This window comes from Pseudonaja textilis, chromosome 1, assembly GCF_049901715.1.
Source record: "Pseudonaja textilis isolate UNSWEBS1 chromosome 1, rPseTex1.2, whole genome shotgun sequence".
Taxonomy (NCBI): domain Eukaryota; kingdom Metazoa; phylum Chordata; class Lepidosauria; order Squamata; family Elapidae; genus Pseudonaja; species Pseudonaja textilis.
The window spans coordinates 332,432,878-332,491,479 of record NC_141990.1 but is presented as its reverse complement, the minus strand read 5'-3'; the positions used below and the strand labels follow the sequence as shown (position 1 = coordinate 332,491,479).

Sequence of the window (58,602 nt, the reverse complement as noted above, 5' to 3'; positions counted from 1 at the left end):
GAGGAAGAAGGAGGAGGAGGAGAAGAAGGAGGAGGAGGAGGAGGAGGAGGAAGAAGAAGAAGAAAAAGAAAAAAAGAAAAAGAAAGAAAAAGAAAAAGAAAAAGAAGAAGAAAAAGAGGAGGAGGAGGAGAAGGAGGAGGAGGAGGAGGAGGAGAAGGAGGAGGAGGAAGAAGAAGAAGAAGAAAAAGAAAAAAGAAAAAGAAGAAGAAGAAAAAGAAAAAGAAGGAAGAAGAAAAAGAAAAAGAAAAAAAGAAAAAGAAGAAGAAGAAAAAGAAAAAGAAGGAAGAAGAAAAAGAAAAAGAAAAAAAGAAGGAGAAGGAGAAGAAGAAGAAGAAGACGACGTATTTTCCAAAGGACCAGAAGGCAGGACAAGGAACGATGGTTGGAGAGAATGAACCTGGAATGAGGGAGAAGAGAGTTCAGGAGAGACTGGACCATCCTTGGTCTCAAATGGTCCAGGCTCTCCTGCATGAGGAGGCCTTGGACTAACTACAGAACAACACAGGTGGGAAAGCGCCGGGAGGTCTTCTCGTCCAGCCCCCTCCTCAGGCAGGAGACCCTGGGCCATTTCAGGCAAAGGCCCCATCTCTTCTTGGAAGCCTCCAGGGGTGGAGCAGCCAGAACCTCTGGAGGCAACTTCTGTCCCACCGGTTAATTGTCCTCACTGATTAGATTCCTGTGGTAACATATGTTATTAATCATTTTCTGTAAGTCCTTTGTACAGCCATAAAGATAAGGATATGCAGGCATTTCTGGTGGGAGTAGGAATACTTTTACGCAGGAGTGTCTTATCCTGTTATCTGCAGGCTTAGAAGGAACAGGGAAATAGGTGATAATTCAAGGTACACAGCAGGGACTTTCGTCAGCGGGATCTTCTATGCCTGTATGCTATTATCTTGTCGAGGTCATTTGTTTTCTGAATCTTCAATAAATACTGCTGCCTGAGTTCGCTCAGGGCTGGCATTTGCTCAGACGGTTCCCTGCGTCTCATTTCAAGTGCCAGACCACCACAGATTCCCCCCCTTGCTCCCCCTCCCCTCCTGCCTTCAGGTGTCTGGAAGAGCTCCCTCCCTCCTTTTGTGGCGGCCCCTCAAATACTGGAAGGCTGCCATCCTGTCGCCCCGAGTTCAGTCCATTAGGCCAGCCAGGCCCAGTTCCCGCCACGGTTCCCCTTCCTCTGTTTGAGCCCCCCACTCCCCTAAGCCCCTTCGTTGCTCTTCTCTGCCCTCTTTCTAGAGCCTCCGCGTCTTTTTTTTTACACCGTGGCGACCCAAACGGGATCCCTTCCTCCAGGTGTGGCCTTCCCTTTAAGGCCTTATAAGGCGGTATGAACACGTCACCTGATCTGGATTCTACCCCTCCGTTGATGCAGCCTAGGCGTGGGGGGGGGCCCTTCTGTGGCAGCTGCTGCCCACGGCTGGCTCCTCTCTAAGGGATGGTCCACTCGGCCTCTGCGGTGCCCCTCTCCCTCCGTTGCCCCTGAGGGGGCAGGTGCCACATATGCCGTCCCGGCACGTTTGGTTTTTCTTGCCTAAATGTAGAAGCTCATTTTTTTTTTACCCCATTTCATTTCATTTTGAGTAGAAGGCCTTGAAGGCCCCTTCCAATTCTTTCGTCCTGTTATCCTTCCTTTTCAGCGGATTTTGGCCAGGAAAGGTGTGTGTGTGTGTGTGTCTGTGTGTGTGTCTGTCTGTCTGTCTGTCCTTGTCACAGTTGGTTCTTCTCCGTGTGGTAGATGGTTGCCTTAAAACACATCCCTACGATGGGTCTGGTTCCAGATTGCTGCAATTGTGGGTTGGGGGCTGCATTTCCCTGGCCTGCCTCTCCTCCACCCAGATCCTGAGCCCCCTCATTTGGGGTGACTGACCGGTGCTTTCCCCTCTCCCCAGCTTCCCTTCCAGGTGGGCGCTGAAGCCAATGGCTCCCGGGACCGAGGGAGGCAACGGGCTGGCTTGGCTTCTCTCCACGGTGGGCTAAGGGGAGGCCGAGCCCCTCCAGACGGGTCCCCTATGACTGGAGTTGAGCAGGTGAGCACCACCCCCAGAGCCAGATAGAAGGGAAGCCAGCCAGCGCTCCCCGAGAGCCTTTCCTTCGGCGGGGAGGTGGCTACAAAGGCACTTGAGGGCATCAAGAGGTCATCCAGTCCATCCCATTGTCCAGGGCAGGATCTGGCCTCCAAAGCAGGGCACGTGTGTGGTAATATATCCATCATATTCTGCAAGTTCTTGTACAGCTTTGTAAGATCTGGGGGTATCACAAACGCTCCTCATGAGGGCAGTAGTGTCTTTATGATGAGAGTTTGATCCTGTTATCTGCAAAGCTCAGAGACCAGGAATCTGTGTGGGAGTTCACAGTACCTAGCCGAGCCATTCCCATGAGACCTTTGGTGCCCTGCTTTCTCACGGGAACTTTATCACCTTCACTGAGGCCTAGCTAGATAATGTTGCTGAGCTAATGTTGAAGTCATTGTTTTGATTTTGTATTTGCATTTTCTTAATAAATACTGCTACTCGAGGGCTCTCGGGGCTGGCAGTTGCTCAGACGTCTTCCCTGCGTCTCCCATCATTTTTTCAATTGCCAGTCCATCACACACGTGTCCTGTGCATCCGGGTCCCGAGTTCCAGTTCTAAGGACTCTTGGAAAGTGCTTTTTAAAAAAACCTTTCAGCTGGAACGGGTTCTACCGTCTCTCAAGGCCCCACTTTCCTTCCCGAACACGAGGGGTCATCCGGTCATCCACAGTGGGGCATCCTCCCAGGGGTGACCCCTTCCTCCCTTTGCCCTCCCTGACCCCTCCCCGTTCCCAGGAACCCCCTGCGGGCACCAAAGGCATCCTGGGTGGCAAGAGGTCAGCTGCTCCTCGGCTGCTGGGCGCTTGATTCAGGCTTTTCACGCCCCCGTTGTGGTGGCTCTGGTGGGCAGCCTCATATGCCACTCCCCAGGCCTGGCCTTTTCCCGAAGAATGCCCAACTCAAAACTGGGATTGGGGTGGCATTCACAAGTGTTCCTTTCGATTAGCTCGTTTTATGGTGGGTGTTCGGATGCCAAGTCACTGCCCGGTTTTGCTTGAGGTTAGGAGTTAAATCTTGTTTTTGGTCACTGACGTTATTGGCTTGATCTGGTTTTTGGGGGTAGCGAAATTCATGCAAATATTTGAAATAGGGGTTTGCTTCCAAGTCCTGCCTGGTGCTTCCGTTTCCGGCACGCTTGTCCGTTGCTGAGTGGGGTCGGGGGTTGTAGCAAAAGGATGGATTCTGTTGGGGGACGGAGACCCCCAGGGCCGAGGCTTTGGGTGATCTCAGCTGGGGGGCCCACCTGGGCTGACCCCAACCTCCAAAGAAGGAGCGGAGGGGGAAAACGGGGGCGCCCCTCCCACCAGAGAGACAGGCGAAGGAGCAGTGGGGGGGGGAGCCTCTCTCTGAGCCACCCCCCGAAGGCTGAGCAGTGGGGCACCCACGTTTGCAGAGGAAGCCCCACTGTCTTGGGGGCAAATTCGGAAGGAATCAGAAGGGATCCCAGTGGGTCCCTCCCAAGGGAGAAAGGGCTTCAAAAGGGGAAATGCCTAAAGGGAAGTCTGGCCATCCTCCTCCAGCCGCTACGGATGGCTGCTGCCCCCAATTGTAAGGCTCGGTGCCTTACAAGGGATGAGGGGGGAGAACAGGGCTACCCCAAGGGAGCAGCAGACAAAGGAAGATAGGTGGGGGGCCAGGAGCATCTGGGGGAAACTCCCCCTCCCTCACCCCACACCAGAATGGAAGGGGAGCCACTCAAAGCCACCCAGGACCCCTCCTCAGCCAGGGGGCAAAGCCTCAGTGCTGCGAGGGTCGCCGGGGTCTTTGTCCCTCTTTTGCAAGGCCCTGCACGAGGCTCCTTGGGGCACACGGGGTGCGTGCGTGTGTGCGTGTGCGTGTGTGTGTGTGTGGAGAAGCCCAGTCCAGAAGCCCCCGCAGGCCAAGGCGGGGGTCCTTTAGGCAAGGGGGGCCGCTCTCAGGCGGGGGTCTCGGGGCTCCCTCCTGGCGCCGCCGGAGCCCTTCGCGGGAGGCGCTCGGCGGGGCGGGGCTGCGGCGGGCGCGGGTCCCCGTGGCGGGCGGGCGGAGGGAGGGAGGAGGCGGCGCCCCGCCCCGCCCGCCACTCCGAAGCGCTGCCGCCGACCGACCGGCCGGACGCCACCGGGCGCCTCCGGAGCGAGGGGCCGGGGATGCCGTGGCGAGCGCCCGCCGTCGCCCTCCTCCCGCCGCCGCCGCCGCCGCCGCCTCCCGCGCGTCCCCGCGCCCGCAGCGCCCAGCCCGCCGCGCCGGACCAGAAGCCCCCGGCGGGCTCCGCCTGGCCGCTCGCCCCCGGCCCGCCCCGGCCCGGCTCTCGCCCAGCCACCTGGTCTACCTGTCGCTGCAGGCGCTCTGCGGAGGGCCCCTCCCGCTCGGAGGCCCCCCGCGCCCCGCCCGCCCCCGCGCCCCGCCCAGCAGGTGAGCCGCAGCGCCCGCGGGGCTCGGGGGCGGGGGCTTCTCGCCCGGCCTGCCGTCCCGCTCTTCTCCCCGTCCTCCGGCTGCGGGGCGGCCTGGGCAGCCGCAGAGCCCGGAGGAGTTGCTGGGGGCTGCGTCGTCCGGACCCGGTAGCCCCCGCCCCCGCCCCGGGATCGCCGAGCCCTGTTGGGCCCGGGGCTGCAGAGGCGCGGGGGGAGCGGCGTCTCAGGTGCCGTGGGAAGCTTTGGAAATGCGTGCCGCCTCCGAGGCCCGAGGTAGACTGCCCTTGGACAAGGAGGCTCCGCCACTCAGGTGTCTTTGGCCCCCTTGAAGTGGGTCTGAAGGGGCCTGTCCCTCTCGCCCCCTCCCCCAGTCAAGGAGGGGTGGCTGCTGGGTGTGGAAACCCCTGTGGCCCTTTGTGCCCTCCCCAGGCCATGTCTTCCTCCGCTTCCCTGCCGGACCAGCTGGATGCCCTCCTGGGCACCCACGGCTCAGGCGTGCTGCTCGGAGACCCATTTGTCCCCAACGACCAGGTGCAGGCGCTCCGGCCTGGCCCTCCCTCCCTCCTCCCTCCGTCCCTGGGCCCAGTCCTGCCCGGAGGCAGAGAGCAGGCCCAGCTCCCGTGTGTGTGTGTGTGGGGGGATTCTGCTGCTTCTTGGGGGAAGGTCAAGATGTCCTTGGAAGTGGAAAAGTGAGGGGTGGGCTCAGTCTGCCCCGGATTGCAAGCTTTGCTCTGGGGCTGAAGGACCCGTGAGTTGAACTGGGCCCCTGCTTGGATATTGCAGGGTTTTTTGGGGGGAGGGGGCTGTTGCAATTGGAGGGAACAGCCTGTTCCCACCGAACCAGGATCCCCAGTTACGACCCCATCACCCCCAGCCAGCTGTCCTAGCTCTGGATGGTGGGAGTTGTAGTTCCCCACCTCAGGTGTTCCTAACCCGCACCTGGCATTGGCGGTTGAGGTTGGCCTCCTCAAAGCCCCCCTGCGCTGGGCGCCAGCAAGCCAGTTGCCCCCCCGGGCCTGGGCTGGAGGGGGCGGACCCCAGACCTGGAAGGAGGAGCGGCAGGAGACCCGGACCCTCGGACCCCACAGGCGGGGGGCCCTGGTCTCTGGGGGGAGATGGGGGGTCGGGGGAGGCCCGGGTCCCTCCAGGGCTCTGGGCCAGAAGCGCTTCCGGCTGCAGAAGAGGCCGCGAGGCCTCAGGGGCGCCTTTGAGGCAGCCGTCCCCTTCCCTGGCCTAGCAGACTCCAATGCCCAGCGTTCCCGGCCAGGGCTGTCCCGGACCTCCCCTCTGAGGGGGGTGGGGGCTGGGTGGGGGGAGGGAATCCTCTCAGCTTTGCTACCTGGTTGGTCTAGATTCAACTCCCCCCCTCCCCCTTCAGGTCAAGGGAGGCCTTTGTCCCTGGGGGGGGCCTGGGGGCGTGGGGGGTCAACCTCCCAACTTCCTCCATTGGCACCTCCCCGCCCCTTCTCTGGCCCGGCCATTGCCAGTTGAAGACCCCCCCCCCCCGAGACCCTCTTCAAGAACGTTGCCAGCAGCCGGGCGGGTTGGGGGCCGAGGCCACTGTGGAGGGAACGGAAGGAAGTTTTGGGGGTCATGTAAATAGGGCGCCCCCCAGGGCCCCCCTTCCTTTCCTTTGGCGGCTGCTCTTCATGCGAGGAGGGACTGGCACCACCTGCATGCCGACTTGGATCCTCTGGGGCCCAGACTAGGTGCCCCCTGCAGCCCTCCCCACCCCCGGCCTGGCTGGCATGGCAGGCCCTTTGCTGGCAGCGTGTGTGTGTGTGTGTGTGTGTGTGCGCGTGTGTGTGTGTGCGCGGGGTGGGTGTGTTCTTCCTCCATTCCTCCCCATTGCCTCCCTTCCCATACCCTTGAGGCAATAACACCTGGCAATCACAGAATAACAGACTGTGGGGGGGGGCACCCTGGAGGTCTTCTAGTCCAACCCCTCCTCAAACATTTCAGGCAATGGCCCAGGGGGAACCCTGGCTGATCACCACCCTGCCTGCAGGCCCGTATCTTCCCATCTTCCTGACGGCCCAGTTTTAACTCTCTTTCTATTTATTTATCTTTATTCGCTGGTCACCCCCTCCCGCCCCCCCCCCAATTCACAGGCGTATAAGAAGGGGAGGGGCTGGAGCACCGTCAGGTGTGCAGGAAGCGGGTCTGGGCAGTCCAGGGCAGCCGGCACGCTGGCTGGCCGCCGTTCTGTGGGTGGGTTGGGGCATTTTGATGCCCTGCGGGCCACCCGCCAGTGCCGGAGAGGAGAAGCCCCTGGCACTGGCTCCTCTGTGCCAGGAGGGGAGGCTCCTGCGGGCGGGTGTTGTGCCCATGGAGGAAGCCTTGCCGGACGGAGTCCCACCTTGGCAGAGGCTGGCTGATCCTCTGTGTGTGTGTGTGTGTCATGTGTGTGATGAACGGCTGGTTGGCAGCCCCGGCTTTGACTGCTAGGCTGGCAGGGAGAGGAGGCGGGTTGGTTTGGGTGGGCTGAGCCAGCGGAGTCGTCTTTGTGAGGGTCGTAGTCTCCGGGGGGGGGGTCATGGGATGCCCCCTGGTGACCTCCTGACAGGTGTTCGTGGGGAAGCCAGGTTCCCTTAACAGCCCTGTTGCCATGTGCAGTGATTCGCTTAACGACAGTGGTGAGAAAGGCCGTAAAGTGGGTCAGAGCTCACTGAGCAACATCAGTGTTGGGCTCCATTGGGGTCATAAGTTGAGGGCGCATTTGGCCAGGCTGGTTCCATGTCCGGCGGGGGCCTGAAACGCTTGGGGTGGGGGTCTCCTCGTGGGCCACACTGGGGGCTGACGGGCTCCTCCTCCTCTTCCTCCTCCCAGGTGAAGGCAAATTGCCCCCCCCCTGAGCCATGCAGGGGGGTCCAGGCGCCCGGCCGGCGAGTGCAGCCCCTTCACCGAGATAGCCATGAACAGCTGCCGGCACAACGGGGGGGCCCTGGGGCCGCTGGGCCGCTTGGGGGTCTCGCCCCGCCACCTGCGTGAGCTGGACGCTGAGACGCAGCCGCTGCAGACCTTCCCCCCCGAGGCCGACCTGGAGGTGGTGGTCTCCAAGGCCGCGTCGGAGCCCCATCTGGACGGCGGGGCAGAGGAGGAAGAGAGGGGGCCCGGGGGGCGCAACCGGCCCCCGAAGAGGAACCAGAACGTCGGGCACCGGCTGGGCCACCGGAGGGCGCTCTTCGAGAAGCGCAAGCGGCTGAGCGACTACGCGCTCATCTTCGGCATGTTCGGTATCGTGGTGATGGTGACGGAGACCGAGCTGTCCTGGGGCATCTACTCCAAGGTGAGGCCTGCGGACCGGACGGAAGCCCCGCACGAGGCCCGGGGGGGGCTGTTCTGGAGCCCCCCACCTCGCCTCCTGAGCTTCCCTGGGGCACAGGAGGTGGAAGGGACCCCCTCCCAATCCTCTCCCCCAGGACAGTCCCTGTTTCACCCACGGGAGCCCCTCTGTGGCCGGTGGGGCTCCTGCCTGCCTGACGCCCTCCGCCTCTCTCTCTCTCTCTCTCTCTCTCTGTGTGCCAGGATTCCTCCTACTCCTTTGCCCTCAAATGCCTCATCAGCCTCTCCACCGCCATCCTGCTGGGGCTCATCCTCATGTACCACGCCCGGGAGATCCAGGTGAGGCCCCTGCAGCCGGGCAGCTCCAGGCCTCCCAGGCTGGGGGCCCAGGAGGGGCAGAGGGCTGGGCCTCGGGGTCTGCCCGGCCGTGGGGAGGGCGGGGGGAGGCTGGCCTGCCTTCAAAGCCCTTGGCCCGCTGCCAGGCAGGCACCGAAGCGCCTCTGCTGTGGGCCGATGCCCGGGGAGGCTGGCTGGGGCGGGCGGGTTTTCTGGCACCGTAAGCAGAAGAAGCCGCCACGTCGCCTCCTTTAAACAAGCCCCCCAAAAGAAACCAGGTTTGAGCTCCCCTTGCTGGGGGGACAACCGAGGGGCGGATGGGGCAATTCGGTCACCATGTTGCCCCCCCCGCCTCTCTCTGAGCCTGTCCGGCTCTCCAGCCCCCCCCCCGCCCACTTCTGAGCCCTACCTGGGTCTGTTCGTCATTCCGTAGCTTTTGTCACATTTTACGACTTTCCCCGTCCCGTTTGTTCCCGGAGTCCCTGACATTGTTAAACCAGGAACAGGGTTGTTAAGTGAATCCGGCTTCCTCCTGGGCGGGGCTCCCTAGAAGGTCGCAAAAGGGGAATCACACAACCCGGGGACCAGGGATACGAACGTCCATTATGGGAGGAGAACAATGGTCATCAGAGTGAATAACCGCCAGGTCCCCTTTCACAGGGCCGATGTGTCCCCAGCGGAACGGTTGTAAAGTGAGGACCCTTTGTGTAGCTCTTCCCCTCCCCCCCCCTCCTCCTCCCCACAGCCTTGGGAGGAGCCGGAGAAGCATTGGGGGCAGGGGCGGGCCAAGCGGCTGACCCCAGAGCCCACCCCCCACCCGCACCCCCCGACTCCCCTGTACGTCCTGTCCTCCAGCTCTTCATGGTGGACAACGGGGCGGACGACTGGCGCATCGCCATGACCTTCGAGCGCATCTTCTTCATCGCGCTGGAGCTGCTGGTCTGTGCCATCCACCCCATCCCCGGCCAGTACTTCTTCACCTGGACCACCCGCCTGGCCTTCACCTACGCCACCTCGGAGGCCAGCACGGACGTGGACATCACCCTCTCCATCCCCATGTTCCTGCGCCTCTACCTGATCGGGCGGGTGATGCTGCTGCACAGCAAGCTCTTCACGGACGCCTCTTCGCGCAGCATCGGCGCCCTGAACAAGATCAACTTCAACACCCGCTTCGTCATGAAGACCCTCATGACCATCTGCCCCGGCACCGTCCTGCTGGTCTTCAGCATCTCCTCCTGGATCATCGCCGCCTGGACGGTGCGCGTCTGCGAGAGGTAGGAGCCCCCCTCGCGCGGCAGGGGAGGCCGGGGGTGGGTGGGGGAAGCCCCCCATGCCCCCAAAGACGGAGCTGGGCAAAGGCCAGGAAGCCCCCCCGTCTATCAAGGCCCCTCAAGGGTCCGTGGCGCTTCGTTCTGTGCTTGGCGAGACCAGAGGCGGAAGGTTGTGTCCGGCTTTGGTCGCCACGGTATAAAAAAGACACCGAGACTCTGCGAAAAAGTGCAGAGAAAGAAGATTAGGGGGCTGGGGGCTAAACCATAGGAAGAATTTGGGGTTGGCTGCTCTGGAGAAAAGAAGAATCGGGCACTGGGGGGGATACCGGTTCTCAATGGTTGGGCCGACCTGGAAGTAAAACAAAAAAAATGCCTCCGCCGATCAGCTGAAAGGAGAGGAAAGTGCAGGGTCGGCGCTCCCATCCCCTCCCCCCCCCCGCGCCTTTCTCCTCTTCCTCCTCCCAGCTGCAGAGCCTCACCTGGGGCAGGTGTTAGGCAAGCCACGCCCACTGAACCGGTGATCAAACCATTTGAATCCCACCCCGGATGAGGGGCGGCCTGAGAGCAGCCTTCCAGTATCTGAGGGGCTGCCCCAGGGAGGAGGAGGAGGGGGGGGGGCATCCCTTCTGCAGAGCCCCCGAGGGCAGGGCGCCAAGCGACAGGTGGAAACACCTCCAGGAGAGAAACACCTGCGACTCCGGAGAAACTTTCTGGCAGGGGAAGCGGAGTGGCCTGCAGACGCCGCGCAGCCTCCAACGCGGGGGAGGCTGTTAAGGAGTTTAGACCACCGTCGCTTGTCTGAAAGGGGAGGGGGGTGGGCTAGAAGACCTCCACGGCCCCTTCCAACTCTGTTACTCTCTTGAAGATCTGGGCCTGCTGCTGGGTTGGACTCCGGTGCCCATGACGCCCAGCCCGCGTGCCCAGACCCTGGGGTGAGGCGAGGACTTTGCCCTGAAGGAGGAGGCAGGGCAGCGCCGCCCTGGGGAAGCCCCCGGTGGGGGCCCGTTTGCTGGGGGTGGGGGCACCTGAGGCTTGACCCCCCCCTCTCCCTCGCGCAGGTACCACGACAAGCAGGACGTGACCAGCAACTTCCTGGGCGCCATGTGGCTGATCTCCATCACCTTCCTCTCCATCGGCTACGGGGACATGGTGCCCCACACCTACTGCGGGAAGGGGGTCTGCTTGCTCACTGGGATTATGGTAAGGCTTCCGCTTCGGCCTCCCCTCCCCTCCCCAGGGGCCCTCCAAGGTCATCTAGGGCAACCCGGACTTTCCCAAAGTGCCCCTTTCTACAAGGCAGCCCCCGATCAATCGGTTCGCGCTAAGATCCATGAAGTTTACCCTGAGCGAGAGACGGAAGAGCAGCTCCGCCAAGAGCGGAAGAAGTTTGCTTTGGAGGACACTGGCACACACTCCGCATGCGTGTGTGTGTGTGTGTGTGTGCGTGTGTGTGCGCGTGTGTGATCAGATCATCATCATCCAAAGTTTGTTTCTGAGATGGTTTCCAACCAATCCGATCGTTCCACCTGCATCCAGCGCCCCCCCCCCATCCCCGGGCCTGTTCCCCCCTCCAAGAATGCCCCCCCCGTGTCCCCAAAGAGGCTTGAGGGGCCCCGTGAAGGGGGAGGGGCACTGCAGCCCTTGCACCTTGACGGTTTCTGTGCACAAGAAGGAGAGGCAAAGTTCCCTGCAGGGAGAAATCTAACCTAGCAGGGCTTCAATTCTTGCTTCCCTGCACACATGCAGACAGACCTGACTTATGACCATTCATTTAGCGGCTGTTCGAAGTTGCAGCGTCCCTGAAGAGAGGGACTTATGACCATTTCCCCCACTTGCGACCCTTGTGGCAGCCTCCCCAGGGGTCCCGGCCGCTTGGCAGCTGACCCGTGCTTACGACGGCCACGGTGTCCCTGGGTGATGGGACCCCCTTTGGGAAACGTGTGCCAAGGCCGTGGGGGTGCCGGATTCACTTAACAACTGGGGGGCCCACTTCACAACTGCAGCGGTCCATTGAATGGCCGTGGCAAGAAAGGCTGCTAACGGGGGCCAAATGCCCTCCACAAGGGTCTCGCTTAGAGGCCAAAAGGTCGGGCTCCGATGGGGCCGTAGCTGGAGGACTCCCCGTGCAGAGAGAGCTCTGCCGGATTCCACGTTCCTGTCCCTGCCCGGCTGGGGGTGGGGGGATGGATGGGCTTGGGGTGCCCCCTTCCTGCCCCTCTCCCTGGGGAAGTGACCCTGCCTGCCCCCCCGTGGTGTTTCAGGGCGCGGGTGCACAGCCTCGTGGTGGCCGTGGTGGCCCGGAAGCTGGAACTCACCAAAGCGGAGAAACACGTCCACAACTTCATGATGGACACACAACTGACAAAGCGGGTGAGACCCCTTGGCCCCTCTGAGCGGCCCCCTCCCCCGAGGGAGATCCACTTGATCCCTCCTGACTTTGGGACGGGGGGGGCTCCTCTGCAAACGCGGGGCGCCCCACTGCTTGGCCTTTCCTTGGGGCCACTCAGAGGCTCAAAAGCCTGATCCCCCCCACTGCTCCCCCTTGGCCTGTCTCTCTGGGGGTGGGGGCAGAGTGGTGCCCCCTGTTGCTCCTCCCTGTTCCTGTTTTTGAGTGGGGGGTGTCTCTGCACAGCCTCTCCCCCCCCCAGGATCCATGGGAAGGGAACCTCTCCCACCCCAGACTTTGGAGCCCCCTCCCCAGGGAAGACGGATGAACGGGTGGGGACCGAGGGAGGAAGAGCCCCTTGTGGTTCCCTTCCCTTGCCCTTCGGGGGGGGGAGGGGGCGGCTTTCCCTTCTCACCTGTCTGTGTCCCCCCCCCCGACCTCCCCAGGTGAAAAACTCAGCGGCCAACGTGCTCAGGGAAACGTGGCTCATCTACAAACACACCAAGCTGGTGAGAAAACTCGACCACGCGAAGGTGCGGAAACACCAGCGTAAGTTCCTCCAAGCCATCCATCAGTAAGTCCCCCCGTTTACCTGCTTCCTGCCCCTCCCCCCCCCTTGGGATCCAGGAGGGAGCCCCTCCCCCTCATTGGGGACCTCCAGGGGTGGGTCCCGGGCGAGGCCCCTCCCTGCCTTTGCGCCCTTCTCCGTCCCCGGAGGGGCTTCCACGGAGAGGCGGGACAACCTCTTGCCTGGGGGGGGGAGGGCTTCCTGCCTCAGCAGGGGCTGGACTAGAAGACCTCGGAGGTCCCTTCGGGCTCTATGCTGATGGGCCTTAAGAGGGGCCTGGTGGAGGAGGGGGCCTCAGGCTAAGTCTCCAGGAGAGGCAGCTGGGGTGGTGGGGGGCTTGTGGGGGCGGGGGGGGCAGGGCCGGCTGGGCTTGGCGGGAGAGGGGGGGTGGGGGTGGGTGGGCTGGAGCCCCTCTGTTGCTCTGGGCAAGGAAGGCCCGCTGGCGGCCTTGGCACAATTTGACCCCCAAGGAGCGCCAGGCTCTGCCACCCGGCACAGCGCTCGGTCCCAGGACCGCCCGGCCCTGCGCGAACCAGGGGCGTGGATGGCGGCTCCTCCTCCCTTGGCCCTTCCTGCCACGCGGCTCAATGGCCCCTGGGCGGACCTCCTGGTGGCCCCGGAGGGCCCCGGGGCTGCTGCCAACCTGTTTCTGAAGGCTCCCCTGGGGCCATGGGGGACTCTGCCCCCCCCAAATGCCCCCCCTGGTTCTCCAGGGAAGGAAGCCGCAATGGGGCGACTGGCCCCTGAAAGTGGGGGGGTCGGGGGCAGCAGGGTCCCCTTCCCCACCCAGCAGTTGGGGCTGCCCAGCCAGAAACGCCACTGGTTCTGTGGCCTGGGGGGACCCGAAGGGGGCCCCAAAAGGGCGGAGAATTAAAGGGAAGAAGGAAGGCAGCTGGCGGGGGAGGAGGGAGGGAGGGTCTTCGTCCCCTGCCCTCCCCAGAGAAAAGAGCGGGGGCGCCCCTCCCAGGCCAGGGGTCCCGGGAAGCTCCTCCCCTCCTCCCGCCCGGCTTGTGTCTAAGTGCTGGGTGGGGGGTGAGGGAGAGGAGGAGGGTGAGCCCGGATTTTGCCTTCCAGGTTGAGGAGCGTCAAGATGGAGCAGAGGAAGCTGAGTGACCAGGCCAACATGCTGGTGGACCTCTCCAAGGTTTGTGGGGGGACCAGGGAGGCCGGAGGAGGTTTCTGCCCCCCCCCTGTCCCCCCCCGTCTCAGCCCCTGGGTGGCCGTGGGGGGCTCTGGGGAGGATTCGCCCCCCCCTCGGATGGGGCCCCTGGCACCGAGCGACTTTGTCGAAGGCAAGGGGGGAGGGTCACCGGGACCCTTATATTTGCCTTCCTCCCCCTGATTAAACAACGGTCGCGAAGGTTTAGCCCCCCCCACCCCCCCAAATCGCTTGGAAAGCCGCCTCCTGTTCCGTGTCTTGGGGGGGGGGCATGATAACATTTAGACAAAGCACAGGTGGAATTCTGATCGACCCCCCTGGCTGCCCCCGTGGTAGGTTTTGAGCATGTTTTGCGACACCCCTGAGCCCCCCCATTTCTCAAGCACCGTGTCCTCCCCCCCCCTCGACTTCCCTTGGGGCTCCCAGGTGGAGCCGCCTGTCCCCTCCCTGCCGTCGAGCGTGTTGGCCACCGATATCTTCGTTTTCAGACCGGGGGCAGCCGACAGTCGATGCGACACTCACTGCCAAGGGTTCCGTTTCCTTGAGTTGTGAGAAGAGACCTTGGAGGTCCTCTAGTCCAGCCCCCTGCTCAGCCCCTGTGCCAAATGGACATCCAGTCTCTTCTCAAAAGCCGCTTTAATTAAAGTTGAATGGCTAATTTGTTTTCAAATTGGTTCGTGTTGAGGGCCGATTCCCCAGGGGAGCAATAGGGGCTCCATCCCGGGTGACTTCCGAGAAGAGGCTGCGGTCTCCCGCTTGGGCAGGGAGGGCTGGACTAGAAGACCTCCAGGGTCCCTTCCAGCCCTGAAGGTCACAGATTGGACAACCCAGCAGTTATGCCTAGGGGAAATCTACAGGGGAAGGCTATAGGATGCCTCAGCCCTCAAGCCAGTCCTGGCCACGGAGGGTGCTGGACGGAGCCCGGGGGCTGCGCTGGGAGCGTGCCCCACTGACCAAGGGAGCTGCTGCTCCTGCCCCTCTTCCACCCCCCCTCTGCTCCCAAGGGGAGCCCCCCCCCCAAAGGAAGCCACGCCAGGTGAGGTAACCCGTCTCTCTCTCCCTCGGCAGACCCAGAACATCATGTACGACATGGTGTCCGAGCTGCAGGAGCGCAACGAAGACCTGGAGAAGCGCATCAGTGCGCTGGAGGGCAAAATTGACACGCTGGGGTTCACCCTGCATGCGCTGCCGGGCCTGGTGAGCCAAGCCATCTGGCGGCAGCAGCAGCAGCAGCAGCAGCAGCACCGGGCCCTGCCCCCCGGCTCCACGGCTCGGAGCGCACTCTGTGGGCCCCCACGCAGCGGCGGAAGTCTCCCTCCACCGCCCCGCACACGTCCTCCAACAGCGGGTGACACACGCCGGAGGCCCCCCGAGCAGCTCTGCTGCCTATGGCCATCGTGTGGCCGGATCCCTCTGAGCTTCTTTCTGGAAAGCCCCCGAGGCCCAGCGGCCTCCGCGGAGGAGGGCAGAGAGGGAGGGCCAGGCCACCTTGGGCTCAGCCCGGCCGGTTCCAGTGCAACATTGGGCAAAGCTTTGGGGCAGGGAGGGGCGGTCTTGGTAGGAATCATGCATGTTCGTGGGAAGGAAGGAAGGAAGGAAGGGAAGGTGGTGAGCAGCTTCAGCGTTTCAGTTGGAAGGAGTAAGGAAAAATCTGAGACCCCTCAGGAGGTGGGGGGGCCGCCCCCTTCCCCGTGAGCCCTGCCGGGAACGGGTCGCCGCCTGTGGGGGTGGCATCACTGGGTGCGTCCCGTGACTTGGTTGGAAGCAGATCCCCCGGCGTCCAGGGAGCGCAGGAGGACGTGACTTTTTGTAATAAAATGGAGGCAATGCCTCCTGGGTCAGCCTGGAAGTGCATCGCATCCTTTGGCATGATTGACAGCCCAATTTCTTGCCCAAGACAGACCCCACGATCGGGTTGGTTGACCTATCCGCATGAAAAGGGGAGGCAGCCCTGACCGACTCGGGTGTTTCAGAGAATAGTGGAGTGAAGCGAAAGTGACTCACTGCCTCTGCGTGGTTGTTGTGTGTTTGTCCATCGTTGTCAATATAGATCTCAACACTAGTACACAACTCAATGTGGGGGTGCAGGCCCCACAGAAGGTCTTGACACAGCATCCCCCAACATTTTGGGCGTGGCAGACGGGCAGAAGTGGCTGGGGGGGGAGGAATGCCACTTTCACAAATGCTGCTTTGTGCCCGTGCACTCGCCCACCACGTCCATGGCCCGGTTCTGAACGGACTATGGTCCGGCACAGGGCCTCAAACCTTTGCCCTGGCACAGGTTAGGCAAGGGGGAAAGGTGTAGGCACCATACGGGTTCCCCTGCTGGCTTCCGCAGTGCACTCGGCTTTGTAGGCTTGGCAGCCCTTGTGGACGAGGCCACGCCGCGTAGGGTGCTTTTGGGCCAGCGCTTCCCAGTTGGCTGTGTCCAACAACCTCAGGGGGGCCTTCAGGTGTCCTCGTGGAGCTGCTTCTCCCTTCCATGTGGGTGTTTCTCCTCCCCCCCAAAAAAAGCTGCTTGGGTGTGTAGTCTGGCACATGGGGGGCATGAGCTGCCCTCCAGATGGTAGGCCTGCTCTGGAGAGAAGTTTGCTCCCTGGTACTTCATCTCCCCATCTGAGGCCCAGTAGTCTGCGAAGGCCACTCACCTGGAAGCGCCCCGGGTGTCTTGCAGGCTGATACAGGCACAGGGAAAGGACCTGGCCTCCACAGCTCGGCAGCCCTTCGTTTTGTGACTGGGTGGCTTCCTCGGCCTTCCCCCCACCCCCCAGTGGGGCACCATCTACCGAAAGCACAACTTCGCTCTCCTGCCGTTGAGGTCCATCTCAACGGTCTCTGCTTGGGACAGGGGTATCCAAGGGGCCTGAAGTGCTCCGAACGGCCTCTTGATTGTGGCGGTGGGTTCTGTGTGCGTTGCATGAGGAGGAGCAGGCTGGCGCAGGGTCTTCGAATAGGAACGGTGAGTCCAAAAGTTGGCACAAGCTGTAGAGAACCGTCCATGCTGATTGGCATCTGAGGCAGCATTTGGGGCGCAATCGTGGGCAGAGAGGGAGCCGCCTAGCAGACTTTCCTTCACTTTGGTGACCATTTGAAGTCTCCGAGGTTGAAGAGCAGGACACCCTCCAGGCTGACCCCAACCAGAGCATAGGAAAACTCCGGAGACGTAGCGCAATACTGGAAGACGGGGAGAGACCTGGACCGTAAAATCGCCAAGAGTTGGACACAGCGGAGTGAATCTTCCGTCCACATCTTCAGGTGGAGGAGTGGCCCATCCATTCTGTAGTTGAGGCTGATTCCAGCCTGGCTGTCCCGAAAGGCACAGGAAGACCTGAAGTAAACATCGTGCTGAACGGTGGGGGTGCCAGCACAGCACCCAGTTAACACCACTGGGGACTGGGAGTGCCTGGGAGGATCCCCCACCATCCGGCAGCCATTGGCCATCAAGGAACTGGCGCACCACCTGAATGAGTAAGTTGGGTAGCCGAGTTCTGACGTGATCTTTCATGTGCCTTGTGAGGTGACCCATTGAAGGCTTTGTTGTGAGGTCAACCAAGATTGTGCGGAGTTCACAATTCTGCTCCTGATCCTTCTCTTGGCACCGACAGTCCCACAATATTTCTGGGGGCCACACTGAGGGGTCCTTTGGCAACAGCTCCAGTTCCAGATGTATGACCAGAAAAAACAACCCTGCAATGATTTCTCCTGGCTTGGAGAGCAGCGAGATTCCTCGTTGGTCGTCGCATGCGTGTTGTTTAACCCTCCTGTACAGGTGTACAGTGGGTGCATCTTTTAACTTCCTGCAGAATGGATTCTTGCTTTTGAGAAAACTCAGGTGAGTTTCTCTACAAATACAATACCAACTTTGTAGACCTGGGCAGATGTGGCCCCTGCCCTTCTGGCTTTGCCACTGGACAGCTGGCTGGCAGTTTTCATGACTTCTACGAGTGGTGATCCTCCTCCTTGATGGTGCCAGCCTGGGCAGCCCTGTCTGTCTGTCGCCTCATCATTCATAGGTGTCAAATCGGTTAAGGACGGCTTCCAAGAGTCCAGCCCACCTCTGCAGGATCTCGGCCTTGTCTGTCACGAGAGTCGTACCCTTTATACCAGAATCTGGGCATTTTGTGGCTTGTGGGCCACGTCCAGCCTGCAGGGAGTCCCAGTCTGTCCTGCAGCGTTGGCATCGGTGCGTGAGTAGCAGCTGTTGGTGTTTTGGCAGTGGGGTGTGTGTGTGTGAGGTCTCGGCAGAAGGCAGGGCAATGGTGCTGCAGCACGGGGGGAGGTGGCATCAGTGGAAGTGGGGTGTTGGCTGGGGGGGTGGCTGTGGGGTGTGGGGCAGGGCAGTGCCAGTGGGGGGGAAGGTCCTCCACAACAGTTCCAGTTTGTCATGTGGCCCCTTGGGAAAATTAACTGCCCTCCCGTGATCTGGAGGGGGCAATTCCCAAAAGGCTGAGAGGGCGTTAAAAGTGAGTCTCCAAACTTGGCAAGGTAACATTTTATTTTTAGACAGGTGAACCACAAAATGAATAGTTTAACAGAAACCTTTCCTCCCCTGACAAGTCAGCCTTCTAAGGCGATATACTTCGCTGCTAGACAGCCGTATCGAGAGTCTCTGGTTGCGTCTGCGTTGTATCGGCCTAGCTCCAGAGGCTGCTCACTGTGAGTTCAGGAGGACTGAGACAAAATCCAGTGGACCAAGTGGGTGGCCCACACACCTAACGGCGCACAAGGCATCTAATTGAAAATCTAAAACAGAGCAACTTCATCTCTGGTAAGCGCTTCTGTGATTGCAATTTTACTTTGGAACGTCTGGTTTAGTTCAGTGCAACCCTCGTTTTGCAGCTGTCTTTTGTGGTACTCTTTTACAATTTGGATACTGTCCTATTTGTAAGCAAATTGCTGGTCTACTCGGCTCCTGCTTGTGTAGAATCTCTGCACCAGGCAGAAATTACGTGGCCAACACAGCTGGTGTGTTTTATTGAGCTGCTCTACTATCAGCCCCCTCTACCACAAAGAACCCCCACCACCAGAAGAAGGGCAGGGAGGACAACGGTGGGATCTGGCCAGGTGAGAAAGCGGTTTGTCACTGCCAGCAGGTCATATAAGGTCACAGGTAGATTCTTACAGTTCAGGAACACTCAGCCTTGGTTTGACGCATGTACAGCTTGTAGCAGTTGAGCAAGCGGCCGATGGTGAGTGAACACAGGTCCAGAATGTCCCTCAAGCCCAAAGCTCCAAGTCCACCCCCGGTGAGACATAGAACAATCCCCACTTGGAGGTTAGGACGGGCAGATGGTGTCCTGGAATGGAAGCGGAAGCTTTAGCCCAGGGATGAAGGCTGGCGACACAGCCAGGATGTCCATATTTGGTGGTATCAAAGTCCTGGCCTCTCTCACCCAGCAGCCAGCGACCACGGAGGTCTCAAGGACCCACCGCTGGCTCCTGCGCACAATCAGGTCCGGTTTGATGAAAGGTTAAGTGGATGGGACGATGGGTTCGACCCAGGAAGGGACACTTTCTCTGCACAGGAGCTCTTCAGGGTGCTGAAGGACACGCTTGTGTCGTGCACATCTTGCATTTCGAGTGAGTTCGTAGACGTGCAGGAGGCAGGTGAGGGTTTGGGGGGCACAGCAGACTCCTCGGCAGCCCTTGTGGGTGACGTGGCAGCAAACCCCTCACACGCTCCTCTACGTGAAGTGGAGAAGGCAGCCCCTCGGCTGGATTGCCCATAAGTGCAGGGGGTGGAACACCCAGGAGAGACACAAGAGCCACTCCTGACCGGCTGCGTGACATCCAGGGTACTCCAGTCTTGGCCACCGATGGATTTCAAGAGCGGCTTCCTCCCCTCGACTCGCACTTCTGCCCTGGTGATGACGACTGTAGACTTCGTTTTGCACGGCTTGTTAAGCCTCCCCTCCGTGGAGCGAAGGGCATTGTGTCACAGCAGGATGTCACACAGTGTGAGGGGGTTCAGTGCAGTCTCCTCAGATGGGGCCTCCTGCCAAAGGGGATCCAGGTGGAGAAGCCGGGGTCCCCCAAACCTCCGTCTTTGACATGGGTTGGAAGTAGCTCAGGAGAGAATCCTTTCGTGGTGGCAGCTGGGGTCTCACTGTGGAGCAAAGCAGGCACTCCAGTTTCTCCAGGGGGTCGTGATGTGCCTGACCTGCTATGACCTTGAGTGTGAATTTGGGCACCAGATACGTTTTCAGCAGCTCATGTCCTTGGCGTGGCTTAAGCGGTGCCTTTAGGAGCTGTGCAGCAAAGTGTTCGGCTCGGAGAGCCCCGTCGGCTCAGCCCCTTCAGTCTGGGATGGGGCAAAGAGAAGGAGGACACCCTTCAATCATCCAGAAGGCATATCGAAACACTTGCGTGCAATTATTTACAGATTCAGAAGATGAAAACCGCCTGAAATCTAATCTGACGGGCAAACCAGGTCCACAAATCACTGCAGAGAACCGGCGGAAAAGTTTGCTGCTCCTGGAAATGTCGCCTCCTGGCCCACAGCGCAGCCGTGGCTTATTCAACCATCACTGGGATGGTTGTCCAAAAGAAACCCAGCCCCCTCCCTTTGCCCAGGGGACTCGGACAAGATTCAAACCTGGAGGAGCCAGAAATACTTTGGGACACGGAGCCCAAAGTGCTCAGTTGCAATGGAGCAAGATACTTTTTTTTGGGGGAGACCAAGGAGTGAGGCATGTGAAAAAGGATCCAGCAACGTCTGAAGAAGAGGGGGCTGTGTGCTGCCCGTGGCCCAGGAAATACTGTGCAGGGGGAAGGGGGAGTAGGTGGCACTCGAGGTCGCCATCACCTCAAAGGCAACGAAGACACGGAAGCCAAAAGCAGATCTGATGGATCACCAGGAAGCCCCCGAAACGCCTCCACGTCAACCACCAACCGCCCCAAGAGAGCCTGGGGGTGGGCGGGGGCCCTTTCACACCCCACGTGTCACGGAGAGGCTGTGGGGAGATGGCCAACAGGGAAGAGGCCTGAGGAGGTTTCTGAGCTAGGAAAGTTCTGCCAGGAAGAGTTGGGGGAGGCCAAGCCCAGGAGACCCTGAACCTCCCTGGCTCCAGGGAGCTGTCATTCATTCCTGCCTTCCGGGGGAGGGGGGCTGAAGTTGCCCACTGTTTGGTCTTTAATGTCTTTGGCCTGCAAGGAGCCGCGTTGATCCTTTGTGCAGAGCGGTTGTGTCGCCTTCTGTTCACTTTGGCTTTGTTTGAAACGGGGTGTGTGCGTGCGTGTGTGTGTGTGTCTGCCTAGAGCTTTGGAGGCCACTGGACACCCCCGAGGGTGGGGCAGCCTCCAGTTTGCCGGGTGAGATTGAAGCTCCCGGGCGCAGGTGGTCTGAGTCCACACACACACACACACACACACACACACACACACGCCGTGCACACACAGGGCCTGTCCAAGGGCCCAGCGGTTGTCGTCCAGCGGGTGCTGAAGGATGTCGTCCTCCCCCTCCGTCTCTCTTCCGGGGGCTCCTCCTCACGTCCAGCCACCGCTGGCTGTCCTCTCCTGGGACCCGGGTGGGCTCCTCCTGACCCCTGAGCCCCCTTCGCCGGCCGTCCTCTGCCCACCTCGGCTGTCTCCATTTGGCCCTTAAACCGGCCTCCGCCCTTTTCGTGGCACTTCACCCTAAACACCCCATTCCGGGGGGAGGCTGGATAATTGCGGACGGTGCTGCAAACCAGCACCTCGTTGATGCACGCACAACTTTTGGTCTGCAACGGTCCCAAAATCCTGTGTGGTTTCTTTCCTGCTGCCGCGTCCCAATCCCCCCAGCCCCCCCCTTGGCGGAAGTTGGCCTTGTTCTTCCTTGGCTCCCAAACGGGGTGGGTGGTTGGGGTCCCCCCTCCTGCAGTGGATCCAGCCAGCTTTGTGCCCAGCCTGGGAGGTGCCTTAAATGACGCTTTTTCACAAGCTAATATGTGAGGCGGAGCCCACCTGCTCACTTAGGGCAGGGGTCTCCAACCTTGGCAACTGGAAGACTTGTGGAATTCTGGGAGTTGAAGTCCACAAGTCCAAAAGGTGCCAAGGTTGGAGGCCCCTGACTGAGGGGGGCTTTGAGCCGATTCTTGGCCCCTTCGGTCTTCCTGCAGGCTGAATGGCCTCCCTTGGCTCTTCTCTGCCCAGAGGGAAGGTGGGGTGGGAGGAAGGAGACCCGGGGAGGGGTCTTCCAGACGTGACCTCCCCCCCCCCCGGCACAAGGGTTTTCTGGATGCAAAAGCCCCCCAAGGTTGCACGCGGGAGGCAAAGGGGCCAGGAGGGAGCCGGGCAAAGCAAAGGCCTCGGCTGGGTTGCCCCTAAGAGGCTGGGAAGTGGGGGGGGAGGAGACCCCTCCCTGGGCTCTGCCTGGCAAATGTTGCATTGAAACTGGCCCTGTGGCTGGAGAGGAATTGGGAGGAGGGGGCTCTGCCTGAGGGACTCCTGGGGGGCTCGATCTGGGCAGGACCCTCTTAGCTGGAGATTGTCATCCTTTCAAATGACGCCATAGCCCCCCAAGCCCCTCTCCTCTCGGACTCCCTCCCTCTCTGTCCCCTCTCCCCCCCATATCCCCTCCCTCCAAATCCTGATCTGTGTAACTTGTCCTCCTTCCCCGCTTGGACGGCTTCCTGGGGGTCTCGCTTCCCTGCCCGCAGTTTTCTAACCGCCCCCCTTCTCCCCATAGGACATAGAATGACAGAGTTGGAAGGGGCCCTGGAGGTCATCTAGTCTAACTCCCCGCACAAGCAATCAGGAGAGTCTATATACCATTTCAGACAAGTGGCTGTCCGGTCTCTCCTTGAAAGCCTCCAGCGCTGGGCCTCTCCGTTCGCACAGCGACTGACCCGGCTGAAGGGCGACGGGGCGGTGGGGGACTCTCTCTGGGTGTGAACCAAGCCATCAATGTAAGCCATAACAGGGTTTATTACTGGGGCATCGCATGCGAGGGGAAGGCAGCCATTAAGGCTTCATCGCTCTGGCTGAAGGGGGTGGATGTATTGTGAGAATCGCCGCAATGCTTTGTGGAGACGAACACAAGAATATGCAAACAACCCGGTCAAAAGTTGAAGCTCACTTAAAAATGGGGAATCCTCGTCTGTTTCGGCAGAGCTAGAGGGTCTTCCGGCTTCTGAGATGGGATGCCCCCCCCACCCACCCCCGTCCTCCAGACCCCCTTCGATCCCATTCCAACCCAGTCCCGTCCCACCCAAACCCCAGCTGCCTGTGGCGAGGCACGGTGGCTGCAGGCAGGGCTAATTCCCCCCTCCCCTTATTTGGAAGGGGTCTCCCACCCAGGGGCAGCCCGAAGCTCTGCTGAAGCCAGGGGGGGTGGGGGGGGGGGCGAGGGGATCCGGCTTTCTGGGCCTCTGGAGCCCAAGGCCAAAGCTGCGTCCATCCCATCCGAGATGCCAAATCTAGACCAAGTCCACAAAAGGCAGCCAGGCCATTTCCCTAGGAGAGGGACCGGGGAGCTCGGGTTTGGAGGGTTGGGGTCTCCCTATTCTCAGCTGGGTCTTTTTTCCCCCACTTTTCCCTGCAAACCTCCCTAGTCAATAATACCATCAGTAAGAACCCAAGAGGGAGAAAAAAAGAGATTAAATTCAAATTGTAACCCTTTGCTGCCCTCTAGTGGGTGATCCCTAAAAGCCCCGATCACCACTGACCAGCCTCTTTCACAGGGGAACAGCTGGACGGGACCTTGTGGGTCATCTCGTCCGGGGGCTCCAACCTTGGCAACTGGAAGTCCGGAGGACTTCCACTCCCAGAAAGCTGCCTGGGGAATTCTGGGAGTTGAAGTCCCCCAGGAGGCTTAAAGTGGCCAAGGTCAGAGACCCCGATCTAGTCCAACCCCCCCCAAGCAGGAGACCCCACCCCATTTCTGACAGCCGAGTCTCTTCTCGAAAGCCTCCAGGGATGATGAGGCTCCCACAACTTCCGAGGGCAACTTCTCTTCCGTGGGTGGGTTGTTCTCCCTGTGTCAGAAAATTCCTCCTTATTTCCAGGTTGAATCCCTCCTTCCATCCATTCTTCCTTCTCTGGCCTTCAGGGGCTTTGAAGAATAGTTTGACATTCCCCCCCTCCCTCTGTGGCAGCCCCTCCTCAAATATTGGAAGATGTTCTCCTGTCTCTTTCTGGATCTTAGCAACTGGAAGACGTGCAGACTTCAGTCCCCAGAATCCCCCAACCTGGGAGTTGAAGTCCACATAAAACGCTGGTCTGGGTTGCCATTTGCGGCTCCGGAGTTGGGCTTATGACTCGCGTTTGAACGAGACTCTGGTGGTTCTGGGGAGGGGGGGTTACGGGGCTCAGAGCTTCCCTCGAATGACCTTAAGATTTAGGGCCGTTGCGAACACAAACAGCCTGAAACGGGCCCCCCTGCAAGGAAAGCTCTCCGGCGTCCTGCACAGTTTGGGGAAAGACGCCATTCAAGGGACGCTTGGAGGGGGTCTGGGGGAAGGAGACCCCCAGATTCTGGCTGCATTTTGGCTCCGAGCGTAGATTTTGTCAGGGAGAGGATTACCTTCCAGGGAGTGTTTCCGAGGGGCGAGGAAGGGGCTTCTGCAGAGGAGGGCTTGGGCTGGGACGGGAGGGGGGCTGGCTGGCTGGGTGGGTGGGAGGGTGTCCAGCCTTGGGGAGGTGAGTGGGGGCCGGAGGGTCCCAGCACAAGGCAGAATGGGCTTGCTCAGGTGCTCAGAATAACAGTTTCCTGTGTGTGTGTGTGTGTGTGTGTGTGTGTGTGTGTTGTGGCGGTGGTGTTGAAGTCGCAGAGGCTGCAGGAATCCAAGTGTCCAGTTTGGTAGGCGGTCTGAAAAGGGAGCGAGGCTTGCCAATCCCGTCTCTTCGAGGTCACCCTGAAAGGCAGTTTGCCGTTGAAGCGCCAGGGGTGGGTTTGTCTGGGCTGAGGCCGGGCGAGGGGACGGCTCCTCGCCCGGTCTGGCTGGGTTGGTGGTGGGTCCTCTCCAAGCTTGGCCACTTTCAGGCTTGTGGACTTCAACTCCCAGAGTTCCTCAGCCAGCTTGGCTATTACGCTCTCATCCCCTCCTCCTCCTCCTCCTCCCCCTCCTCCCGGGGAACCCAGTTTTAACCCTTTTAGCTCCTTTCACACAGCAAAGCCCCTCCCCTCTTAGGTTGGGGGATGTGCCGTTTGGGGAACTTCCTACGATTGTCCGTTGCCTACAGCAGACGCAGGTCTGATGCTGAAGGGGTCACTTGGTCAGCCGTCCAGAGCCGGGTCCCCAACTCTGGCCACTTTAAGACTTGTGGACTTCAACTCCCAGAGTTCCTCAGCCAGCAAAGCAAAACTGGGGAATTCTGGGAGTTGAAGTCCACAAGTGGATGGATCATGTCAGCCTCCGTCCACCAGCCGGACCTGGACTGGGATTGTGGGGGCCAATGGCAAGAGTGGAGATTGAGCCTTGGGGGTTCAGGCAGGGGTCCCAGAGAGGGGATGAAGCACCCCAAAATGTGAAAACACATTTGCTGCTAAGATTCCCCAGAAGAGGAACACAGGTGGGAGGGCAGCCGATTAGAATAGAATGGAATGGAATGGAATAGAATTACAGTCGGAAGGGACCTGAGAGGTCTTCTAGTCCAACCCCCTGCCTAGGCAGGAAACCCTCCACCATTCCAGGCAAGTGGTTATCCAACCTCTTTTTAAAAACTTCCAGAGTTGAAGCGTCCACCATTTCTGGAGGCAGGTTGTTCCCCTGGTTAATTGCTGTAACTTGTCAGGAAATTCCTCCTTGGTTCTGAGTCGTTTCTCTCCTTGGTGAGTTCCCATCCGTTGCTCCTTCTCTTGCCCTCGGGGGCTTGGGAGAATAGCTTGGCTCCGTCTTCTTTGGGGCAGCCCCTTGGATACTGGAAGGCTGCTATCCTGCCACTCCCTCGTCCGTCTCTTCCCCGGACCAGCCAGGCCCGCTTCCTGCAACCGGTCGTCTTCGTATCTTTTAGCTTCCAGTCCCCTCCTCCTCTTCGTATTAAATCCACAGGTTCCTTCCGGCTCCTTCCTGTATCCCAATTCCCCAAGATGGAGCGGAACTGGTGCCTTTCCAGTTTGAGCCATTGACCGTACTGACCTCCCCCCTCGGGAAGGATGCAACCCCCACCCCACCCCCTCCCGGTTTGGTCCCATCCCTGCCAGGAAAGTCGGCCGATAAGCATTCCGGTCCTTTCATGTCTCTGTTTGCCTTCCTTCCGCCTCGGTCCGTTTTATACAGCCACACCGAAATATTTTTAGAGGCTTCGTTTTAAATGTACTTTCTTATGAATACTCCACTTTTCTACGCGTTGGATTCTGACCGAGACTTTTCTATGCCTTTTGATACTTTTTGAGCCAAGGAGGGCTTTGCGTAGATGGGATGCGTGTGCGACCGCGACGGGGCAGGCTGGGTCCGTCTGCACCCCAGTCTGGAAAACGGGGATTGGGGCAAAGTCCCTTCGAGATCCTGGCCAGGCCAAGCCGGCTCCTGCAGCATCCCTGGCAGCCCAGAGGATTAAGGAGGGGCTCCCCTTCGCTTGAATGCCGCTTCCGGGGGGGGTCCCTGTGTCTTCCTCCCCCCCTCCTCTGCTGAGACCCCCCACCCCCAGTGTGGCGTTGGTTATGCAACACCCCTAGGATCTCAGCGAAATCACATGTAACCGTTACGCCAAGATAATGTTGGCCATTTTGTTTAGCCTGGCGTGAAATGGAAACGCACTAAGCTAACACAACCACACCCTTAACTCTGCAGCCTTCTGCCATCGGTGCAAATGTAGTCATACTTTCCTGCGATGCTTTATCGTATTTTCTGCCTAGGGAGAGCTTGAATATAGTAAGAAATTATTGCGATATGGAAACTATTGGTTCATACATAGGCAGTCCTCAACCTACGACCATCGCTTGGCAGCGGTTCTAAGTTAAAAGGGGCACTGAAAAAAAGCACTGACTTACGACTGGTTCTCACTCAGTGGCCGTCACAGCCCCCTCTCGATCAAAACCTGGGCCCTTGGCGTGTATTCATGTAGTTGTGATGGTCGTGGTATCCTAAACCCAGGGGATCGCCGCTTGTGACAAGCAGAGATCACCAGAGAAGCTGGATTCGTTTAACGACCGTGTCATTTGCTTAATAACTGCAGTGATTGGCAAAAAGGTCGTAAAACACCTCTTTGGGGTTTTTTTTTAACACTTTGTTTTCACATGACATACATAAGTGCTCAGTGAGCAGCATAAAGTCTGGGTCAATTTATTTATATACAATAATACTTTCCCCACTCCTAATTTTTAACTCTGTTGTCCAATCATTTATAAAACAAATATCATGTTTGAAAAATATTCTGTATCTATTCTTTTTAATGTCAATGTGTCCATTTCTGTGCAACTTAATTTTTTTTAATTACATCATCATCCTCTGTAGGTGTTTCCTTATTTTTCCAGTACTGTGCAAATACAATTCTTGCTGCTGTCAAGATACGTAATATTAAGTATAAGTTCCCTTTATCTTACTTTCCCTTTATCTTTATTTCTTTTCACGCTAGAGTTTCGCTTACAAGGGCGATTTACTCCAAACACATTAAGGGTGGTTGTTTAAAAGTCAAATCAATGTTGTGTGTGTGTGTGTGTGTGTGTGTGAACCAGCTGCTGAGCTTTCGGTGGGAGGCTGCTTAGCCGTTCAGAAAGATTTCCCTACTGACTTTGCAGGCAAAGAAGCTGCCCGCTGGTCACTTCTTCCTTGAGCCCCAGCAATGGATTGGCTCTGGGTTCAAGTGCTCACCCGGCCTTGGCCACGAAGAGCCTGTGCTTTTCTGCCCTGCCTCACGTGCCCAGAGACTGGGCTCATGCCAGCCCTGGAGGAAGCACTTAGCAGACTTAAGCACTTCCCTCCGGCACCAAAAGGAAAGGGCACCACCAGGTGGGAAAATCCCAGCTCTCACGCCCTTAACTCTTCTGCTGCTGCTGCTGCTGCTTATGGAGTTATGGTGGTCTCCCAATGGCATCCCAGTAGGCTGTGCTCAAGGTTGGGGGCAGTGTTTGTGTGTGTGCATGTGTGCGTGTGTGTGTTTGTGACACCCTTTCCCATTTATAAACGTGGGCCTTGTAGCTTTCCATGCACTTCAAGTCTGGCGTGAGGCGTGTGACTTTTGTCCTTGCCAATTCCTGTGAAGAGATGAAAAACAACAGCCCTGCGGCCCCTGAGTTTCCCCTGCTGCGTTTGGCAAGAGACCTGATGCAAAATGCGTGCACGCCTCTGTGTGTGTTGTGTGTTGTGTGTGTGTGTGAGACAGCTCAGGGCCCAGCTAAGGGACAGTCGCAGAAGAAAGCAAGATCCAAGAAGAAGCTGTGGGGCAAATGCCCTTGGAAGGAGCTGGCTAAGCTACCCACAACCACAACCACACACGCACACAGACGCTGCGCTCCCTCCGGGTTCCTGGGGGCTCCCAGGCAGCCCATCCACTGAGCGGCCCCACAGCATCCTCAGGGGTCTCCGCCTCTCGCCTGCCTGGCCCTGCCAAGAGGGTCCCCCCCCCCGGGCGTGGGGGCTGCTCCTGGCCGGGGTGCAGCGATCCTGGTGGGACGATCTGCACTGGCAAAAGCCTCCCCAGTCTTAAAAGGCTGTGTCTCCACCACACCGGCTGCAAGAACACTGCACACAAACACACAATCGCACCTGGGAGCGCAGGGCAGGCGTCCACCTGGGAAGGCAGCAGGATTCCGACTGAAGGCCAAGCCAGAACCGCACAAGGACTGGGCCCGAGACACCCGGGGTCTTTCCGTGGCTGGGGGGGGCGGGGGCTTGGGTTCAGGGACCCCCGGGAGTTGCCAGGTGCCCAGTTCATACCACCCCACCCCTGGAAAATGGGCTGGGAGAAAACGCTTGGCAGGAGCTTCTAAAGGTGCCTCGGCCCCCTCCAGACAGGGAGCCCCCCGACCCCATGGGACCGAGAAGGGGGTGGGGTCAGAGGTTGGAAGGAGGCCTCCCCCCTCCTCCTCCTCCTGAACGGGGATCCCTGGGTCCCTGCAAAGTGGCTGTGGCCATCGAGAGCGCTTGGGCAGTGCCCCATGGGCATCTTGGTCCTGAAGTGAAATGGGGGCTCCTCTGCCGCTCTGGGCCTGGCGCTTTCCTGCAGGGCAGCCTCCGGTTAATCATTAACCGCCGCCAAGCCCGATAAGATGCCCGCTTGGAGCCCAAAGCTTTTCCTGTGCCAGAGCCGGCAGAGCCCCACCGGATCGGGAGGGCCCCTCCCCCCACCGCAAAAGGGAGGAGGAAGTTGCACACTTCCTTGCTGGCCTTTGAAGTGGGCCCGGATCCCACCCCACCCCCTTCCCCTCCGGAGTGGGACCACAAGCAGGCGGAAGGTATGGGGGCCATCTTGGGGGGGGGGGGCTCCAGGCACGGGGCCCTCAGCTGTGTGTGTGTGGGGGGGATGAAATGTGAACATCCGGTGGTGGGCTGAGAAGGGGCAGCCAGAGGGGGTCTGACTGGGAGGGGGGGGGTCTCTCCTTTTTCCTCTTTGTCTTCCTCCCTCCTCCTCCTCCCCCTCCCCGTCTTCTTCCTCCTCTCCCTCTCTGCCTTCCTCCTTGGAGGCTCCCACCGGGCAGACAGGCAAAGGCCGTGGTGGGGGTCTTCCCCCGAGGGGTGGTCCCCGATGGAGGCACAGGCCCACTGGACCCCCCTGGGCAGGCTGGGGGGCCAGGAGAGGAGGGGCCCTCGAAGGCCACCTGTTTTTCAACCCTCCCTCCACCTGCAGGTCTCTCCCGATCCTTTCTTGGCCCCCCCCCGAGCAAAGGAAGTGACCCCAGGGCAGCCGGCTTCCTTGGCCTGAGACCCTTCAGAGTCGGCCTTTGCCTCACGTCCATCGGGAGAGGCCGGGGGCTCCCTGCCATCTTAGTAATCGGCACGGTTGGCGCTGCCAGCTGCCCGTCCATCTCTGGGCCTTCGGACAGGGCTGAGCCTGGGAAGGAGAGGGGGGTGTCCCAGGGTCACCCCAGAAAGGGAGGGGCCTCAGAGGTCCTGTGCAGGCTGCCCTCAGTCCCCTCCCCACGAAGACAGGCTGGCAAGGGCATCAGGGCCAGCTCTGCTCCGGCCTTAGTTGGCTCCCTTCTTCCGCCGTGAGAGGTGGGAGGGTGGGGGGGTCCCCTCCTGGGGGGAGGGGTAGATTCTCCCCTTTCCAACCGCTGGGGGGCCTTGGGGGCCCAGCCCTAAATGCCAAATAATTAAGCGGCCCCATAATTCTATCATTCACCTCCAAGTCACGTTAAGAGTAAGAGCCACGTTTCAGGCTACGTATTCGAAGTGGAGAGAGGAAGTTTTCAGCCATTTCTTAATGGGAGCCCCCCCCCCCCAAAAGGCTCCTTCCTTCTCCCCCCCCCCTTCCGTTCCTTGGGTGGGGCTGAAGAAAAGGGCCTCCCTGCTGGGACCAACCTCTTGGTTTCTTTATCTTTCCCAGATCAGCTGCTCCTGCCCGGAAGCCGGGACTCCGCCAAGACCCCTCCCCACAAGAGACGTGGACCCATGGCCCTGGAGAAGCCCCTTCCGGCGGGGGCAGAGGGGCAGCCTCCGGTGGGCCTGGGCCCGGCCTCCTGGCCCCTCTCCAGCCCTCTCCGTCTGGGGGCCCCAGGGACCCCTCGTCCCGGGTGCAGCTCTGGGTCCGGCTCTCCCCCTCCCTCCCCACGTGGGCCCCCCCACTGGTCGGCCCAGCCAGCCTTCCCAGAAGAGGCCCCTCCGCAGCCCCTCCGCAGTTCCTTGGCCTCGTCCTGGCGGAAGGCTTTCGGGAGGGGGTGGGAGGCGGCCCCGAGAAGAACCTCCTGCCGCCCCCTTGGGACCCCACTCCTCCGGGGCCCCAAACCCCCCACCCGTCCGTCCAGGCCTGGAGACCCCTGAGCGAACCAGCCTGACTGGCGGGGAGGAGGAGAAGGAGGAGGAGGAGGGCGGCTCCACCAGTAGCGAGAGGAAGGAAGGAGGCCAGGGTCCCCCTCGGAGGCCACCCCGTCTTCCAAGTCTGGGAAGGGCGTGTCCCTCTCCAGCCACGGGGAGGCCTCCACAGGGCCCCCGGGATACAGGGAGAAGCTGGAGTCTTGCGAGCGCAAGTACGGCCACCTGAAGTCCTGGCCCGGCCTCCTGAGGCTGCTGGGGGCCCTGGAGCTCCTCCTGGGGGGGATGGCCTTCGCCTGCACCGCGGCCTACGTCCAGAAGGACTACCAGTGGCCCCAGCTGTACAGCAGCGGCTTCACCGGAGCAGGCTTTGGCTCCTACGTCCCGATGACCCCCTTTGTGCTGGTGGTGGCCAGCCTGGCCTGGCTGCTGACGGTCATCCTGCTGGCCCTGGGGCTGACCACGCACTACCGGGCCATCCTGCTGGGCTCCCACTGGTGGCCCCTGGCCGAGTTCGCCCTCAACCTCTCCATGTTCCTGCTCTACCTGGCGGCCGGCATCGCCTACGTCCACGACCTCAACCGGGGGGGCCTCTGCTACTCGGCCTTTGCCTACGGGCCCCTCCTCACGGCCCTCTGCCGGGTGGAGGGGGGGCAGGTGGCCGCCCTCACCTTCCTCTTCCTCGTCCCCTTGCTCTACCTGGCCGGCTCCCTCGTCTGTCTCCAGATGTGGCGGCACGAAGCAGCCCGGAGGAGGAGGAGGCTGCTCCCCCCGGTAAGACCCCCACGGGTGGGGGGGTGGGGGGGAAAGCCCCCAGATTCTGGGAGACCCCTGCCTCATTCGCAGGGGCCCTGGGGTGGGGCAGTCCTGGCATCTTCAGGAAGGTGGGAGAGACCTGGGTGGGCAGCAGCCCCCCCGCTCCCCCAGGACAGAGGCCGTGCAGTTGGTGGGTCTGCACGGGGTTGGAAGGAGGGCTGAGGGGACGCCTGCAGGACCCTCACCCGCTGGGCATCCGGCCTTTTAACGCTTCCAAGTTGAGAGCCCCCAAACCCCTGGACCCAGGGGGGCCATCGCTCCGCTGAACCCCCCCTTCCCTCTGTGCTGCTTCATGTCGATTAACCCACCTAGTGGGGCTCTTGCCTAATGATGGTTTATCCCTCTGAGGATCTTCATTACTTCCCCTTTTTATTGATCTTCTTCTTCTTCTTCTTCTTCTTCTTCTTCTTCTTCTTCTTCTTCTTCTTCTTCTTCTTCTTCTTCTTCTTCTTCTTCTTCTTCTTCTTCTTCTTCTTCTTCTTCTTCTTCTTCTTCTTCTTCTTCTTCTTCTTCTTCTTCTTCTTCTTCTTCTTTTCCTTCTCCTTCTTCTTTTCTTTTCCTTCTTCTTCTTCTCCTTCTCCTTCTCCTCCTTCTTCTTCTCTTCTTCTTCTTCTCCTCCTCCTCCTCCTCCTCCTCCTCCTCCTCCTCCTCCTCCTCCTCTTGCATTATGATGGTTTATCCCTCTGATGATCTTCATCACTTCCCCTTTTTATTGTCTCCCTCCTCCTCCTCCTCCTCCTCCTCCTCCTCCTCCTCCTCCTCCTCTTCCTCCTCCTCCTCTCGTACCTGGAGGCTTCTAAATTCCTTCTGCATCTAATCACACAGTAAAATATTCAGTCTTTTAAAACAATCCGCAGGGCCTTCAGTGCCACCAGGGATGAGGCCTCCCCTTTCCCCGTGAACAAACAGGGGCCCCCTCGGCTGCAGGTGTGACCCTTGGTGAGGAAAGGGGTGGGGCTACCCAGGCTGCAGGTGAAGGTTTCTTCTTGGTCTCTTGGCCCCCCCACAGCCGAGGCCGGTTTTCCTGCCGGGGGCTTCCCCTGAGCACCTGAGGATCCCTCCGGCCAAGGGACGTCCAGCCGGCCGGGGGTCCAGGCGCGTCGCGTTCTCCGAGGAAGGAGGCCCGGAAGTGCTCAACCACGCCATCCCGGTGGGGCACAACCCCAAGCCGCTTATCGTCCCCGATTACATCGTGTAAGTACCGGAGAGAGAGAGTTTTAGAACAGAACGGAGTCTGAAGGGGCCTTTGGAGGTCTTCTAGTCCAACCGCCTGCTTAGACAGGACAAGGGCTGGTCCAGTCTCTCCTTTAAGACTTTTGGGGTTTCCCCCTTACCCCCCTTCCTCTCAGCAGCTTTTCACTGGCTGACTGGGGGACTCTGGGAGTTGAAGTCCACAAGCCTGAAAGTTGCCACGCTTGGAGACTCCTGGGGGCTTTGGCAGGTGTCAAAAACCAAAGTGTATATTCAGGTCCTTCATTTTTTAAACCTGCCATCCGGGGTCAGCTAGGAACCCCCCACCCCACAGGCCTCAACACCCCCTGGAGCTGAGCGGGGCAGGGGGGATGTTTCAAGGTGCTCTGGAAGGAAGGAGGCTACGTGGGCGAGGATGCCCACCTCCAGAACCGATGCCAGCCTGGCTGGGCTCTCTGCCCAGGCCCCAATTCCAACCTTTTCTGCAGCTCCCCGTTTCTGCTGAACTGCACCTGAGAACTTCTGCCTGCAACCAGCTGCCATCCAGGAAGCTGCAGCATCAAGCTCTTTGTGTGGGGGTCTTTCTGGGGGATCTCGGGCGGTGTGTCCCCCCTGCCCAGCCCTGGAACTATCTGACATGCAGACACGGAGAAGGGCTACACTTAGGCAAGAAAAACCAAAAGGACACATATAGACTGGGTGAAACCGGGCTCAATAGCAGGAAATGTGAGAAGGATCTTGCAGTCTTAGTGGACGACCGGCTAAATAGGAGCCAGCCGTGTGCAGCAGCCGCCAAAAAAGCCAATGCAATCCTAAGTTGCATTAACAGAAGGATACAATCGAGATCAAGGGAGGTACTAATCCCACTCTATAAAGCCTTACTAAAGCCACACCTAGAGTCCTGCATCCAGTTTTGGTCACCACACTATGAAAAAGTTGTTGAGAGTCTAGAAAAAGTGCAGAGAAGAGCAACCAGGATGATGAGGGGACTGGAGGCTGAAACATACTACGAACAGTTGCAGAAACTGGGCCTGGCTGGTCTCGGGAAGAGAAGGACCAGGGGAGACAGGAGAGCGGCCTTCCAACATTTGAGGAGGGGCTGCCCCAGAGAGGAGGAGGGGGGTCAAGCTATTCTCCAAGGCACCCGAAGGCCAGAGAAGGAATAATGGGTGGAAACTGAACCAGGAGAGATTCAACGTAGAAATAAGGAGACATTTTTCTAACAGTGAGAGCCATCCACTAGTAGAACAGAAGTCGTCTTCAGAGGTTCATACCTGGAAGCTTCCAAGAAGAGACTGGATTGCTGCCCTCTGTCAGAAATGGCGTAGGGTCTCCTGCTTAGGCGGAGAGGCTGGACTGGATGACCTACCAGGTCCCTTCCAGCTCTGTTCACCTGCATCTTATCTGTAACTGCAGAACTGCAGTTAGTCTCTCTAAAACGGGGGCGGTTTTCCCCTTGACCCTTTCTGTTCTCTCCTCCGGACAGGCGGTACCCGGCCATCGGGAGTCCGGCCGAGCGGGAGAAGTACACGGCCATCTTCAAGGACCAGTATGTGGAGTACCAGGCCCTCCTCCGCGAAATCCATGCCAGGCGGCAGAGGTTCCAAGAGTTGGAGGCCCTCATGTCCAGGCTGCCCGTCCGTCCGCAGAGCAAAGAGGTCCCTGTTTGCATCCTGCCTCCCCAAGAGAATCCCTGCCTCCCCTCCTGAGCCTGCCGGGGTTGGGGAGGGTCTCTCCCGGCTCCCCTGGAGGACCCCAGACTCTCCTCTCCTCTCCTCCTCTTCCTCTGCAGGAGCAAAGCCGCCTCTCGGCTGTCTGGAGGGCCTACAGGGGCAAGAAGGAGGTAAGGGGGGGGGTTACCGTCACTCAAGGGCTGGGGCTTCTGGGGGGGGGGGCTCTCTTGGGTGGGGGGGCATCTGCTCCTCCTGCAGGGCCAAAGCGCAGCCCCCCATCCTTCTCCCCCGCTTGCCTCCCTCTGGTCTCCTTCCTGGCCCGGTTGGGTCTGGGGGGGCCTGCAGACCCCAAATGCGTGGAAAGACGGGGCTCCTCTGTTTCCCCCTCCCATTTTCCTCTCTTCTCACAGGGGGTTGTGGGTGGCCTGGAATCGCCCCAGGGAGTCCTCGCTTTACAAGCAGAACCGTCATAAGTACAGGCCAGTTGCCAAGGGCCTGGACTTTGACCCCGTGACCCCGGAGGATGGGTCGTGTGAAAAACGACCCCCTTTTTCAATGCTGTGGTAGCCACGGCCTTGAGACCTCTATACCGCTTCACAGAGTCAGCCTCTCTGCCCCCAACCCTCTGGCTCCTCATTCGACCCACCTCGAAGGAGGGAAGGAGGATCGAACTGCTGGCAGTCGGCAGAATTCGCCTGCAATGCTGCATTATAACCACAGGGAGGAAGAGAAGAAGGGAGGGAGGGAAATAGCCATAGCCCTTAGACTTATGCGCTGCTTCACAGAGTCGGGCTGCTGCCCCCAACAAGTGGGCCCTCGCTTTACTGACTTTGGAAGGACGGAAGGCTGAGTCGACCTTGAACCTGGTGGGATTTGATCTGCCCAATTTTGCAGGCAGCCAGCTATAAGCAGAAGCGGCCTGCAGTACCGCACTCTGACCACTGCGCCACCGTGGTCGCTCTGAATGGTTGCTAAACAAACGATTCCTGGCTGAGGGCTGCCTGGATGTGAGAAAGGGGCCGCACCAGCCCTGCAAAGCAACAAACCCCTCCATGCATGCCACTAAAATGGGGCTGGGGGTCTGGCAGGCTTCCGAGGCCACCCAAGGGAAGGAAAGGCTCAGGCTGTAAACTGTGACGCCTGGGGGGAGGGGGTGACCCCTCCCCTTCAGGGACCCTTTTACTCCACTGAGGAAACGCCCCCCCTGTCTCCCCCCTTCGGCCCACAAGAATGAGGAGAGGGGCTCGTGGGGGGAGAACCACAGCCAGAGCCGATTCAGGCCGTCCTCACAACCCTTCGCTTACAACGGCAGGCTGCACAAAGGGAATTGTGGCCGGTTCTCACACTTACAGCCGTTGCAGGCTCCCCGGAGTCACGTGGTCAACCTTCAGGCGCTTGGCAATCGATTCACGCTTACTACGGTCGCCGTGTCCTGGGCTCACGACGTGATCCCCTTTTGCGACCGGACTAGCCACGGGGAAGCCAGATTCGCTTAACGACCATGTCACTAACTGAACAGCTGCAGGGATTCACTTAACAGCCGTGGCAAGAAAAGTCGTAAAACGGGGCAAAACTCCCTTAACAGCTGTCTTGTTTACCAACATACCCTTTGGGATCAATTGGGGTTGTAATAGAGGCCATAGAAAGTAGGCCGGTGAAATGCTTTTGGCGCCAGCCTGAAGATCCGTCCTTCTCCCTCTACCCCCCCATTCTTCTCCCCCCGCAGGACCCCTCCTTCCTGGAGAAACAGGAGCGCTGCGACTACCTGAGGAAAAAACTCTCCCACCTCAAGGCCCAGATCCAGACCTTCGACGCTGACTGGAGCGAGCCGTCCGTGGCGCTTTGAGGAGGGGCCCGAAGCCCAGCCTGGAAAGGGGGAGGAGGGAAGGAGGGAGGGGCTCCTTACAGGGGGGGTCAGCCACCCTATTGGGAGCGCTGGAGAAATCTCTCCATGGAGTGGAGACCCTCCTGGGGGCCTGGGATCCGTCGTTCCGTGGCCCCCATGGGCAGCTGGGGTGCCCCCTCCGTCCCGAGGCCCCTTTCCCAGGTGGCTCTTTGGGGGAGTTTATGCCAGGCGAACCGGCCCCCAATCTGCTTGCTCTGCCCCCAACAGGAAAGGGGGGGGCGTAGGGGGGGTCTTTGCCCCCCTGGAGCCTCAGTGCCAGAACCGGCCCGGTTTCCACCTTGTGCCAATAGGTTGAGAATAAAAAGTGGGGTGAAGAGACCAACACGACTTTCTGCGTGATTCCACCTTTGCGCAAAGAAAAACCGGCCCAGAAGGAAGATTGGATGGGGGAGGGAGGGAGGGAGGGGGAGGGGGTCTAGGATGTGGGGCAGTTCTGTGGGGGGAGGGCTGGGGGCTTCTGCAGGCGACTCAGGGTGCCCCAGATGAGACCCCTCTTCCAAATAAAGTCGCTTGAAACCAAGTGGGAGGAAGGCGGGAGGCCAAAGGGGTAGGTGGTCGAAGGGGCTTCGGGGGCGGGGGTGTCTCTGGTGTTTGGCCCTCCCCACCTTTTATCCCCCCCCCTTTTCAAAACCGGCAGCTCCGGGTTTCCCCTGGCCAAGCAGGAAGTGGAGCCAGGAGGGAGGATTTCAACCCTTGGCAACAAAGGGGGGGGGGGAGGAGAGTGTGTTTGTGTGTGTGAGTGTGTGTGTGTGTGTGTGTGTGCACAGGCAGGGGCCCCTTTGATACAGTTGGTTGTGCAGCCTGATCGCGCCAGCTGCTCCTCGAGGGCTTGGCACAAACTTTGCCCGCCTGGCACCGGGTCCAAGAGAAGAGGCGAGCCGACGGGGACCCCTTCCGTCCTTCCGTCCTTCCTTCCTTCCGGACCGGCCGTGACCCAACCGGGGAACAAGGTAGACTCGTTATCCAGCCGGGGGAACCGGGTGCCAAGCAGCCCCCACGCCCGCTCCCCGCTTTCTGGCGCCGGGCCGGAGCGAGCCGAGCGCGCCTCCCCCGCGGGCTCTGCGCTTGCCGCTCCCAGCCCGGGGACCTGGGACTCCAAGGCCCATCACGCCCGGGCGGCCTTTTGGGGTGCAAGCGGAGGGGCGCCGGTCCCCGCCGCCTCCGGGCTCGAGCGCTTGGGCTGCCTGCGGGGGAGCGCCGGGGCTCCAGCCCCGCCGAGGAGTTCCGGGCGGGCGGGCGGGCGGGGCGGGAGGCCGGCCAGGTGGGACGGCGGGGCGGGGGCGGGGGCGGGGGGGCGCGTGTGGCCTCCGGGGAAGGGGAGGGCCGAGGAGCCGCCCCTTCTGGCTCAGTCCGCCGCCGGCGCCGAGGCCTCCAGTCCTGCGCGAAGGGCCCGCCAGGCCACGGGCGCAGCCAGGTGAGGCCGCGAGGGCGGCAGGTGCGCGGCGGGGCGGGCGGGGAGTCCCTGGCGCGGGGAGCAGCCCCGGGAGAAGGGCGCTCCGGGGCCCCCGCCCTGCCTGCCTGCCTGCCTGCCTGCCTCCCACGGGGGGGGGGGCTCGTCCCCAGCGGGGGTCTTTCGGGAGAGGAGCGGCGCTTCCCGCTTGCTCGGCCCTCCCGCTCTTTCTCTTTCCGTTTCTTTCCTCCTCCCCGCTTCGCTCCAAACTTTCCTCTCCTCCCTCCTCCCTCCCCGTTTCTTGTTCCTCCTTCCCTGCGCTCTCCTTCCTTCCTTCCTTCCCTTTCTCCTCCCTCCTTTCCTTCCTTCCTCCCCATCTTCCTTCCTCCCTCTCACCCTCCTTCCTTCCTTCTGTTTCTCCTCCCTCCCTTCCTTCCTTCCTATCTTCCTTCCTTTCTCCCTCCTTTCCTTCCTTCCCTTCCTTCCTCATCTTCCTTCCTTTCTCCCTCCTTTCCTCCCCTCCCTTCCCCATCTTCCTTCCTCCCTCCCACCCTCCTTCCTTTCTTCTTTCTCCTTTCCTTCCTTCCTCCCCATCTTCCTTCCTTTCTCCCTCCTTTCTTTCCTCCCTCCCACCCTCCTTCCTTCCTTCCCCGTCTTCCTTCCCTTCCTCCTCCCTCCTTTCCTTCCTTCCTTCCTCCCCATCTTCCTTCCTTTCTCCCTCCTTTCTTTCCTCCCTCCCACCCTCCTTCCTTCCTTCCCCGTCTTCCTTCCCTTCCTCCTCCCTCCTTTCCTTCCTTCCTTCCTCCCCATCTTCCTTCCTTTCTCCCTCCTTTCCTTCCCTCCTTTTCTTCCTTCCTTCCCAAATTCCTCGCCGGTGGAGACCAGCTCAATGCGATCCTGCAGCTTCTCCGCTCGAGGGAAACCGGCGCGCCGCCTCCATTCCTGGCCCCCGAGAAAGCGGCGGCGGCGGCGGGAAGGGCCACGGCCGGCGGGAGGCGAGGGGCGCCGGGCGGAGAGAAGCTCCCCTTCCCAGCGCTTCCTCCGCGGCTGGGGCCCGAGGGGCGGCTCGGGGGCCGGGAAGGCAGGCAGGCAGGCCGGTCGGCCCACCGGAGGCGATGCGCCCGTCCTCCCCTCCCGCCCCGCCCGAATTCTTCCCTTGCGGCGCCGACCCTCCCGGCCCCGCCAGGCATTGTGCCCCGGAGCCGCGGGGGGCCTCCCGAGGACAGCCGGCCGCGCACGTCCGCACCGCCCGCGGGGCTCGCCGGAATTTGGCCCGGCCGCTCGCTTTACGGATCTCCACGCCGGGTTGGGCGGGGGGGGGGCGCTTTGCGAGGCCCGCAGGTTGCAGTCGCTGCTCTGCAGTCGGGAGCGCTCCGGGCGTTGAAGTCCCCCAGTTCGGGGTCCCCGGTCCGGAGGCGCAGGGAAAGGGGGGGGGGGCTAGAAGTGAGGAACGTTTCCTTTCCACGGGGAGGGGGAGGAGGGCTGGCCCCGGCCTCGGCGACTGGGGGGAGGGAAGCCCCGTTGCAGCGCCCCCCCCCAATCCTCTGGCTGCCTTGCAAGGTCACTTCAGCCTCCCCCAGGCTGGATTTGGGGCGCAGCTTCTTGGTGGCCCTGCAGCTTTTCTGGGCTGGGAGCATTTCCTTGCCGGGTTTTTATGGGGTGCTCAACCCAAAAGATGGCACAACTTAAGATTATAAACACAAATCCAGCCATAGGATAAATCAAGCAGTAAATCTCTCCTCCCTGTGTAGATGAAAAGGACGTTCGGTTTTATAGCTAAATTGGGGGGAATAAAATATAAATTGGCCTTGCCTCATCCCGAAAGATCAGCTTTGTAGGCACTGGCGGGATTTTGCCCCCCCCCCCAGCTGTCTTCTGCTCCCCTGCCCCCTCTGAGTGGGCCCTTTCTCCCCCCAAGGCCTCCGTGGGTCCCCTCCACCTCCACCCCCTGCTCCCAGGCCGGCCTTTTCCTTCTGGCCTCCTCCTCCTCCTCCTCCGTCAGAGCCTGTTTCCCAGGCACCCACCTTGGAGTCGATCCCTTTTTTTTATGCAGAGGAGAAAACCTGGATAGATATTCGGGTTGTGTAATATAACAATCCTGGGCTTATAAACAGAAGCGTAGAATCGGTGCCGCTTTGTAAAGCCTTAGTGAGGCCACACCTGGAATTTTCTGCGTCCAGTTTTGGTCACCCCGTCACAAAAAAGAGGTTGAGGCTTTGGAAAAGGGGCAGAGAAGAGCATTAAAGGATTAAAGGCCTGGAGGGAAAAACAGATCAAGATCGGTGGCAGGATTGGGGTCTGGCCAGGATCGGGGTCTGGCCGGTCTGGAGAAAAGAAGGACCGGGGGGAGGGGGGGCCCTGATGGCAGCGTTTCCGTATTGGGGGGGGGGTCAATTTATCCATCCAAAGCAACGGCAGGAGAAGAAGCCCCGGATGGCAACTCCTCACGGGGAGAAGCGGCGTGGAATGGCGGAGAAACTTCCTAACAGGGAGGACAATTCGCCAGGGGAACTGCTGGCCACCAGACACCGTGGGTGCTTTGTCCCTGGAGGTTTTGAAGAAGAGACCGGACAGCCGCTTGTCTGAAATGGTCGAGGGTCTCCTGCCTGAGCAGGGGGTTGGACTAGAAGACCTCCAGGGTCCCTTCCAGCTCTGTTCTGGTTGATCGATCGAGCAGAAGCAACGGAGCCCAATTTATGGGTGCCTAAATTTAAAAGGCAACCTTGCTCGTATTTACTCGCTTGTAACCATGGTGGTGCTTCCTGAGCCACCCGGAGATGGAGACGGGGGCAGGGGGGGAGAATCTGCAACGGGGTGATAAGTGGGGTGGTCAAGGCTCCCTCCCTTGCGTGGGGGGGGTGCCCAGCCTCCGTGTCTTGCGGGTGGCAGGCAGAGACTCCCGAGAAGCTGCCCAGGAAGCGGTGACTCCGGCCTCCGTGCAGATCTCAAGGCTGGGCCCCGCCGAGACCCAGAGGAGCCGGGCCCCCACGGGTGGAAACCGCCAAGCCCGGCCCTGGGTCCCTCCCCTTCCCGGCTGTGCCGGTGGCTGGCAGCCAAATCCCTTCCTTGGTGCGTTGGGCTGCCCATCTTGCCACAGAACAGCCGCCTCGCCTCTTGGGTTGAACCGTTCCAGCCACGGCGGTTGGGCAGGGGCTGGGGGCAGAGGAAGCCCCCCTCGCGGGCATGGGAGCCGCAGGGGAGGGAGGGAGGGCCGAGGGGCTCCTGGGCAGCTGCCCGGCTGAAGCCCCCCCTCCCTGGTTGTGAGCCAGCCAGAGGCCGGACCTCGGCCTCCCCTTTCTGGCTCCCAGGAACAACCTTGAAATCCGGAGTCGCAGAGCCGCTTGGAGGGATCTGGCAGGCAGCCGCCGTTCTGGTGGGGAGCAGGAGCGGGATCCCCTGGGAACCGGCCGGTTGGCAAGGGCGGAGCAGCCAAGCGGGGCTCCTGGGGTAGAAGGGGTGGGCCGCTTCCTGGTCCCTGGGATTTGGGGGGGGGGGAATGTGCCCTGCTCAGGCGCCTGGGACTGGCACTGGAGGGGGAAGGGGAATCCCCAATCAGGGAAGGGGAATTGAGGGCAGGGATTTGCACCCACGCACCCTCCTCCTCCTCCTCCTCCTCCTCCTCGCCCACCCAAATCAATCAGTCAAATTGGAATAGAGCTGGAAGGGACCCTGGAGGTCTTCTAGTCCAGCCCCCTGCTCAAGCAGGAGACCTTTTATACCCTTTCAGACAAGTGACGGTCTACGAGACTCTTCTTAAAGACATCAAGGGACGGAGCAACCACAACTTCGGGTGGCAGGCAGTTCCCCTGGCTCACTGTCCTCCCTGTCAGGAAGTTCCTCCTGAGTTCCAGGTTGCTTCTCCCCTGGATGAGTTTCCATCTGTTGCTCCTTGTCTGGCCTTCCTGGTGCTTTGGGGAGTAGCTTGGCCCCCCTTCTCTGGGGCAGCCCCTCCAATACTGGAATTCTGCTACCATGCCCCCCCCCCGACCAAATCACAGCCTTCCCTCTGAGCCTGGCATTCCCCAAAATAAGAGGAGGCGGCATAATCTGGGCAGCCCCCCAGGAGGAGCCTCTGGGTCCCTCCATTGCAGTTAGGACCTCCCGGTGGGCACACCGGCTTGGGTTGGAGGGACCCGGGTGCGTTTTGCCAGGTGGCCCCTCCCCCAGTGCCAGGTGGGGGGGGGGTGCAGGGCAGCCGAGAGACCCAGGGACCAGAGGCTGTGCTTGCTGGGCATTTCAGCCACCTCTGATCACCAGCAGCAACTCCAGGCAGATTTCACCGAGAAGGGTCCTCTGGCCTCTTCTGCGCCACCACCTTGGTGCCCACCCTGCAGGGGCAGCAGCCCCGCTCCAGGGCAGATCTTGTGCCCCAGTGAGGGCAATGCTTTTCAGCAGCCGTCCCCCCACCCCCCACCCCCAGTGGCACCCTGGAGAGGGTTGATGGGGTCAGAGAGAAGCTCCCACTTCTTTTTATTTTGTAAAAAGTTTTTTTGTTTTTTTAAATTTTATGCATCTTTCCATGTGAGCAACATATTTCCAGATTATAACACTTGTACATAGTCATATTTTCATTTCCATTAATCTTATATAATATTAAACTCATATTATTATCCATTTCACTCATCTTTAAATGAATTTGCAATTCATGTTTCAGTTCATTAATTCAATATCAATATAATTTCATCCATACCTTTCCAATTCTTTATCCCCTATTATTTCCATTTTCAGCTTACCACCTATTTTATTTTACATTACACATCATTGTTGTCCTTAATTTTCTCTAAGCCAATATATAATAAGCAATCTAAAAAGAGTAAAAATATAATAAAACCAATATATTTCAGATCCTCATGGTATTTTCCACATGAATAAAATATTCACAGAATAAAATATTCTCGTTGTACAATTCTAATATCCATTAAATAATCAACTGTATATATAGTCAACTATATATATCCCCTCCAGTGAATCACTAAAATAACTTCTTAATGTCTCTCATTTTATCTTCACTTCATTTATAATCATTAATAATCATATTTTTAAAATTCATTTCCATTCCCTTATTTTAAGCCTCGAAGAAAGAAAAGGGTTCATAACAACACATTTTATATACAGTTCATATTCATATATATATGTAATTATACATTCCTAAGGTATTTCCCAACAAGTTTTAAACTAAATACCAATATATATTCCATGTGGTATCCCCCTTATAGAATCCCGAACCCTTATCTCTGAACTTTTCGACTTTATTATTTCTTTTAATTTTAGCCAACTTTCCCTTTTCTAAATTTCCCTGATCTTCCTTCTTTCTTTCTAACATTTCACCCATCTTCTCCCCTCCCCCTTTCCTGTTCTCTTTTTCGAAGTTTCTTTTTGTATAATTTTTTCTTCTTTTGTTTAATCCCGGGAGCGTTTTCTCTTTTATTTATTGACTCTATCATCCGTCATAGTTTTAATTCCTTTAGTGTCTTCTGGCAGTGCCTCTTGTTCTCCAGGACTATTTGAGCCTCTTTCTTCTTCCTTTAGCTCTGCCTTGCTGGAATTTCTTTGTTCTTCTGCCATCGCCATTATTTTCTTTTCCAATATTTCCAATAATTCCCTCCTTTCTTTCAGCATTCCTCTTACGGTTTGCAATTCCAACTTAAAGTCTTTGCTTATTTCTTCCATTTTTTTATAATCAGTTATTAATATTCAAAGTCCTTTAATGCAATCTTTGCCAAAAGTCTCCTTTTATCTTTGTTTCTCTTGTTAATCCTTCTGCCTCTTTCACAATCAACACCCAACAGTCCCAGGAAATTGCATTTGTATATCCTCTTAGTAGTTTCTCCCTCTTTTAAAAAAAATTTCTGGGGTTCTTATTATTTTATTTAACTTTTGTTTCATAACAGTTATGAGTCCAATAAATTTCCATAAAATTTTGTAGGGAAAAAAAAGTCTTTGACCATTAGATAGTGCTCGGTATCACTTTCCATTTTTCAAAGTTCTTTTCTCTTTTAATTATGTTAAACATTAATTTTCAACTATTTCCATGATTAATTTTCTTAATAATAACCAATTCCAGGCAAGTCTAGCATTTTATCCAATGCCTAATTAATGCCAATTTATATTATTCAAAATTTAGTCTCTAATTTCATTGTAACTTTTTATACTCCAATTTTGTTTACCCTGTATTTTCGTCTTTTCTGTTCGCCGCTGTGATACTCTTTCGTGAGGGCACTTTCTTTCAACTTCTCGGGGTTGTTAAGAAAAAATTCAATTCTTTTATCTGGTTATATGTAGCTCACCACTTCACTGCTCCAGCACAAAACTTAGGGACCCGGCAGCTTTCCGTTTTCAGGGCAGCCAATTTAGACTGCTGTTTCTCCCTGTCTTCCAGGGGAGTAATACCTAGCTAGGGAGGGGAGGTGTGGCTCCCCTCAACCCAGCTGGTGGTCTCCCCCTCTTCTCCCACCCCTCCAAGGAGGGTCAGATGACTCCGGTTCCGTGCGGACCCTTCCAACAAGGGAAACGCGGATCAAAGCCGCGCACAATTGCGGTCTCTGATCCATCATTGACGGAAACGCCACCGGAAGTCAAGCTCCTACATCTTAAAGTGGCCAAGAAACACCAATCTCAAAGTCTAACCCCCCAAAAAAAACTGGTCTCATCTGCTACTGTAATACATCCCCCCCCTTTCTCCAGTTCAGGAAGACGAAGGGGGCAGCAGACCCCAGAGTCTGGGGCGGCCAGGGGGTGCTCAGCCCTCCAAATGACAGCACTGACAACATTACAAACTGACCTTTGACAGCCGTGTGACAAGGCTGTTTGCAATCCAGAGTTTATAAACACTGGGCAAGCGGCCGCAGGCATGAGGTCGGCCGTCGATCTAATAGACTCGGATGGAGATCAATTTGTAATGTTGTCATCAGACGCTGAATTCTGACGGCTGGATTCCCTCTGCTGGGGAAAAACTTCCGGAAGCCATTAGAGCGGCGGTCCCCACCCTCGGCCCCTTTAAGACTTGTGGACTTCAACTCCCAGAATTCCTCAGCCGGCAAAGCTGGGAGTTGAAGTTCACACATCTTAAAGGCGCCAAGGTTGGGGACCCCCTGCATTAGACTGAAGCGGGAAGAGCAGCTGGATCCCACCTGCCCTCCGGTGGGTCTTTGGGACCCTTCCTCCTGTTCTCGGGGTTAAATATCGGGGATCCAAGAAGAGCCTGGACTGCCCTCTGTCAGAAATGGTGTAGGGTCTCCTGCTTGGGCAGGCGGTTGGACTCGATGGCCTACAAGGTGCCTTCCGACTCTGATTACCTGTTACCTGTTTATCTGCTCGCTTTTGGAGCTTGACTGGGAGCCGGGCAGTCGCCCCGGGGCCTTAGACTCACCCAGGAAGTCCAGCAAACCCAGAGAGAGGCCGGGAAGTTACCGGAGCCAAGGTCAACTTGAAGGAGCCGGTGTTATTTGGCAGCATAACGGGGGGATCTCTGCCCCTTGGTTGAAAGCCAGGGAAGGGCATAACCCCAGAGTCACCCAGGGTGGGTGTCTCCCTCCCCAGTTGCCCCTCTTTTTCACAACCGTTAGATGGGCCCACAACGTAGGAAGAAATGCCTGGCGTGGGCCAGTTGATGGTTCTGGTGCCCGGGTGGTCCTCAGATCCTCGGCTCTCCTGGGCACTCAGGGGAGGGGGGAGGGGGAGTGGTCTTGGTTGACTTTCCTCCCCTCCCCCGTGACTTCCGCTGCAGGAGACAGTCGCTGTCCCTCAACCACCACTGGGGGGGGGGTGCAAGAATTGCCCAAAGGCCGCAGGGAGGACACTGACCTTCACTTTCCCCTCTCTTTGGCAGTGCCAGCCAGACGCAGCGCAGGAGCCTCTCGGCCGCTCCAGGGATCTTAAAGGGGCTCCCCCCCTTGGGTCACCCTCCTCCAGCTGTACCGCTTGGGGCTCCTCCACCGGCCCTGCCTCGCTTCTGCGCCGAGGATGTTTAGCCCGAAGCCCTACGACAGCCCTCCCGCTGGATACGGACCCCCGGGGGAGGACTACGGGTACCCCGTCAAGTTGCCCCCGCCGGGTTCCTACTACATCGAGGACGAGCCCCAGCTTTTCTACAAGTGGACCTCCCCGCCCAGTGTGGTGAGGGTCCTGGAGGGGCTGGGCGTCCTGCTCTGCGTGGCCATCTTTGCCTGTGTGGCCTCCACCCTGGCCTGGGACTACGGCTACGGGGGCCTCTACGGCGGAGGCATAGGCGGCGGCTACTACGGCATGGGGGGCTACGGCGGCATGGGGGGCTACGGCGGAGGCCTGGGCGGCTACTACGGCGGCTACGGCATGGGGGGCTACTACGGGGGCATGACCAACCCCCGGGCAGCCAGCGGCTTCATGCTCGCCATGTCGGTGCTGTGCTTCATCGCCCTGTTGGCTCTGGCCGTCGTCAGCCTCACCAAGTCCAGTGCGGCCCGGTCCAGGCGGTTCTACCTGGTGGCCCTGGTGATCTGCGCCCTGCTGGCCTTCGTCATGCTGATTGCCTCCATCGTCTACATCGTGGGGGTCAACCCCCAGGCCCAGATGGGGGGCAGCTACTACTCGGCCAACCCCATGCTGGCCTTGTGCAACCAGGTCTACACCGGGGGAGCCTCCTACAACCAGTACCTGTACCACTACTGCATGGTGGACCCCCAGGAGGTAGGAGTCTGGTTGGGGGTGGGATGGGGGGGGGCAAGGTGGGGAGGGGGCTGCCTTGCCCCGGTGGTCCTGCTTCCTCTTGGGTCCACGGCTGGTGGGGGGGGAAGCAGCCATGGCTCAGGCTAGGAACAGAATGGGGCGGGGTGGAATGGAACGGAACAGAATGATAGAATAGAATAGGAATGAGAACAGAAGAGAAGTATGGGGATGGAGTGGAAGGGACCTTGGAGGTCTTCTAGTCCAACCCCTTGCTCAGTCAGGAAACCCTAAGCCCCCCCAGACAAAAAAGCTCCTGGTGTTGGAGCAGCCACGACGTCTGGAGGGAATCCCCTGTTTGCAGTTCTCGTGGTCAGGAAATCTTTATTCTAGAATACAGACGAGACCAGAAGAGGCAGGAACAGCTTTATTGGGCTAGGAGTAGGTAGACACGCCGGGGATCTGGTGGGTCTGGTACACAAAGGCTAATTGCAGAATAATACGAACGGGAACGATAATAATAGTAACCAGCAGCAACAACGATGCCAAAAGGGCACCACCAGGAGAAGCGGAAGAAGGTGATAAAAGGATAAGTAATACTACAGCCGCGCACTATGGGTTAATGTACACCTACTCGTCAGAGGAGGGGACTCAGCTGTGCCCGTACTTGGTCTCGCCCCCTCCTCTGCCCCCCCCCGGCCTCCCCTCCACCTCTGGCTCAGCCGGCCCAGCGACCGGACGGTCGTGCCAGGGGACAGGAGCCCTTCCGCCTCGGGCAGGACTGTGCTGGCTGTGGGGGAGGCTGGCCTTTCACCCAGTGGGGCAGCCCCGGGGCCTCCTGCCTGGCACGGCCTTTCACCCCCTCTCCTTCTCTCACCTGCTTGTTCCGAAAAGCCAGCCCCGGAAGTCCCCGGGCCGGGGGGGGGGGAGGAAGCAGGAGCGGCTTTTGTTCCCGAGACAGCAGAGGGGCTTATCAGGTAATCGGTTTCGGGCTCAGGTGAGAACCACCCGGGAGGCTTATCAGTGGGCCGGGCACGGCAGTGGCACCCTTGGAACGGCCCCCTTGAGCAAATGAGATAAGCCCGCCGAGGCGTCCAGCCCAGCCGCCTTGCCTGGCTGGCCTGCGGAAGTGGCCGCTGGGCTCGGGAATCACCTGGGCGGACAGGTGTGAGGCTGTTGCTTCCTCAAGGGCAGGGTGGGCAGGTGGGCTCAGGAATTCTGGGAGTGGAAGTCCTGCCGTTGCCACCTCTGCTGAAGACCCCTCCTCAGGGCCCTGCGTGGAGCCTCGGTTGGGAGGCATCCGGGGGGCTCCTCTGCCAACGTTAGGATTGCAACAGGCTTAGTCTTCGCTCAATAAAGCAATTGGGACCAACCAGGCACGTGGTCATTAAACGAGACATCGTGTAACTGAAACTTGCAGCTTTCCTGCCGGCTTCCTCACTGACCCCTGGTTTCACTTAAACGCCACGGGTTTCCTGGTCGTGCCCCATCCCAGGACTGACCAGCTCAGACTGTGTTTGGGGTGGGGTCTCTTGGCCTGGGGGAAAGAAGGTTTGGGGCGACCTCCGGGGCTGAGCTGCATCCAGCCATGGGGGCTGGGGTTTTGGGGGAATGGTCTCCCAGGCTGGGTGGAAAAATTATCTCCAGGTTTAGGCAAGGAAGCTTTGCATTTGGGGGTGTGGCTCCCCTTCCCTGTTCCTGCTTTTCCATCTCCCCTTCCATTATCCCCCTCCCCAAATTCTCGTGTCCCCCTAGCAAGCGCTGCTGGGAGGGATTCCGCCTGGCTGAGCCTCTTTTTTGGGGTGGCCCGAAATCCCCAAAGGGCTTTGTGGCTGTGATGCACAGGGAATGGTGCCACCCCCCCAAAAAAACAGGCCTCCCCACTGTCCCCAGATGAAACGGGGGGGGGGCATCTTGAGGACTTTGGGGCAGAGGGCACAGCTGTGGGACGTTCTGCAAGGGGGCCAGGGACCTCCCCCGTGCCACGATGCCGTGGCCGGCCTAATTTGTCCCCTGCGGATGTGCACAACCTCCTTGTGGCTCACCTTGGAGGCCTGGCTGGGGTGGGGGGACTTGGGGGGTCTCTCCTGGCTGTGCGGGGATGTCCTCCAGCTGAGACCCTCCCTCCTCCACGGAGACCCTGAACACCAGCCGAGAGAGCCCCTCCTCTGGGGAATTTGGGGGACGGGAGGGAGACCGGGAAGGGGTTTAACTGCCCTCCCCCCCTCTGCTCCTCCCCGCGCAGGCCGTGGCCATCGTCTGTGGCTTCCTCCTGGTGGTCCTGCTTTGCGTCATCTGCTTCTTCGCCCACAAGACGCGCCATAAGATCTGGCAGTTTGGCAAGCAGAACATCTACTGGGACCGCCCCCCAGCGCTGGAGGGGGGCCCCAACGTGGAGGAATGGGTGAGTGGAGCAGGAGCAAAGGAGCTCCCCGGGGGAGGCAGCGGCCCTGGGCGCCTTGGTTGCTCTGGTAGTGCCCAGCCGCCAGCCAGGCTGGGAATTTGGGCCGGGCCGGGAAGGGATCAAAGGGGGGGGGTCACTTTGGGTGCAACGCCTCTCCCCTCACCAGCAGGGCCCTCGTTTTGGGGAGGGGGCTTCCTCTGGGACCCTGAAGGGTGCTGATCCTCCGAGGCAGGGAGGGAAACACGCAAGGGGAGGAGCAACCGGGAACTAAGGAGGAATTGCCTGACTATTAGAACAATTCACCCACCAGAAGTTGTGGGGGCTCCATCGCTGGAGGCTCTTGAGAAGAGACCAGACAGCCACTTCTCCAGGATGGAATAAGGACTCCTGCCTGAGCAGGGGGTTGGACTAGAAGACCTCCAAGGTCCCTTTCCAACTCTACTAATCTGTTGCCACAGCTCTGCCCCACAGCCGAGCCTTTTGGGGGCATTGCAGTGCCCACTCGGCCCTTTGGGCAGCCCCCCGGCTAGGAAGAGACCCCCGGGAGACCCTCCCTCGCTTGCCTCTGGCTGGCCGGCCTAGATATATTCCGGCCCTTTTATCTCTCTGCTCCTGGCTTTAGGCATCTCCGTCTTCCAACCCCTCCGGGCTTTTTCCCCCGCTAGGAATTTCCCTCCATATTCCCCCCCCACCACAATTTTCTCTTCCTGGTCTGCAACAACAGCAAGACAAGCCTTCCCTCTGCGCCGGAGGGGTGTGTGTTTGTTGTGTGTAACCGAGAGCGCACAGGGCTGTTTATCGCTTCTCCGGTTTCGGTTACATCAATGATTAACCACGGAGGCCAAAGGAGCCCATGTGGCTCGGAGCTGCCGCCTCAGGTGGCTGGACTGGGGGCCGTGGGGCCTGGCTGGAGCGGGGTGCCAGGGGTGGGCTGCTCCCCCCCCACCCACAGAAGCCTGCCAGCCCGGTGGACGTTTGCCCCCCCATCCCCCCATTTCAGGGGCTGCCTCTGTCCCGGGAGGCCGAACTCGGATGGGGGGGAGGGGACTCTGGCCTCCTGCTGGGCCTTCGGGAAGGGGGCGATTTGACAGGGAGGAGGGGGGGAGATGAAGGGCGAGAATGCCCCCCCCCCCAGGATACTTGGTTCTGCAGTGTTCTGGGTGGGGGGGCAAAGCAGGGAGCTGCTTCTTACATCCGGACCCCAGCAAGCGGTGCCGTTCCCCCCTCTGGGGGTTGATTGGTGGGCAGAATAAGGGAATAGCAGAGTTGGAAGGGACCCGGGAGGTCTTCTAGTCCAACCCCCTGCTCCAAGAGGGCAGGGAAGGGCTGAACCACACTGGCTCCAAGCCGGAAGGAGAGGAAGGGGAGGGCCTGGCCTTGCACAACCCCCACCTGGCACCTGCTTTCCAGCTGTGGGACTGCAGGCACGGGGGAGGGCTGCGGCCCGGGTGTGTGTGGATAAGGGGAGAGCTGGGGCGCAACAGCCAAGGGGAGGGAGGGGCCAGCCACATCTTGCGGGGGGATCTTCTGCGGGGGCGTCTGGAAAGCCCAGGTGGGGGCTGAGTCTGGCCTGGCAGATGTTGCTGCCCTGAGCTCTTGGCCCCCCTCCCTGCCCCCGTTTTCCAGCTGGGAGGGCAGGCAAGGCGGGGAGTCATTTTTGGGGAGGGGACCTGCTAAGCCTGGGCCTCCTACGGGGGGGAACGACTCCACCTGGGGACAGCCGACACCCCGAGTGACCTTGCTTCTGCCAGGCTAGCTGGGGATTCTGGGCTCCGTAGTTCCACCAGGAGGGACGGAGGTGAGAAGGTCAGGTTATGGGCCCTGACCTCGGGGGAGGGGGCTGAGGAGTGCCTGTTGCCCCCTGCAGGTGAAGAACGTGGATGGCCGAGCCAGCCCCACCGACACGGCCACCCTGGCCTACTCGGAGAAGCCCACCAGCCCCGTCCACGCCCCGCCAGCCCCCCAGCTACACCGAGAAGGATGGCTTCTCCAGGGCGGATGGCCGGATCAGGTGAGAGCAGGATGGGGGGCGGGGGCTTTCCGGCTCCTGGAAGCCGGAGAACGCTTGGAATCGGATCAGGTAGAACCCCCCGTGACAAGAGTCCACGGCTGGACTAGAAGACCTCAAGGCCCCCTCCCAGCTCTGGTGTTCCAGGATTCGCTGGGGCGGGGCAGCACAGTCAGAGGTCCTCCGAATAATCCCCCCCCTCGGTGCCCCCCCCATCCTTTGGTGCAGCTGACCTTCCGGCCTGACTCCCCCCCCCTCCCCCCCGTAGCTCTCCCTTCCAGCCCCCCCTGGACAAGCGCGCCCGGACGCTGAGCTCCAGCACCTGGGAGGAGCCCCCCCGGAAGGCCCCCGCCCAGAGGAGCCGGAGGGCTCGCCGGGGGAACCCCGACCCGGAGGAGGCCCCCTACGAGACGGACTACACCACGGCCGTAGAGTCCAGCGACGAGCAGGAGCCGGACGAGTGGGACAGGTGAGGGGGGGGGGCCCTGCGGGGAGGGGCCCGGAAGGGGGAGAGGCTGAAGCCAGACCCCCCCCCTGCAAAAGACGCCAGGCCCGTCATCGTCACAGGCTGCGTTAGAGGAGGCCCTCGAATTACGACCGTTCATTTAGTGACCATAGTTCGGCCCTGGAAAAAAAGGGGACTTGTGACCGCTTTTCACACTTAACAACTGTCGCAGCCTCCCGGGACCCTGCGATCCCCTTTGGGATCCACCTTCTGACGAGCAAAGTCAACAGGGAAGCTGGATTCACTTAACGGCCGTGTCACTTAACTCCACAATAGCAGTGCTTCACTTAAGAACGGTGGCAGCGAAGGTCGAAAAATGGGGCAAAGCTCACAAACGTCTCACGGTGACGGAAATTGTGGGTTCTGTTGTGGTCGTAAGTCGAGGACTCCCTATATAATGAACCATTCAGAGGAATCAGCCCGGCCCCTGGTGTCCCCCTGGCCTCTCCCTCCAAGGGGGGCCGGGAAGGGACGGGGCGGAAGGAAACAGAACAACAGGACAGAACAACAGGACAGAACAACAGGACAGGGACAGGACAGGAGGGAGCCGGTTCTCTGGCACAGAGGCCACAACAGCCCTCATCACCAGGAGGGATTTTCCCTTTTTAGCCATCAAGGGAAGCACAAACCTTCCGACCAAACGTCCAGGGGTGAGAAATTAGGGGGGGCTTACAGTGGGAGACCCCTCCCCCCACCCCGAGTGGGTCTCCGGCCTGAGCAGCCGCCCCCCAGCCAGCCCAGCCTTTGGGGCTCACGGAGCCTCTTCCAGCCCCCCGAGGGAAGGAAAGTGTCTCCTTAAGGGAGGGGAAGGGAGGGGGTCCCCCAAATCCCACTGAGCTGAGCAGGGACCCCGGAAGGGAGGGCAGCCCAGGCTGATGGAGGATGTCCGGCTGGCACCCAAAGAGGGCAGCGAATCGGACAGCTCACAGTTTGTGGGCGATGTTGGGGGCCCGTTAAATCGCCCTGTGGAAGGAACCCCATTGGGGGTCTTGCTGGGGCACCGCCCACTCAGAGCTGGCAGACCATGTCCTGCAGGAGCCCCCTCTGTCCTGGCTCTCCCCAGACCCTCGACACGCAAAGGGCGTCAAGAGGGGCCCCTGCCTCCCCTCCCCTTATCCCCCCCTTCTTGCCAGCCGTAGACTAGGGGTGGGCGGGTGTCTCGGGGTGCCCCAGCGCCCCCCCGGCCTGTGGCTGAGCTTCTCCCCCGCCCCCGCAGCCATTACCCGCCCATCATGTCCGACGATGCCCGCCAGAGGTACAAGCAAGATTTTGACACTGACCTCAAGCGCTACAAGCGGCTCTGTGGCGAGATGGACGCCATCAACGACCAGATCAACCAGCTCAGCAGGCAGCTGGACCAGTTGCCGGAGGACACGCTCCAGTACCAGGTGGGCAGCCGGCCAAAGGGGGCCCCGGGGAGCAGGGAAAAGGGAGGGGGCCCCGCCCGAGGCACCCCCCGGGGCCCCAGGGAACCCAACCTGAGCGCCAGGGTCGGTCGGCCCCGTTGCCTGCGGAATTGAGCTGCCGGGCATGGCGGGAAAGGCTGTTCTGTGGCCTGGCAGCTGCCAGCTGAGTGAGGGACCTTCGAGGGCCGTGCCTGGGGCATGACCCCCCCAGCAGACCCTCTCCCCCAGTGGGTGCAGCAGTCTAGCCCAACAGCCCCACAGCGGCCCGAGGAGGCTCTTTCCTTGCCCTGCGGTGCACTGCTCCTGAATGTGGAGGCTCCATTTTGGGGGGGCCCGGTCTGTTCCTCTCCCAACTCCAGTGTTTCCCTGGCAGGGCGTGGCAGAGGAGTACAACCGCCTGAAGGAGCTGAAGCGGGTGAGTCCCCGTCCCCAGCTGCCCCTCCCCCCCCCCGGTCCCATCAGCCCAGCCCACCCTGCCTGGGTCGGGGATGATGGGAGGTTGAACCCTGTGAGAAATGCTGAGGTTGGAAGCAGGGCTCCGAAGGGGGGGGGGGCGTCATGTGTGTGTGTGTGTCTAATTTCAGTAGAAAGGCAGTGGGGGAGGGAAGAGGCACAGCTCCGTCCCCTTATCAACCTCTCCCCCCCCCTCCCGGGACCCCTGGGCCTCTTTCCTCCCCCAACCCGCCTCCAGAACTGGGACCCAGAGGGGGAGCAGAAGGACCTTGGGAGGGATCAAGAGACCCCCCGCCATCCTCACACTCGCAAGGAAGCCCCTTAGAGCAGGGTCTCATGCCCCTTTAAGACGCGTGGACTTCAACTCCCAGCATTCCTCAGCCAGCGAAGCTCATCAATGGCTCCCAGCGAAGCTGGCTGAGGAATGCTGGGAGTTGAAGTCCACGCGTCTTAAAGGGGCCGCGGTGGGAGACCCCTGCTCTAAGGGGCTTCCTGAATCGGGGTGGGGATGATGTAGGGTGTAGTCCAGCACCCTCCGGGCGGGGGCGACCCTGGCCAGCCTCTCTCGGGGTGGGGGCGGGGGCTGCAAGTGGGCACCAGCTCTGCTTACGCAAGCTTTCCTCTGCCCCCGCCCCCCCATGCCAGACGCCGGAGTACCAGAGCAAGAAAATGGAGACCAAATCCCTGCGCAAGAAGCTTTTCCACATCAAGAGGATGGTGGGCGAATACGACAAGCACCGCGGCTGAGCCTGGGGAGGGGCCCCGGCACTGAGCCCCCCTGCCAAGAGAGGGGCCGAGGCCCAGCATGTCTCCCGGGGCGCAGGACGGACGGACGGACTCCAACCTGCCAAGCCAGGCTTTTCCTTGGGGCCTGGGGACGCTTGGCGAAGGCCAGCCAGAGACTCGGGGGCGCCTGTGTGCTGGTGTGCCCCCCATTCCAAGAGACGAGGATGAGATCCGTGTGTGCGCCTCGTTTTGTGCATTTCCTTATTTTTACGCTTTTTTCTCCCGTCTTGTGCCAAAATGCTCGGAGGCAGAGAGGACGGTGGGCACCGGCCCCTAAATCTCTCTCTCCTTTTGTGGGGGGGAGGTTGGGCGCTCAGCGGCAGGGAAACCTGGACTGCCATGGGGCAAACCGTGATGGGGAGACACCCCAAAAAAAGAAAAAGTATGTGCAGCGAGGGAGGGGACAGGCCCCCCAAGGCCCAGAATGGAAAGAGCCCCGTCTGCCACCTAGCAGGCAAGGAACGCTTTTGCCCTGAAGGACTCGGGGTCGAATCCTGCCTGTTCGATTGGGGGTGGGGGAAGGGGAATTGCTCACCAAAAGTGGCATCTGAAAAAGGAAGCAGGTGGTCGCCTGGGGAGGAGGAGGGGGGGGGGAAGAGCCACACGCACAGCACTCACCTGTCCTCCCCCCTCCTTTCTTCTCCCTCCCCCTCCTCTTCCTCCCTTGTGCCAACCGGTGCCTGCTTGGCAAACGCTGCTGCCCAAGAGGCTCTGCAGCTGGAAACTTGCTCCAGGTTGGCACTGCCACCCTAGATGCCATCTCTGCTCCCTGTTGCTTCCAAAAGCCACCGGGGGGGGGTCCAGAGAGCTCTCCTGGGGGGGGGTCCCAAGCAAAAACATCCCCCCCCCCAGGGGATTTCTGCTTTTGGAGCAGAGCAGGAGCTGAGGCAGCCGCTCTCGAGACCCTCCCCCAAAGTCCCAGCCCAACAGGATCTCCGTCCCTTGGGGGATATATATATATATATATATATATATTTTGTGAAAATGGGGAGGGGGCAGACCTTTTTTCTTTTTTTAAAGACATATAGTGAAGCTATTCCTTTAATAAACGTGGGGAAATTTCCCTTTGGATCGTCTGTTTGTTGGCAACGTGCGAAACGGGCCCCCAGAATCTCTGCGTTCCCTGCCAGGGACCCTGGAGGAGGCCGGGCATCGCTACCTCCCTGCGGGCAGCCCCATCACAGCCCCTGCGCCTGTCTGCCAGCTGCTCCGGGCCCTTCGCTCCCGAGGGGCCCCCTTGGCACCCAGGAACATGGGGCAAAGCTGCCAAAGGCCCCGGGCAGCCTCTGGACTTAGCTGGGAGAACAGAGCAAGGAAGAACAGGATAGCAGAATTGAAAGGGACCCTTGGAGGTCTTCTAGTCAAACCCACCCCCCACAACTCAAGCAGGAGAACCCAGAAGCATTGCAGACGAAGGCCTCTCCCGCCTCTTCTCGAAAACCTCCAGCGTTTTTAAGGCCTGGGTGCCAACCTCTGGCCCGACTCCCTCTGCTGCTGGTGGAGTTGGGCCACTGAGACCCCCAAAGCGGCAGACGGTGTAGGGGGGGAGCCCTGGGCTGACTGGGGCAGGGAGGCTCAGGGGAGAGACCGGGGGGTGGGGGAGGAAGGAACCGCCTTGGTTTCCCTGGGCACAAGATGGCGAGGGAGCCTGGCAGCCTTTCAAGGCTTGGATTGTAAACCTTCCGGCCAGGCCAGGCCCCGCCTGAAGAGCCAAGCCGGCTTGGGAGCCCCAAAGGGGGCCTCTGGCACAGAAGGCCAGCGGGCAGGATCAGGCCGTGCCAGGCCGGCACGCTCCAGGAAAGGGAACCTGACTGGCACCTGGCAAGGCGAGGAGGAGGCAGCACCGGGCATGGCTGCTCCAGAGGGCGAACTCCAGAGCCTGGCTGGGGCTGCAGGGCAGGTCTGGCGATGGGCCCCACAGGGTGGGAGGCAGGGGCCCTCAGCGCCCCCCTGGACAAAAACTACAGAACCATCGTTTTTGTAATCTATCAGCCCGGAAGGGAAAGCAGCCCCACCCAGCTGCCCCAAGTGCCAAGGTCAGACTTGGGGATGGCAATGGAAGATGGGAAGGTGCCCCCCCAACGCAGAGATGCCAGGCTGGCATCCTTCCTCCCAACTGGAGCACAAAAGCCACCCCCCAGCTGCTGATGCAGCTGGGGAGGGACAAGGACGTCTCTTCCCCCCCCCCCATCAACAAGGACCCTAAAAGGGGCAGCACAAAAACCATCTCCCGTGGAGCTGATGGGCACTGGAGTCCCACAACAGATGGGCTGGGGGGACTTCCGGTTTGCAGGGCTTCGGCGACAGGCAGGAATCCGTGATTGTGCACGGTTTCTGCCTGGGCTCGCCGCTGGAGCGTCCCGAGCCAGCTGGCTTCGGGGCTAAGCCACCCGTAGAGGTGGTGAAGAGTGGGGAGATAGCCAGCAGGGTCGAGGGGAGCCGCATCTCTCCTCCTCAGCTGGCCAAACTCCCTTTCCCGAAGGCGGTAGGAGCGGTGATCAGAAATGGCCACCTCAAAGAAGAACTCGACCGGAAAAGAATGTGCAGGAGGAAGATAAGAAGTGAAAGTTTTGGTTGACTGGGATAAAAAGCAACAACTAAGGTACCCTGGAATTTAAATTTTATAAAAGATAACGTCACTCCCAAAGAAGAGTCGGAAGCAGCGAAAGAAAGTGAAAAGGGAAAGTTTTTTTTTTTCTTCACTCTCCTTCCTCACATTGACAACAAAGAGAGCTGAACAAAAAAATCAGAAAAATCCGCTTTGGCACCAATAATTAAGCTGAAAATATAATTAAATGCCAAAGGGACAATAAAGATTTCTGGACACTAAAAAATCCTTTTTTTCTATAAGGAGGAAGGGAGAGGAAGAGAATAAGGGCAGGATTTGGAAGGAGGAGACTGCCTGGACTTCAAAAAAATGTAAAGTTAAATCTTAACAAGACTTCTAAAAAGATACATTTTAATTGGAACTTTGGAACTAAACAGCAACCTCAGGAAGAGAAAGTGAAGAAAGAAGAAAGTGTAAAAAGGAACAGCTTGTGTGTATTTGGATTGCTTGGTGACTTTGGGATTTTTGGATATTATATTTGAATGACTAAAAACAATTGGGTGGCTGTTTAAAAAAAATTCTACAATGGCATCACTTCTGGATGAACTGAAAATGGAATTTAAAAAATATAACGAAGAGACACAAGAAGGGAAGGGCTTCTTTGGCTCCGTTTTTCAATTCTTAGAAATGGCGATCTGCATCTACGAGAAACAACAAGAAAAGACTGCGCAACTAGAAGATTGGGACAAAGAAGAAGCCATCTTTAATGAACAAGTAACTCTGTCTGGGGAGGAAAGGGGAAAGCGGGGGAAGAGAATGGAGAATTTAAGACTTAAAAAAACAGCCAAAAAAGGGAAAAATAATTTGAAAAGTGGATATAAAATTGGAAAGCAACAGAAAAGGGGAATACAGAAGAGGGAAATGGAGGTGGAGAGACAGGGGGGTAAAAAGGGGAGAGAGAAGAAGAAAGGGAAGAAGGAAAGGAAGAGAAGTTACAAAGGTTTGGAGCAAGATGTAAAGAAACAGGACTTATTCAGAGATAATGGGTGAAAATTTAACTGAAAAAGGGATTCTGTGAAGGTACACAAGATTGTATTGTTATATTTGTAAAAGAAATAATGTTAGAAAATTGGAAACAACGTATGATTAAAAAGTGGGATAAAATAGTCAGTGTAATTTAGTGAAACTTTCGTGAACAAAATAAATGAAATAAAATAAATGAGAGAATTGAATTAGGAAGGAACGGGAACATTTTAATTACTCAATGTTTTATAAAATGTAAGTGAAGTGGGGGGGAATTAACTATGGAAAGTTTATAAGTGTTCCCATAGAAGTATGATACTTATCTGAAAAGTAATGTGTAAAATGTTAAGATTTAAATGAATATTAATATTAATGATAGAATTGAATTGGTATGTTGTTTTAATTATATTATACATTTAAATTTTTTTCTTTTTTAAAAATACAGTGTGTAGTTTTAGAATGTACCAAGCAGAATTCGAACGGAAGTTATGTATTATATTAAGTGTTATAATTTTAGGGGAAAGATATAAAGGCGTCATACTCCAATCAGTGATTACAGGAGAAATTTTGTTCAATGAGAGAAGACAGTAGACAGTTGAAACAGGACAGACAAAGAATATAATGTACAATGATTTGAACTGAGATGAAATAAATAAAATAAAATTAAGAAAGTTAAAAGAGGGGAGAAGCTATATAGAAAATGTAGAATAGTAATAAGATAGGGAATGGAATATAAAAATGAGCATGAACTTGAATTTGTGTCTGTACGAAGAGATGTAACCCAGGATTATGCTGCTTTCAAAAAAGATGTTTTATGTTTTGTTTGTTTATGTTTGTTTTTAAAAATCAATAAAATTAAAAAACAACAACAGATGGGCTGGGGGAGGCAACTGGCCTTTGAAGGTGGTCCTTATAGCCCCCGTCCCCTTCTGGTAGGGCCCACCCCCCTTCTTTCCCCTGGAGAGCGCCCCCCCCCCCAAAACCAGGCTAAAATAAATCACATCCAATACCCAAATATTTTTATTCCAAGCACAGAAGTGGCGCTTCCTTGATCTGGAATTTGGAGAGAGAGAGAGAGAGAAAGAGAGAGAGAGAGAGAGGAAAAGTTTGCATAGATTACAATCGGTACTTTAGACTTCCGAGACCTGAGATCGAGTCCTACCACTCTCGGCGACAAGAAAAGCCGGCCGCGTGGCCTCAGTTTCTTCTGTCAGCAAAACGGGTTTCATGGCGAATCTCCATCACGTGCTCTTTGAAGAGACCGTCGGATACACACACACACACACACACACACACAGAGACACACACACACACACACGGAGAAGGGGGAGAAGGGGGGAGCAGAGAGAAAAAAAGAGGGGGGAGGAAAAAGGCCACAAAGTGATCAAACAGATGTGAGCCGACCTGACATCCGGTGGTCACGGGACACCAGGGCGGGGAGGAGAGGGCGGCCACGTGTGGAGGGCAGGCGCATGCAGGCCAACGTTTTGCATAGCGTCTTCACAAACGTGGGAGCTGGCACAGCCTGGCATTTTGGGGGAGGGGGACAGAAATT

The 58,602-nt window shown here is 58.9% G+C and overlaps 4 protein-coding genes across 6 annotated transcripts in view; 3 read left to right on the top strand and 1 right to left on the bottom strand.

Annotated features, from left to right (window-relative positions):
* Nucleotides 1-7,296: 7,296 nt before the first annotated feature.
* On the top strand, nucleotides 7,297-14,949 carry KCNN1 (potassium calcium-activated channel subfamily N member 1). Its single transcript, XM_087922913.1, is given in 10 exon segments — nucleotides 7,297-7,750; nucleotides 7,990-8,085; nucleotides 8,938-9,356; nucleotides 10,412-10,558; nucleotides 11,129-11,140; nucleotides 11,630-11,723; nucleotides 12,186-12,313; nucleotides 13,382-13,451; nucleotides 14,535-14,691; nucleotides 14,694-14,949. Coding segments are annotated over 10 exon segments (1,623 nt in total). The 5' UTR covers nucleotides 7,297-7,375; the 3' UTR covers nucleotides 14,819-14,949.
* Nucleotides 14,950-28,633: 13,684 nt separating this feature from the next.
* Nucleotides 28,634-36,188, top strand: OCEL1 (occludin/ELL domain containing 1). 2 transcript variants are annotated; one of them, XM_087923364.1, is made up of 6 exons: nucleotides 28,634-28,782; nucleotides 29,874-31,072; nucleotides 32,124-32,308; nucleotides 33,792-33,963; nucleotides 34,098-34,148; nucleotides 35,705-36,188. In XM_087923364.1, exons 2-6 carry the CDS (start codon nucleotides 30,584-30,586, stop codon nucleotides 35,822-35,824), a joined length of 1,017 nt encoding a protein of 338 aa, XP_087779490.1. In that variant the 5' UTR covers nucleotides 28,634-28,782; nucleotides 29,874-30,583; the 3' UTR covers nucleotides 35,825-36,188. The 2 variants fall into 2 exon arrangements, with proteins under 2 accessions (XP_087779490.1, XP_026578320.2); XM_026722535.2 differs by lacking the exon at nucleotides 28,634-28,782 and having other exon boundaries at nucleotides 29,832-31,072.
* Nucleotides 36,189-36,585: 397 nt separating this feature from the next.
* LOC113454371 (occludin-like) lies at nucleotides 36,586-54,539 on the top strand. The gene is made up of 8 exons (XM_087921230.1): nucleotides 36,586-36,834; nucleotides 45,103-45,938; nucleotides 48,160-48,318; nucleotides 50,186-50,484; nucleotides 50,595-50,795; nucleotides 52,048-52,219; nucleotides 52,611-52,652; nucleotides 53,336-54,539. The coding sequence occupies exons 2-8, from the start codon at nucleotides 45,237-45,239 to the stop codon at nucleotides 53,435-53,437; spliced, it is 1,677 nt and encodes a 558-aa protein (XP_087777356.1). The 5' UTR covers nucleotides 36,586-36,834; nucleotides 45,103-45,236; the 3' UTR covers nucleotides 53,438-54,539.
* Nucleotides 54,540-58,054: 3,515 nt separating this feature from the next.
* Nucleotides 58,055-58,602, bottom strand: part of NR2F6 (nuclear receptor subfamily 2 group F member 6) — a 15,778-nt gene continuing 15,230 nt past the window's right edge. For both annotated transcript variants that reach the window (XM_087922905.1, XM_087922906.1), the window contains one exon: nucleotides 58,055-58,602. This exon is cut by the window's right edge and continues 1,341 nt beyond it. The gene's annotated coding sequence lies outside the window, so the exon portion shown is untranslated.

Coding starts and splice junctions, on each gene's coding strand:
- OCEL1 (XM_087923364.1), top strand. CDS start 30,584: ATGGCCTTCGCCTGCACCGCGGCCTACGTCCAGAAGGACTACCAGTGG. Junction 31,073..32,123: donor GGAGGAGGCTGCTCCCCCCG/GTAAGACCCCCA, acceptor GCCCCCCCACAG/CCGAGGCCGGTTTTCCTGCC. Junction 32,309..33,791: donor ATCGTCCCCGATTACATCGT/GTAAGTACCGGA, acceptor TCCTCCGGACAG/GCGGTACCCGGCCATCGGGA.
- LOC113454371 (XM_087921230.1), top strand. CDS start 45,237: ATGTTTAGCCCGAAGCCCTACGACAGCCCTCCCGCTGGATACGGACCC. Junction 45,939..48,159: donor GCATGGTGGACCCCCAGGAG/GTAGGAGTCTGG, acceptor CTCCCCGCGCAG/GCCGTGGCCATCGTCTGTGG. Junction 48,319..50,185: donor GCCCCAACGTGGAGGAATGG/GTGAGTGGAGCA, acceptor TGCCCCCTGCAG/GTGAAGAACGTGGATGGCCG.